This window comes from Haemaphysalis longicornis, unplaced genomic scaffold (genome assembly GCF_048455015.1).
Source record: "Haemaphysalis longicornis isolate Haplotype H1 unplaced genomic scaffold, Haemaphysalis longicornis Haplotype H1 scaffold_2, whole genome shotgun sequence".
Taxonomy (NCBI): Eukaryota; Metazoa; Arthropoda; class Arachnida; order Ixodida; family Ixodidae; genus Haemaphysalis; species Haemaphysalis longicornis.
Window position 1 is genome coordinate 82,522,315 of NW_027526295.1, and position 72,089 is coordinate 82,594,403.

The window sequence follows — 72,089 nt, forward strand, 5'->3', positions numbered from 1 at the left end:
TGCAGACGCGAATCCAACTCCCCAACGAAAGCGTCGTAGTGTTCGTTGAAGAGCTGAAAATCCTCTTCCGACGAGCTGACCCCGCAACGGCAGAGGAGAAGGAGGTGCGGTTTCTGACGCGTGGAGTTAAACTCACTTGTAACCCCCCATTAACCGCCACTTAATTCTTGACTGAGGTTTTGTTGATGGAGATAACCCTGGACATGCCTTCGAGGCAGTACGATCGACCACTCAACGCGTTTTCGGCGAACCCCGTCAACGGCCCTGAATTTGTGTCCGAAGACCCACGGGAAACAATCCACGCCATCGTTCGAGAAGAACTCAGGAAATTTTTTCCAACCCCGCCGCAACCCTAAGTCGCCTCCCTCACCGACGTAATCCGAGAAGAAGTCCGAAACGCACTGGGAACTTCTACGCCGTCGGAGTACCCCGCGAACCACAAGCCATCACCTGCTCCGCGGCTGGTCGTCGACACCGCCCAATTCCAACCAGTCGACAACAAGCCCCGCCGTACCGCCGTCCACTGTCGCCCGCCCGACCCCCTGCCGCCCAAAACCAGACGCCGAGGAAGGCGAATGTATTGCGAACTTATGATAATCGTCCGTTCTGCTATCACTGCGGAGAGACCGACCACATCTACCATCGCGGCCCCTAAAAGAGGCTCGGTTTTCGAGGGTTCTCCGTCGACGCACCTCGCCCCCGACCCGGGCAGTGCCCATCGGAGATCGAAGAATACCTGTCCAATACCAGCCTTGGACCAGCCCGTTTCAACCGATCGCCGTCGCCATACCCATACCAGTCGCCAAACCGGCATAGCAATGCTGAGTTCGCACGTGGAAGGTCCCCCACCCAAGGCGGGGGAAACTAAAAGCAGCAACTTCTGGAGGTGAAGTGCACAACGGCAGGAAAACGAAAACCCTCCAACGACGCAAGGACGCAACGAACACCGTGACACACGACTTGCCATCAGCCCGACGACCCGATTGGACCCTGACAACACTCCCGAATATGACGACAGCCTAATGGCGCGAGGCGTAACCGACATGACCAAGCCTGCCGTTGAGAATACAAGGATAACTACGACGCATAGTGCTCAACCGCCAAGACGCACAAGCCGAGATACGACACCCCAACCCACTCGGAACTCGAGGAAGGCGGCGTCCGACGTCCAGTTTTCATCAATGGCTTTGATGTAGTCGCCCTCATAGACACAGCAGTGGACGACTCGGTGATGAGCGGATCATTCGCGTCTAAGCTGAAGAAAGTTACGACCCGATGCAACTGGCCGCACATACGCAGAGCAGGAGGCCATCTCGTAACACCAACTGGAACGTACTCATCACGCGTCAACATAGACGGCACGGCGTACCCTGCTGCGTTCGTTATTTTGCCTAACTGCTCCCGTGACTTAATTCTTGGAACGGATTTTTTGACGGACAACGGTGCAACAATCGATCTGCACACCAAGACGATACGCTTTCCTCCCGATGACGCCAGAACCGAACCCCGAACACGCGCTGCCGTTAGGATTGCTGATGATCATGTCACCCTGCCACCCCGCGCAAGCTTGATGATGACGGTCTACTGTGAAGATGCTTCTCCTGACGTCGACGCTATCGTACAGCATGACCAAAGGTTGCTTCTCGACCGTGGTGTCTCCGTCGTAAGAGATATTGCGCGCTTTTAGCAACGCCAATCCTTAGTTTTCTTCACTATTTTCGCCGTGGAGTATCAGCATTTAAACAAGGGAGCTGCAATTGCATTCCTCGAAGACACGCAAGAAGCAGGTGACGTTGTCGCGGTCGCCGACTTTCAGCGCGCATCTGAAGATACCTTCAAGCTTTCGCATCCCTTCGACGTGAACCCGGCGCTACCGTAAGAAAAACGGAACAAATTATTAACTTATTGCTGCGTCGCTACAGCGATTGTTTTTCGTCGAACTCAAAATTGCGTCAGACACCGCTAGCGAAGCATCGAATAATAACCGAAGATGGAGCCCTACCTACCCGCCAGGCACCGTACCGCGTGTCTTCGCACGAGCGGGAAGCCACCAGGACACGAGGGGAAGACATGCTCAGCGACGACATTATACAGCCATCGAAAAGCCCCTGGGTGGCGTCGATCGTACTGTTGAAGAAAAAACACGACACATTAGGGTTTTGCGTTGACTACGGGTGACTGAACAAAATCACCAAAAAGTACGTGTACCCCCTGCCCCGAATCGACGACGCCTTCAACCACCTCTGCTACACGAAGTACTTCTCATCGATGGATCTAAACACAGGCTACTGGCAAATAGAAGTGGACGAGAGAGACAGAGAAATGACTGCAGTCATAACCCGGGACGGCATTTACGAGTTCAAGGTGATGCCGTTCGGGCTGTGCATGGCACCAGCAACTTTTCTAAGAGTCATGGACACCGTGCTAGCTGGCCTGAAGTGGCACACCTGTCTCGTATACCTCAACGACGTTGTTGTATTCGCCCGAAATTTCGACGAACACCTTGCAAGATTGGAGTCTGTACTCGAGGCTATTCGCACGTCGGGGTTAATGCTAAAGCCGGAAAAGTGCCGCTTTGCGTACGAGGAACTCAATTTTTGGGCCACGTCATCAACGCCGCGGGAGTTCTGCCTCACCCAGCGAAGACTTCAGCTATAACCAACTGTCCAAGAACGACAGACTAGAAGGGCGTGCGAAGATTTCTCGAACTGTGCGCATGCTACCGGCGCTTCGTCGCAAATTTCGCACACATTGCACAGCCAGTAACACGTTTGACAAAAGATACCACCCCTTTCAGCTGGGAAAACGCCGAAGAAAAAGCACTGCACTAGCTACAACAACGACTGCAAAACCCGCCCGTGCTCGCTAATTTAGACGCAAACGCCGAAACGGAGAAGCACACGGATGCCAGTGATGTAGGGTTGGGTGCCGTCCACGTCCAAAAGGAAAGTGGTTGCAAAAACGTAATCGCCTTTGCCAACCGTGGCCTGTCGAAGGAGGAGAAAAACTACTCAGCCTCCGAGGAAAAAGTGCCTCATAATTATAATGGCCATTTCACTATTTCGCCCGTCAGTGTATGGTGGACCGTTCAAGTTTGTGACCGACCACCATGCGCCGTGTTGGCTCGCCAATTTGAAGGACCCCTCTGGCTGTCTTGGGGGGTGGAGCTTGCACCTGCAAGAGTTTGTCGTTAGAATTGTCTATAAATCCGGCAGGAAACATTCCGACGCCGATTGCCTGTCCCGCGCCCCCGTCAACCCCCACCACAAGACTCCGATGAAGACAGCGCGTTCTTAGGAGTCATGACGGAGAGCAACCTTGTTGCCCAGCAGCGCGGCGACCCCGACTTACGCGTCATATTTGACTACCTCGAAGGACGCAAAGTCGCTGTGCCTAAAGCGTTCAAGCGCAACTTACCAGCATTCAGCCTGAAAAACTCCGTCCCCGTGAAGAATAATTTCAGCCCCGGAACGAGAACGAATTACCTTCTTGTCATCCCCGCGGACCTTCGTGAAGAACTTTTGGTAGCATACCACGACGTCCCGTCTTCAGGAAATCTCGGCACAGCTCGCACCATTGAAAAAGTAAGGCGAGCTGATACTGGCCCCACCTTACCTCTGACGTCACCCACTACGCCCGGAGCTTCCGTGTCTGCCAGCGTCGAAAAACGCCTCCGACGATACCCGCCGGACTTCTGCTGCCAATCGCCGTCCAATGGAGGCCCTTCCAACAGATTGAAATAGACGTTCTGGGCCCGTTTCCTACGTCACGCTTCAAGAACAAGTGGATTGTAGCAGCGACAGACTGCATGACGGGCTACGCAGAGACGGCCGTTCTTCCGAGGGGGCTGCACAATAAGTCGCCAAGTTCTTCATTAACCAAGTTGTGTTGCGACATGGAGCCCCTGAAGTCCTAATCACGGACCGCGGAACGGCCTTCACTGCAGAGCCTATGCAAGGAATCTTACGCTACGGCAACACAGATCACCGAAGAATGACCGCGTTCCACCCCCAAACGAACGGACATACGGAACGTCTGAACACGATGATCGCGGATATGCTCTCTATGTACGTCGACGTTGAACGCAAGACTTGGGACGAAGTCCTCCCGTATGTCACGTGTGCGTACAACAAAGCGACCCAGAAAACTACGCCGATCACACTGTTCGAGCTTGTCTACGGAAGACGGCCGACTACGATGATCGACGCCATGCTTCTGCACGTAGAAGACGACGACCTCAACACCGACGTCGAAGGATACCTTCAACATGCGAAGGAATCCCGCAAGCTCGCTCGAGTTCGTATAACGGACCAGCAGCTGGTTGATGCCGGACGCTACAATATAAGACGCGGAGATGCCGAGTACCACCCTGGGGATCGTGTGGGGGTTTTGACTCCCATCCGACGACGCTGACTCAGTGAGAAGCTCCCGCGACGGTATTTCGGATCCTACCTGTATTCTACGAAGTGTTGGCCAAAGTACCTACGAGATGGTCGCCGATGGTGATCCCGGCACATCACGACGACGCACGCGGCCCGAAGTCGTCCACGTGGTTCGCCTCAAACCACTGCGCAAGATGATGGACTTTTTTGTGGTTGTTGTTTGTTAGGACTGTCATTTTATTTTAGCATCGGTTCGATACACTCGTAGAGGGGGGTGGGGGGTAATGCCGCGAACCGTCCATTGGGTTTTTTTATTTATGGTTTGTGTTTACTGCCCGGCGGCGCCCGTCTGTGTTATCTGTGTCCCAAGCGAAGCGCAGGTTCCATTCTTTAATTTTATGCCGCATGGGCTATTTGATTCGGATAAGGAGAGCGTTTCGCCCAATCGTCACTGGCCTGGAATATTCTTCTTTGATCCACAATGTTCTGGATGCAAATCGACGGTTCGAGAAAAACTTGCGGAAAGATAGAAGCCTGCAGAGCAGACGCCGCGGTATTCGATTTGCCGACACTCGCCCACGCACGTCACTTTGTTGACTACTGCTTTGCCGCCTGTGTATTTTTTTGAGTTGCTAGGGGAGCACAAATTCGCTCTAATAAACTTGTTTTCATTGAAGACAATTGTGCTGTCTTTGGGTACGTTACAGTATTTTAAGCGTTCTTTAGGACGGTTTCTTGGTGTTTGAGGGTGCTGTATAACATACATTTTTTTTTGTCAATGCAATTTTGCAAAAATTTATTTTTTTCGCATTCCTGTGTTGCTTTTTCAAAATTATGTTCTACCAATCATCTCCATTTAGGTTTTTATAGCGATTAAAGGTGGTACTTCCGCCAAGTCTGAGATTCAGGGGAAGTGCTGGGCGTTACACAGATCGGTCATTTTCGCTATTTTCATTCATATTTGAGACGTTCTTTGCGTACTTTGTTCGTTTATTCTTCGGTGTTTGGGTGGTATGTATAAGGTGCACATTCTTGATTTTGTCGGTTTTTTTAGTGTAAATTTGAGATTTTTGTTTTGTCTCACTTTAAAATGCGGAGCATTTCTTAGGCTCGCCTGGTCCTCCGTCGTTGATGGCGGCGCCGTCCACACGCTCACTGCGCATGCGCAACTCTCCTCCTTACACCCACAGCTCCGCGATACTACACTATAAAAAAAAAGAAATAGTTAGCGACGCCCGGTTTCGATCCCACGACTCTCTGGCCGCAACGGGAGGTACGCGGTGCTCTTCCCACTGCGCTACAAATCCGGGACAGGAACAAGTGCTACGAACGCGCCCTATGTCCTTGACTCATTCAAACTACGCCAAGAAGCTACAGATACAACGAAGGCACGCGAAGCTGAACGTCAACGGAAGCGACGAACTGAAAACTTTACAGGGGGATGCTGAATTTCCCATTGGAAAGCTGTGGCGGGAAGCGCCACGCGCCTTGAAGCTCAACCAGCCCCGTCCGCAGCGCCTCTGATGCTGATTGTAGCAGGATGCCCCTAGGGATTGCCCAACCAAAGAATCCATCACGAGATAGGTTCGCGTTCAACCACCGTCGTCATCTTCCCGTAGGGGAACCGCCGAAAAAGAAGAAGAACGAGAAGACAAAGCTGTGAAGAGGACGGCGTGTACATTGCTCTCAGCCGGTGCACCAATGTCAACAACCTTTACCTCACCAAAGCTGACGGAGACTACCGATTCTACCACAGAGACAACATCGACAAGAACATGATGGACGAGTTTCGGCGCCTCGAGAACCACCACCTACTCACTGTAACACAACACCCCTTGCGTGCCTTTGCCACCGGTGTGGACCCGGACGCGGAATCCCCTCTGGCGCTAGTAAAAACCAGATCACTCAACATAACGACAACACAATGGAACCACACGGAACCGCCACGATGCTTCGCATCCTCATCAGGGTTCCTCACGGGAAGATGGTGTAATTTTTTGTTACTTTTTGAAAATTCGCTATGACCAATTATTTCCCTTGAAGCTGTTATAACTATAAAGGCATTACTTCTGCCACATCTCAATGTTTTTGAAAATGCAGCGCGTTATACGGCTCAATAATTTTCGCAGTTTTATTCATGTTATGAACGTTTCTTGCATAAGTTTTACGTTTAGTTTTTGGTTTTCGTGGGATATGTATAGGACGCAAAGATTTCATTTGGTCAAATCATCTGTGTCAAAGTTTATATTTTTATTATTTTTGTTTTTTTTTGTGTCTAACATTTTTATTAGACCTGTGAGCTCCATTTAACCTAATATAAAGAATTAAGGGGTTGCTTTCAACAAATGTGCAATTTCGTGCAAACTCAGAGCATAACATGGTTTGCTCAGTTTCGCTATTTTGTATTCATTTTTCTAACCTTCTTTTGCTCACTTTTTCGTTTATTTTTCGGTTTCGGGGGGAATCGTATAAGGTGCATATTTTAGATATTGTGACATTAGTTTTGGAACCATTTTCTTTGGTTTTTCGAAATTCTGTTCGACCAATTAACACCATCTATGCTGTTGTAATAATTTTCGTCCGTATTTATTTTGCAGCAGTGTTTCGTCCACTAAATCAGCATTTTTGTGGAAATGCAGGGCGGTACACGGTCCTGGGTGCTTGGGTACTGGGCAAAAATGCCATGCTATAAAGTGCGCAACCTTCCATCGACCAATACAACGCGCTTCCATTTAGCTGAGCTTTAACCGACCGCAGATGTGTGCCATGCGTTATTGGCGATGTTCTTCTACATTACCGAGACGTTTTTGTTCTTCAATAGCGGCGCGCTCTTCCGCGAAGCGAACCACACGTGGCCTACCTATCCCACATTAGAAGATGAACTGCCCGGCGAGAGCGAGCGAGCGTACTTGCGACGTGGCAGGATGCGAGGGAAGGCGCTGATTGGCTCTCGTGCCATGACATAGCGCGACACTTGTGCGCGATCGCTGGCGCCAGCTGCAAGCACTCAGAGTGGGCTGGGCCCGAAGAGCTCGTGACAAATATTGGCACGGCCGACATGCTATACCTGGTCAATCCCCCAAGTGGCTACTGGCCAAACTCTAATGAGCGTCACAATCCTTATCGCCATCAAAATACATGGATAAGTTGGCTTTGCCGCAAAACTTTTCCGTATGTTCTACCACCCACAGCACAATCAACCAGTACAAGCTTCGGTTAAAAATGTGTCCTTTTTATAGAGAGTATGTGTTTTGGTTTGCATAATTTGATTGCTCCGGACGCGTTTTAAACAAAACAATAATTATCTCATCTGTAGTAGCTCCCTGGTGAAACACGCAGAAGATAGTTGGTATTTATTCTTTATGACGGAGGAGATTACCAGAAAAATCCACATGACAATGAACATTTAATGAATATCCGCACTTCACAAGCGGAGTACAATCGTGGGACAGAAAATTGTTATGTTCAAAACTAAAGTAATGCATAATAACTCAGGAGAGCACACCGGTTTGAAATAGGCGGCGAGGCCGTGGAAGTGGTAAGTGAATATATCTACTTAGGCGCAGTTGTGACCCCGTATTCCCACCATGAGGCAGTGGTAATTAGAAGAATAGAAGGATTTTAAGGACCCGGAATCCACAAAGAATAAATATGGGGCAGAGTGGATTTAGCAGGCATTCTCAGATAATGAACGGCAGCCTATAACTGTACTTTAAGAAGAAAGTGTATGACAGCTGCATCTTACCGGTGCTCACCTACGGGGCACAAACTTGGCGGTTCACTAACAGGGTTCAACTTAAATTGAGGACGACTCAGCGAACAATGGAACGGAAGATGATTGGTGTAACATTAAGGCAATAAAAAAGAGCGGATTGGGTCAGAGAAGAAACGCGTGTTAAGGACATATTGGTAGAAATTAGGAAAGAGAAGTGGGTGTGGGCAGGGCATGTAATGTGAAGGCAACATAACCATACGTCATCAAGGGTAACAGAATGGATCCCTAGAGAAGGCAAGCGTGGCAGGGGGCGGCAGAAAGTCAGGTGGACAGATGAGATCAAGAAGTTTGCGGGGATAAATTGGTCGCAGTTAGCACAGGACCGGGATAAATGGAGATCCATGGGAGAGGCCTTTGCCCTGCAGTGGGTGTAGAGAGGTGGAGCAGGATGATAATTCAATGTTTAGAGTTAGGCAAATAAAAAATTTTCGACACATTCAACCTAAATTTATTTCCATGACAGAACATTTCTTAATGAACGCAATTTTGAGAATAGAGGAATAAATACTGCTTTCTGAGCCAGATTTTTTATCTCAGGAAAATTGAAAACTTTGACGCTAACGTGTCGTCCTCCACTCAAGAGAAAACGGATGACAGAATTAGTTTCTTGTCGTGGCCTACTGTTCAACCCCCCCGTAAGTACGCACTTGATTATTTTGTTACATTGAATGGCATATCTTTAGAAGTTTTTGCCGCGTATTTACTATAGGATAAACTTTCACGATCACTAGCGCCAGGACTGTGTTTTAAAAGCGGAGCTCCTTAGATGACCTTTGCCCGTCTCGCACTAAAAAACCTTAAATCATCAAGAACACAATGGAGTTAGGAAGGTCCCGCGAATCTAACCACGATCCTTTACGCCAGGAAACTGGCAACCGAACCGTTGGGCCACCCCAAATGCCGCATGGGTAAGGAGTTAGCAGCTGCCGGGAACGACATGTGCAGCCAAATTCAAATCAAAGAAAAGAACGCTTCACGTGGTTGTAAGCTAACCTGAGCCCCTCGCTTAATGAAACGGGCATCAAACCGATTTACCTATCATCACATTTTGCGCGCACAGCATTTCTTCTGGGTTCGCGGCGCGGGCGTTGGCTGTTGACTTGACCGCGGGTTCTAGCGCGTCGCGTTTTACTTTACAAAAGATGAGAAAGCTTGCGGGAGAAAAGATGCGAGCCTGCCAGTCATGGGAAATATTCAGCGGCAAGTTTTGAAATGAACGTGAGGTGCAAAAGCCGGGTCTCCGACGAAGGGACAGTAGCCGCCAGCTCTGCTCTCTCTCCAGCTGTGTACCACTAGTGCAATTGGCCGCAATTGTTTCTATAATTTTTGATATTCCGAGAAAAAAGTATCTCGTCACCCACAAAAGTTTCTACGACAGGCTTAGCGGCTGATCGCTTAAAATGAAGCGACCACAACCGCTTTTAATGGGCAAACAGTTTTATCCATCGCCAGACTCTCAATACCGTGTTGAACCACCGCAGTGACGATGGTGTCACGGGGGGGTTAGAGTAGGAGAGTTTTGAGGAGACCGTTACTGCAGTATTTGCAGAGTATTCACGATAAAGTTGGCTTTTCTGCAGGGCGTTTTTATTCCCTACACACACTTATCCCCAGTATAGCAATCTACCCTATCTCTCCTCGAAATCCATTCAGGAAATATAGCAGGTGAAAAGCAGGCAACTTCGTCGTTCAGTTCACTCCAGTAAAACTTAAATATTTAGGTTGGGGTGGGCACTGAAGGAACACACGTGGATTAAGTCCTCTTTTCAGTGCCCCAGATGCTTGCGCTTCGGCCTAGACCCTGTCGATCAGTTGGTGCTGGTCCTCCGAGGCCTGGCTGGGCAGGGTCGCTTCCCGTGTTTCTTGTCAATAAGGTGTGGTATTATTTTCGGTTTGTCATGTAACTGCGCACTTCCATACGGTGTTGAAAAGGGTGGCATTTTGGCTACATTTACAACAGTCCTACCTATATCTGTCTGGAAACATTTGCGTGGAATGTGTTCGTTTCTATCCTACTCTGTGTTTTTGCATCTAGGGCGTTTATTTCCCTGTGAGGGTTGGGTAGTGTTCTCCCTTCAAGTTTTTTGCTTTTGAAACGTTCTTCGTAAATTTCGTATGAAGGAAGGGGGTAGAATTGGTTTTTTCATTGCGGTCGGTAAGACTTCTCGCAGGTGAGTCAGTGCTCTGGTTTCCTTCCTGGCCTTCATGCGCAGATCACCATGTAATGTGTTGTACACGGTTCAACATTGTTGGTATGATAGAGCTGGAGCGAATCCGCAGTATTTCCTCAGTGACATTTGTGATGGCTTTTGCCTGGCCTGTGATAATATTTGAGCTTGTGTTGTTTTCTCAGCTACATCTGACAGCCACCAGAATAGCAGTGGTTGGCGCTTTATCAGTGTCCTGTCTTCTACGCTTGGGTAGTCTATGTGGGATCCTTTGAAGTCGACAACTGCTGCAAGTGAAGAGTCGTGCGGCCCCTTACTTGCGCCAGTGTATACAGTGTTTACAAGAGTTATGAACTTTCTTGGAAAATTTGATCTTGCATTCTCCTTACCTTGTTGAGGGTTTTTGTACATGTGTTTGAGTGTTCGTAGTGCGTTTATTCCCTTCCTTCTGTTGGGGGTCTGTTCTGTTCGTATGGTGATGACTTCGTTTATTTCCAGGGAGCTTATGTTGGATAGTTTTGAGTAGTTATTTGTTATTTCTGAACCCCCTGAATAATATCGACGCGGCAATAGAAACAGCCTGTAAATCAGCTTCATGATGGCTAACAGCGCAAAAACTGGATGAAAACAGCATAAGAGGGAGACACAAACAAGCTCTTTATCCCCCCTTTGTGTCTCTCTCTTTCGTGTTTCTGTCCAATTTTGCACTGTTAGCCACCATGGAACAGCACCAACTAGCGCAGCTTACCACCCTCCTATAAAGCAGTGCTCAGACTCCTAACTTACACAGCTAATAAAAACCTCTATGATCTCGGAGTGTGTAACTTCCGTAAAATTGTAATTTGTGACAAAGGTTTTCCAGAAGGGCTCAGAATATAACGGATATTCGCATGTACCCGGTGCACATGCGCACGAGACCCCTAGCCCTCACCCTTTTCGAGCATCTTTTGAGGAGATACAATTGTTAAAATTCCTCAAAAAAATAGCTGCCAATGCATTGCAATTCTGTGATCTGGGCTTTTGTGTTTCACGATGGCGATCTTAATAAGCACTTTCGTGCATTTAGGGCACAGTTTCCAACCACAGTATGCAGAGTGTATAATCACGCTAGCAGGTTCGAATCCGTTGTAGGAAATTTGTTTGCATTACATGGGTTATAAACGTACCTTCGGCGACGAGGCTTTCCCAGCTGTGGCGACGTTCCTCAGAGCCCATCCAGGCAATGCCAAGCTGTTTCTTTCACCATGTTCTTCAATAAAATTACCACGCGGCTTCACCGATGTCTTTCATAGATCAAGGTTTTGCGTTATCTGTGATAAAACGGCTGATCTCCTCATAGGATGAAATGATTTGCTTGTATTGCCAGGATTGGAAGAATTGCTGTTGCTCCCTTAGTGCTGGGTCATCCAATGACTAGGCTTTCGGATGTGAAGCTGGCCAACAGAGAATAAATATAGTGAAGAGCGACAGATTTAAAAATCACGAATGGAAATTGGTGCAGGCGGCTACTTCTGTGTGCAACAAAGTTACAACCAGAATCAAACCACGGCCGCTGGATGAGAGCGCACGCAAGGTGCGGCCTGCCGCGTCGCCCGGATTTCAACGGGCGAGGGCGTGAGTGGCGGTGGTTACGTTTGCCGCCGCTTGACTCCCTCGCGGCGCTAGCGTTCGGGGACTGGTTTCGGGACGGAGCGGGGCGGTCCCCGTAGGCGAGCGCTTGCACCGACTGAGAGAGACAGCCAGCGCACGGGTTTTAAAGATGTGGCTGTCCTTCCTGGGCTACTCAACCGCGAAAACTGTCTGTCCGTATGTATGTAAGTGTGCCAGTCTGTCGCTCGATCCAGCCGCCCGGCCGTGACTGAAGCAGCCAGAAGCTAAAATAATTCTTGATTGAGATATAGGCAATACATTTTAAATCTAACAAATCTATAAAGATGCTCCATATTCGACAACATTGTTAAAAAAAGATAATATTCAACAAAAAGATAATAACCACCGGTTAGCTTTGTACAAAGCGTCTCACACACACCACGCAAACCGCGTTGCACAGTTTAAAGCCGCAAGTTCATTAGTTACAGTTCAAGCGGCAGGTATTTGGTGGGACTTTATTCGTCCGAAATTTCAAAAATGTCACCTTTTCTCGGGAAACGCGGTGTCGACACACGGGAGAGCGATGAATATTTGCCGGCTACGGATTAAAGCTTGCCTAAAGACACTTCTTTGCAAAAACATGTTGGCCGGGCGGAATGCGCACCTCATAAAACGAGGACAGGCGATAGGATGGTCGAAAAAGGATTTGAAAAGACTAGACATTTTGCTATGCGTGTCTTTTTTTTTTGATACTCTTATACTGGCCCGATCATGTCTTGCCGCGCATAGAGATTTGGGTTGTTTTATTTTCGCAGGCTAGACAATGACTTTAAAGGCGCTATGAAAACTTGATTACAGCTCGAGGTTGTATAGAAAGAAAAATAAATGCACCGTGCTGTGTTCAAGAAACAGTGCGTACGCGGTCCACGTTGCTAAGCATTTCTCAAACTTTGCGATGAGAACAAGCGCTATATCCTCCGTTATTTCACAGCCGATTTAAACCCATACGCATTTATCCCTGAAGCTAACGGCCGGGCTCCTGGAGCAGCACCAGTATGCGCTCAAATTAGCGCGCTCTAAAGACGTTGCGCTAGTTTTGATCTGTGAACATACTGCGCTTCAATTCGAATTAATTTTCGTAGCGTAAGAAAATTTTCACATACGTTATTATTACGTCAGCTTTCTTTTTTGAGTACCCTAGCATAATCTCTATGTAATGCAACAAGTGCAATGCCTTGTATCTGCACAAATAATGTGTAATTCACGCAGTTAGAACAATTAATAATTATGATATTCAAGATGTACAATTGTTGGTTTAAAATAGCAAAGAAAACAAGAAAACGTGAAGTGGAAAAGCGGTGTTCGAATGCTTACGCATTATTAGGCAATTTTTCGAATTTCTGTACAATTTCGCTTTTTTCTTTCGTGTCCGGGCAAAAATTTAGCTTGCCAAGCTCGCCAAATATTTTTTTAAAGTTTTTTGTCGACCCGGAAATCCCATCTGCTCTCCTTTATTTTTTTAGAGGCTACAGGGAAGAAGTAAAAATATCAGGTAGAAACTGGAATCGCTTTTCATTCAACTGTATATATATATCAAGTATTACTTCATATCTAAATAACGTGTAATCAAGTCATATGTGCCGTGAGATTAATACGAATTGGGGTGTTTTATTTAGTGCACGAGGAAAAACCTACATAAAAGTTGGTTACGTCTTAAACATTGAGAAGTGTGGGCACTCATAAATAACAAGCGCCGCCACAAAAACATTGTTTCTGCTTGTCGGAATTTTAATATATTCTCTGCAGTCGCAGCTTGCAGACAAAACGTAAATCTCTGCCGTGCGTGAGGTCACAAAGAGCATGCCGGGCGACGTGAGACACAACGACACAGCAATGCAAGACAGAAGGCACACTATCAACGCGTAATGCTGCTGCTGTGAATGGAATTTAACTTCCACCTTGACCAAATTATGCTCGGCCGCCGCTAATCGTCTTTGTCTTTTAACAGGCGTAACATTAGTGCTGGTAAATGCCTTATGCGGAGCGTGGAACGCCGATGATAAGCCCACACTTCGAAATAAGCGGCCCAAAAGCCGGCGCCCCGCGGGCTGCGCTCACCGCAACCAGTCCCGGAACGGTGGCGCCGCCGCGGCAGCGATGGGTACTAGGCACCCTCACGCCGGTTTGGGAGCACGCGGCAGGCCGCACGTCAGTGCGCCTCTCATCCAGCGGCCGTGATCAAACCTATATGTGGGCAATGACGCTCAGGTGAGTGCCGAGGCACAGAAGCGGAGGTGTTTTGCATTTATTACAGTGAAGACCCCGACCTTCCTTCGTTATGCCTCAGACCCCCTATGGGTAAAAAGAAGCTTGCTGCGCAATGGTTACAGGTGAGAATTACAAAAAACAACATGTGGCTGCGATATAAAATGCAGCACAGCACCTCCGACTATCTCCGCTAATTTACGTCGGTACGTTGTAAAGGAAGTCATTCAACGGATTTGGTCTCATGTAAGCACCAAGGACATCAAATAAATCCTGTCTGTCGTTTTAAAATCACGAGAATTTCCAAAGAATGTTTATTATTGTCGAAACGTTTGCAGATAATGCATAAGACGTGATTAGGAGAAGAATGAGAAATCTTTTTTAAGCAAGGACAAGGTTTGTTCGGGGCATACGTTTTCTAAAGTGGGCTTGCGGCGTACAAGAGCATCAAGACATGGGTGTGTAATTACCAAGGGAGGCCAAAAAGTCCTTTCGGTGCTGTTAGATGGCGAGCCCATGTTTTTCTAAATAATTTTCAAAGTGTGAAGACATCCAACTGGCTTGAGAACCGGTTTTACGTTATGCACCTGCCACCAAATCGCACCCATCGTTTCTCACAATTCCAACATCGCAAGGCATCCACAAAATTCTGACATGAACGTTGTGTTTTTAATGAATCTCTGGAGGTTTCGGATCTTGGAGTAGTCTGCTTCACTAGACTCGACGAAGACATTCCTGAAAAAGTGAAGGATTGATAATTTCAAGTCCTGCCGGTTTAATGGTGGTGCCCGGTGGCAATGAGCGGGTATTACTCGCTATAGGTTACCGCATGTGCCACGCCACAATTGTGCGTTACTGTTTTGATGCGTCGGTGTAGGTGCTGAGTGTATTGAAGATTCAAGAGCACTTCAGATATTTTGTTCCAGATTTCCGCGTGTTTCGCAGTTGAGGACCTTGTTTTAGGAGAGTTATAGAAAGGGTAGTCCAGGGTACCTACGTGTAAGGTATCTATTTATTTACTTATTTATTTATTTATTTAATTAAATACGTTTCATGCCCGAAGGCTTTACCGAAACGAGTAGCGGTTATACTACAAAAAAGTAAGCAACATGTTTCAATTGTTGCAAAAAGGAGAGTTTGAACTTTGCACGGTCGGTGAGGGATGTGATGGCAGCGGAAAGGCAGTTCCAGTCTTTGCTTGTGCTATGAATGAAGGAATCACTGTAGTGGATTGTTCGGCGAAATGGCGCACCTAATTCAAAACGATGATGGAAACGAGGTGAAATGTAGGTGGGGGAACAGACAAGCTGCTCTTTGAAAGATGGATTATAATGGTAAATTTTATAAAAAACAGAAACGCCGGAAATATTTTGACGAAACGATGTCAGTAAGGTTCACAGTTTTGTTCATGGCTGTTGCGCTGTCATGACGCGAATAAGTACGCAAAATGAAACAGGCTGCGTGATTTTGAACGGCTTCGTGAGTAAGTGAACGGGTTGCTTGATCGGGGTCCCACATGGCGCATGCGTATTCCAGTTTAGGGAGTACTAACGTCTTCTAAAGGTTTAGTTTCACTGGCATGGGTGCAGAAGAAAAGTTTAGTCGCAAATATCCGAACACGCGGTTAACTATAATAAAAACGCATTCGAAGTGTTTCTACCAGGAAAGGTAGTTATTCAAGCCCGAAAACTTATACGAGTGTATTGAAGATAATGGGGTATCATTACGAAGATACATGCAAATGTTAGAAGATGATGGATATCTAGATACGCGCAGGCTTTTACTTTCTGTAGAGATAAGTTTCATTCACCAGTCATGAAAATAGACACATTATCTAGGTCATTATGAAATCTGATATAATAAGTCGAGTTTGTGATTTTAAAATGCAGCACACAATTATCAGCAAATAACAAATGGTTCGCAAATTAACACAGTTAGGAAGGTCATTTATATAAATAAAAAATAACCAAGGACATAACCAAGAGCCCTGCGGCACACCTGATGTTACGTCAGATGTATCGAAAGAACTGTTTTTAGCAGTGACATATTAGGACCTGTTAGAAAGAAATGATATAATCCAACCAAGCAAATTAACATCAATGTAAAATTTATTTAGTTTACAGAGAAGTTCGTGAGACTCGGTATCGAACGCCTTATTACAATCAAGAAAAATGCAATCAGTGTGTAACCTTCGTCAGAATTGGGCAACAGATCGTTAGTCAGAGATACTAGTTGGGTTTCGCATGAAAATTGTCTCCCGAAGCCATGTTGAGAAAGATAAAAAATGAATTGTTTCAAGAAAGTGTACCAGGTGAGAGAAAGGTTTGTGTTCGAGTAGCTCACAGGAAATGCATGGGAGGGATTTGGGTCTATTATTTTCTTGAAGATGCGGTTAACTGGACTTATAGCCGGGAACCACCTTTCTGGAATTCCAATAACGAGTAGCGCTGACCACTGTAATGACCGACGAATATTTTAGCGAAGACTATGGATGAATATACGTCTGTAAATATCGACATCTTAGTGCAAAATCTATCAGGGCCTGCACAAGAGGAAATTTGTAAACTCTGAATTAGCTTGGTTAAGCCCACCCAGTCAAGAAAAATTAGTTTCATGGGAGAAAACCTGCATTGGCTACATGGGGATAAAATAAAGGGGTGTTTGTATGAAATACAGAAGAAAAAACATTATTTACAACCGCGCAGCGTTATTCAGGTGGTACAAGCAGCTCAGAACTACCTAATGCAATAATCAATATAGATGCGCCTTTTATTATGCTCCAAAGCTTGCGGGGATTCGTTTGAAGAAAATCAGGCATCATGGAATTAAAAATGTATTCTTTTCTTGCAGACAGCGTCGTTATAGTCCTTGTTTACACTCTAGTACTCAGACGATTGGCTGGGGAGGTTAGAATGTTTAGCGGTCCGGAACAGACGCTTCTTTTTGTTGCGGTGTCGCCGTAAAGTTCAACTAAACAAGGTAGAGCGAGGGTGGGTGAGAATTTTTCTAGTGGGTACAAGTTCGTTGATCAAAGATAATAATTGTTTTATGTAAAGAAACCAGTTTTACTGATCGTTCTTTATTGTTAGTTATGAATTCCTCTGTAAAAAGTTTTATTTCAGCTGTAATTAGTGCCGTGTTGGCACGCGAATAATCAAGAGTAATTTTAAAAACCTTACATCTCGAGGGGGCGGAGGGCGAGCTTCCTCAGTGAAATGTTGCAAAATGTGATCATTTATTCAATCGAGATTTGGGATCGAAAAAACGAGGTCAGGTGATTGTAAGTACGAGATCTAGAGTGTTAGATCGGGCTGAACTTGACAATAAGTGAAAATTTTATATTTTCTAGTGCGTTTTGTTTTATGCGAACAGAGTCTACATACCAAACAATACCTGGATAATTGAAATCACCCATAAACATCAAGCGGCGATTGGGATAGCGTACAATCAGCAGATTACGAGCATCATGAAGCTCAGAAAAAAAGGAGGGGTGAGAATTTGGGGATCGATGACGTGCACACAAAATATATTCACGAGATGTGAAAATTATTCACACAAACAATTTCCAGGGATGATCTAATTTTCACGGCAGAGTAACTAAAGGCTTAATTGACAGCAACGAGCATGCCGCCGCCGTTATGGACGTTATGGTCATAACGACATGTTGTGTACACCTTATCACCGTCAAATATTTCACTACTTTTTATTTTTGCCGAAAGACATGTTTCTCTTAAAGGATGATATCGACCGAGCATGAATTGAAGGCTTAAGAAAGGGTGGCGCGCTTATTCATGACGTTTCGAATGCTGCTAAAAAGAAACGATACATGGCTTAGGTGCGATTTGGAAAGAGAGTGCTCAGATGATTCCGAGGAGGGACTGCTCGTGAAAGCGCGGTCACTATCCGGAGCCTGTACACGACGAGAAACCCGTGTCTGACGCGAATTATCAAGTTCGTGAACACTGCTGGTTTTTGCGCAGTATTCATAGCGGTTGCTATTAATCACAAGTTCGTGGTAGCGCACTGCAAAAGATTGCCCACTGGCTTTTCCGAATTCAATTAGCTTTTTCTAAAATGAGAGAGATGGGCAGAAGTCCTCCCTTAAATAAATATCTGCATCTTTGAACTGGCTTTTTAGTGAAATAACGTACTCCTTCGTTTTAAAAGGCAAGAATATTGGGCTGTGTGCCTTTGGGAGTATGTAATAAGCACTTGCTGACTGTCACGCCCGTCATTTCGTTTGCCCCCTCTTGGCAGATCTCACTGGCAGTCTTTGTCAGTAAATAGGCTGGCTAATTGAACACTGCGTCGCCTGAAGTTGTACTTTTGGCTTTCCATCGAAGGGCCAAATTTTCCCCCTTACCCCGCCATTTGAAAACTACATGTAAAATAGGCAGCACCAACGTCCAGCTGCTGAGCTGGCATAGCATCGCAAACCGAATTACTAGCAACTTCTTCACCTAGGCAGGCGTAAACATAACCAACAGCAGAGCCAGATAAACAGAATAAAAAGCGAGAAAAGTCAAGCTGCAGAGCGCTTTCGAGCCTCCTTGCACCAAATTGAGCTCGCTTCTGCAAACATCTGCAAAGCTAAAACAGACGTCAGAATCTTCCTTAAAGGAAAACACAATACTGATTTTAATGTTGCTACTTGTTTGATAAAAAAAGAGTAATCTTTTTGAGTTGGTCGACATTTACAATTACCAAGATACTTCTAGTATTATTTTCGCACCTGAGCAGCCTATACCATGGAAATACCTCTATAATATTTTCTGACAGGTAAGCTTCAACAGTAAAAATTGTTCAGGCACAGTTTTTGCAATTCAATACATTTAACACAACCTCGTTTTGCGCGAAAGAATATTGGAAGCTAAATCTGTTGGCAGATATTTTTTTCCGCTTTGCCATTATTCTTAGACGACGCACGCCCTCGTTGTCCTTGTCCCCGGCTGTAACAGGGCCCATAAAATTGGCGCGTGATTTTTTGGATACATTATTTAGTTCCCTTGTCCTAATCCTTTGCTCGCTAAAGCATATTTATGTTTGGTTATTTTGCAAAAGGTGCCTTTCTAGTTCTAATGTTGTGCAAACGATGCGCGCTGCCAGTTCATTGCAGGAAGCGAGGTATTCCACGGATGAGGAAGGCATCATTAGAAAAGTGTAGCATGCACGATATTAGTTTTTTTATTGTGAGCAATTACATAAAAATCGATTTTTAAATGGATAGATCGGTAGTTTGACGGTTGAGAAGCACAGCTTCGCTTTGTGGAAAAAAAATAGCGACCATAGAATAAACGCGGTAGAACTATTTAGAGCCCTATATTAAGTGAACACGGACACAGCAATATAGCTTGGCGCAAAAACCAGTGGTCCGTGTATCATTGCACGCGAGATGCAAAGACCAAACACTTTGAAACGCAGGAAGAATGCTCGTAGCATATTTATCCCTTACTTGGACTTTGTGCCATGAGTACTCCCAGAAAAATTTGTAGACACTCCGCGTTGGCTTTATTTCGGTTTCATCACCCGAATCCGTTGAGGAAACGAGCAAGATTTTAGGACGAGACTGGGCGAGCCGGTTAAAAAATACTGCCATTTGAATCACCTCGACTGTGAAGCTGAACTTTGGTGTCGCCTGTGAATGAACACAGACCTAATAGAGTTCCGTTGGGCCTTCTGGTATTCGATGACTGGGCCTATAACTCCAGCAGTCCGGCTGTCTAAATGGCCATAACCTTCCTACGTCGACGTGTTGTCCCGGCCTGACAACTGGCGTCTGACAACTGGCTTTGTTTGACGATGTCCTACAACTCCACGTAGGATGTGGTATCCTTTCGATGCATTGTGAAAAAAATTAAAATGAAGGGCAAAAAGCAATCACATAACCAACAAACTTTGCGTAGCCTGCTGTCGGTGTACGGTGCTTTTACAAATGAGGTACTGTAAGAATGCATTCACACAAAGTACATTGTACTTTTTTACAATACGGCTTCACACCATCATTTAACTTAACATCGTTACTTGGTCGAACCGAAAACGTTCTTTCAAAAACATGCTACTCCGATCATTTTGTTTGAAAAATGCTACCATAATTTAACGGGGTCGTTCCTTTATGCAAGCTTTGAGCGTTGGTAAGCACTGAAACTACTAACCCTAAGAAGCAGAAAGGGGCTTTATTTTTTCTATATGATGTCTATCATGTGTGAAATTTTGTTTATTTCCTTTTAGAACCCCAACCCTCTACTGTGCAGTGGGTTTGCCATCCTCAAGACAAAATCCTGTCATCGCCTTTGCCTTCCCCGCTGAGCACTGTGCGGTTACTTCAGTGATACTCTATAGATGCATTAGATGCATAGGAACTCAAGTTTTACCCGATATCATAGGCAGAATTTATGCAAACGACAAAAAATATATTGCAAAGATCTGCACAATTTGCTTTTCATATAATGCACACTGCTTTTCATGGCGGAGAATGTGTTTGGGTGTTGACAGCAGACTGCCCAGCTAGCGTCCCTATGCAAAGTTAGATGATGTACAAGAATACCGAACCAAGCGCCTGTGTACTCAGAAAGAATATTTACATAAGCAGCGACAGGATAATTCGAAGCAAACTGTGTGAGTGACGACAAAACGAAAAGCTAAATATTTAGCAGAGAACGACCACACACAAAAGCTGGCATGAATGGGTTCATAAAATACATACGTGCTACTAAATACCCTCCGTAAAAAATTGCGGACAATTTATATTAGGGCCTGAATCGTTACAAGACATTCTTACATTCTTAACGTTACATTCCCAATTTGTCTTCCAGTTATTACATCTGTCCCGTGGAAACCTGTTTTTGTATAATGAAAAGACACATGTTGAAAAAAGAGGTAATGGTTTTTACTCTTTTACTGTTTTCTTTTATACCTAGGTTCTGGCGTCTATGACCTTCTATATACAGACTATGAGAACTGTACTGTTCTAGCAATGCCGTTGACTTCCGAGGAAGGTGAGCCGATATATCTTTCCGGATAAACGTGCATACGCATGCATAAAATTAATAAATAAGATAAAAATGTAGAAGGACGACTTTGTAGAGAACGTACCAAAGCCACAGAAGAACGCCGTTTACTAGGAAATTTTCGCCTAGCAGACTATACTGCAAAAATAGTTGTGCAAACAAGAGACGGATACAGGACGAAAGACTTCGGGGTGCTTTTCCTCCTGCGCAATTACCGTGTTTTTTGCTCGGGTATATTTTAAACATAGCTCACTGCCATTCGTTTGTACGGGCCTGTTTGCTGTGCACAAACACAAGGCAGAAAAGCCCAGAAGTAATAGAAAGCTGCGAAAACGGTCAAAGGTAAAACATTCCTGATCTTGCCATTTGGACATACAATGCGACAAATATTGCTTTACAAAGGTCTGTGAAATGGTTCCAGCATGCCGTGCGACCACATTGCCTAGCTTCCGGGAATCCAGATTTCGTTACCTCGTTACAACAAGCCTGCCCCTTCCTATGCCCACCCAGTACCACCTAATGCTTCACTGGAAGCATTATTATAGCTTTGAGCAACTCCTAGGAGCGCAATTCTAGCTGGCCGGTATTTCCTCTCACGAAATTATATTTATTTACGTCATCGGAGCCCTCCCACCGGCAATCGCAAAGAGTGTTGCTGACATTTTCGCAGCGGTAACGTTCATCGGTAAACACTTAGCAAAATTTAAAGATTGGTGTTTCTGCGGCCTCGAACGGCGCGATGTACGTTTTTTGAAATAATACCGAATGGGTTTATCATGACTTCGGCCAAGGGTGTTCCAGAACTTCTTTGGATTTTTTTGCGTAGCCAGTATGTTCGAGTGGACAAGGAGGATGCCCGCTTAGGGTCCGAGATGGACTCGTAAGTTTATGTAGTGTCTCGATATTATTCCATCGCGTACTTTGAGTTTGACATTTTTACTGACCGGAATTATCTTTGTTTTATTCCTAAGCTATGTTAAAAAATTAGTGTACCATGGCAAAGTGCGCCTTCTGTAATCGTAATTTTGCGGACGTATTTGTTTATTAAATAAATACATTTTTAAAGAGCCCCCAATTTCCGTCAACAGAAAGCTTACGAAAATTTTGCAGAAAGAAGTCGGAAAAAGAAGGTAGTTCATAATTTATGCCTTGATAATATGCTTCGTTCGATAGGGTGGCCGTTTCTTTATGTCAAGTTGGACGAGTTGCATTGATAAGTGGCGTGAATAAGAACTGATCACTAAGGCTGCATTGGCTAGAGATGAACAAATTGTTATCTTGTTAGGACGTCAGAAATAAATCTAGTAGGTTTGGTTATTCATGAGTTGTTTCTGTGGATAAGCTAATCATTTGAAATACCTTGAAATTAGGACAAGCGTTCAAACAGTATTTTTCAACGTTCTGTATCGACATGGTTAAATCTAGGTCTGACCTGATATTCGCGGGAAAATTGAAGTGACCGAGAAGGAGAGTGGTGTTATTCGAGGCTCAACGTAACAGCTGTAGAGAATCATGAAACTCTTCAAAGAAAAAGGGATCCCAACCATTGCAACGGTAGCAGGCGCTAATGGGGCAACGTCAGCCTATGAGTGCATGAAGATTAGTTCTGGACTTCAAGGAATGTCAACAGCGCAGTATTGTGAAGTGTGGTTATTATCGGGACGTACGTCACCGTCTTTCCGCAGCCAGACGCACGTAGTCGTCGTCTGACTATGATTTCCTACTTCCTATGTGCGTTCTCTTCTGATGTGGCTGCGGCTTCGGCTGCTGTTGAGGCTATTTTGCTTGCGACCACCCTTGCTGCGAGACAGTTTGCCTCTGCTATTTAACATGCAATCTTCTCTTGTAGCTTTTAAATATGTTATAAAAATTTCGAGATAAGTTGCGTTCATTACAGCCTCATTTGCTTTCTCTTTCACTTCACACTTGGGGCTATCAACTGGGTTGCCTTTGCTGCAACACGAACACTCCACCCTGCACTCATTCTCTTGACCAGGAACATTTATTTCGGCTCCACTACCGCTTATGTCAGAACATTCCTGCCATCGAGCAGACAACTGCCCTGGGTTCACAACGGAGCATGTGCTCCAGAACATCACCTTAGGTCTTTGCGGGATTCAAATGTATTCAATTTGATAATACATGACTGTTCATGCTGCATGGTATTTCTGAAAACAGATTAGATTTTGTTCCGTCTGACCTACCTTATTTTATTGATTTTCGTGGCTCCTCTTATGCAAAGGTTTGCCTCGAGCTTTTCTAATGGAGTTACGGCACAAATTTGCTTATTCTTTACATTCAGGAGTACGCCAGAGGCAAGGTATCCGCAATACGCATGCGTTCATTTTCCTCAAGAGTCCACAATTGGCTTTTCTAATTTGACAGCAGCATTTTCCTTAAGAGATTTAATAAAGCCTGGGTTTCTTTTCTCCTGGATGCCAAGCTGTGTTGCATCATTTTTAGCCTGCGTAAACTGTACGCACACCAAAAGTAGCTATGAGATCGGCTGGCTGTAATTTCTTTAGAATGATGCCCTCTTGTGGCCAGTGGAAACAAGGTGGAGTTGGTTGTGGGAGATTGCGCCTATGCACAACGTCAGCGGACCCATCATCGTTGACTCTGTGCTTAAATGCTTATTCCCCATCACCTTACGTCTAGGACTCGGATGTTCCACCATCATCATCAGCAGCAGCCCACTAGATCCACGGCAGGTGGAAGGCCTTTCCCATTGACCTCCAACCGCTCCTGTCCCGCGCCGCTGGAGTCCATTTCTTGTTTCCAAATTTCCCTATTTTTTCCTCCAATCGAGTATTTAGGCTGAATCTTTTTGTACAACCATCTCTCGATATCCACTCTGTAACACTGGTAGTCTACATATTGTCATTTTGCCTAATTTATGGAGCCAGCCAAGTCCATTTCTTTTTCATAAGTTGAAATATGATACCTTCTACTCTAGAATGTTGTACGAGAGCTGAAGTGAGGGCGGCTTTGCTTAAGATCCGCCGGAACACGTCCCCTGGCATGGACCGCGTGTCGAACAAGGCCCCAACAAATCTGCATGACGGCTCCGTGGAGGCTTTGACTACCTACATGAACGAGTTTTGGGAGAAGGGGGTGGTGCCACCGGCCTGGAAAGAAGCAGAGATTCGTCTCCTTCCAAAACCAGGCAAAACACCTTGCACGGATAATCTTCGCCCCATCTCCCTCACTTCGTGCATCGGAAAGCTTATGAAACACATCGTTCTTAACCGTGTACAAAGGTTTCTTCGATGTTCAGGTTCCGCCCGCACCTCTCAGCTCAGGACGTACTACTGCAACTGAAGAAGGACATATTTGATTCAGCCAGGCGCACTACACCCAAAGCGATCCTGGATTTAGACTTGAAGGGTGCATTCGACAGCGTAACGCACGAAGCAATTCTCACAAATCTTGGCAACCTGGGTTGCGGGGAAAAGACGTACTCCTTCATCAAGAATTTTCTGTCTGATAAGACTGCGATCACTAGGATTGGCGACATCCAGTCGTCCCCCATAAAGTGTGGCAGTCGTGGTGCACCACAAGGGGCAGTGCTATCGCCTCTACTTTTCAACATACCCATGATAGGCCTTCCCCGACAATTGGAGAAAATCCCCAACATTAAGCATGCCCTGTATGCGGACGATATAACGATCTGGATTGCCAAAGGCTCTCCCGGCGTTATGCAAGACAGCCTACAAACGGCAGCGGACGCCGTCCGCACTTACGCCTGCCGATGTGGTTCAACTTGTGCCCCGCAGAAGTCGGAACTTATAATAGTACAAAAATGCCGCCGGGACATTTCCGACATCAAAATTTGTCTCAATGCCATACTCATCAAACCAAAACCCTCAATCAAGATATTAGGGATGACGTACCAGGAAAACTGCAAAAACACCCTGCTTCTCAACAGGCTTCCAGAAACCACGGCTCAAATTGTTCGGATGCTGCGTAGGGTAGCGAACAGCAGCCATGGACTAAAAGAAAACGACATGGTCTGTCTTGTGTAGGTCTTCGTCGTCTCCAGAATCGTTTACGTGGCTCCTTATGCGGTTTTAGGGACATCGGAGTGCAAAAAGCTAGACGTCCCTCTTAAAAAGGCTTATAAACAAGCCCTGGCACTTCCTCCAAGCACCTCTACGGTACAACGCACGGCTTTGGGGCTGCACAACACCATGGAAGAATTCATAGAGGCCCACCTAACGGCGCAGAAAGTGAGACTCGGAGCAAGCCCAACGGGTAGGGAAACGCTAGCTACGTTTGGTTACACAGAGCCGCACATCACGGAAAACGCAGTGGACATCCCGCCTGAACTAAGGACCATAATTCTTGTCCGTCCAACACCCCGGAACATGTCCCCTCAACATCATGAGGGAAGACGCCTAGCAAGAGCAACTGCGCTAGAAAAACAGTACGGAGCACAAAACCACGTCGTATGTACAGACGCGGCGGAATACGCGAGGTACGAGCTAAGATCGGCGGCTGTTACCTCCACAACCCACCTCCTTTCCAGTCTGACGCTTCGGTCGTCGAACACGCAGGGTGGTTCCCGTTTTTATTTAGGTTGCTTTTATTTTTGTAGGTAACATTATTTTTTCCATTTTTTTACCCAGCAGGCTGAAGAGACGGCTATCGCCCTTGCCGTCTCCCAGACAAAGGCCAAAGTAAAAATGACGCCCACCTCCCCTCGCGGGAACCCTGGTGTGATGCAACGCATCTCATCGGGGGTTCCAATGGCGTTTTCCATCGTATAGATAACGCTTATTGTAGGGATTCTCATGCGAAGGGGAGGTGGGCGTAATTTTCTATTTTCACCATGCAATGCACATGCAGTACACGTATGCTCAGGCACGGTCTTTATTGCAGACGAGAATGAGTGCCTTGTGGTCCGTAAAGTGCACAGTTAGGGGCTCGACGATTGCATCAAGCAATCGTCGAGTTCTGCGAGAGAGTGCAAGCGTAACGCGGACGACCGTCGACTGACACCGTCGGACCGTGGCATGCCGCTTTATATTCACAGCGCCCGAAGTAGAGGAGAGCGCGGAGAGAGAGAGTACTGCACATGCGCAGCGGCGCCCACCGGCGCCTAGCAACGGAGTGAGAGCGCGCTGCGCCAACCCGCAGCTGTTTGGGAGAGAGTGTTCGCTATCGGAGAGAGGAGAGGAGGAGAGGCGCAGCTGTGCGGACAACGCCGGACAGACACAGGAAGGACAGAGGGGCGACCATGAGATGCGTTGCATCTAATATTAGGGACAACCAAGCCGCCTGCCGAGCATACCAAGCAGGTAGAGTTTCAAGACAAGCGTTTCGGCTTCTCCTTCAACGGCCACCGCAGAAGCCGGTCACAATCATTTGCACCCCGGCCCACTCTGCTCTTCGCGGCAACCAGACGACACACGTCCTGGCCCGAGGACTCGCCCACCGGGCACCGCAAGAAGAGTCGGAGCGAAACTGGCAACCACTCCTCACATACGCCGACATCACCCAACATTATCGACTAGCGAGACAACTTTATCCCCCAGTCACCGATCAGGCCACGAAAGAACAGGACGTCATCCTGAGACAACTACAGACTAATACCTACCCCCACCCTACACGACTACACGCCATCCACCCTACTCTTTACGATCCCCTATGTACTCACTGCCAAGCACCAGACACGCTGTACCATATTGTCTGGGAATGTCAACTGAACCCAGATCTTCCCCCATCCCCAACCCCTCACGCGAGCAGTGGGAGAGTACGCTGGCCAGCTCTTCTCCTGAAACGCAGCTTTTTCTAGCGGAAAGGGCGAGGACAGCCGGCCGTACCAACGGAGTCTTGGGCGGATGACGCCGACCACACATATCCTCACTTCAACTGTGATTAAAGTTTCCCCCTCTCTCTCTCTCTCCTTCGTTTTCTGTCTTTAAGTGTTACTGGGATCATTATTCCTTCAATTGCCCGCTGAGGTGATGAAGTGCGCTTGAAGTGGTTTCCACTTCATGTGTCCTACTCCCGTTTATTCCTGAACTTGCCGCTGATAGTTCTCCGTGGCTGTCAGGGCCGGATCGTTTCCTCCGCAGGCTTTAACGTTTCTTAAAGAAGATCGCGGAAGCACACGCTAGGTCCCGTGGCCAAGTCCAAAATTAACGTCCGCGCTAATAACCCAAAGGAAATTCGACGCGCAGGAATGCGATCATTTGTGAATGGAAAAGACACCCTGTTTAAAACGCGAGGGATGGACGTTCCGTTCTGACCACGGGAAGCATTTTTTTCGATTTGGCTGAACATGTTATTGTTCCCCACGGCTCCAAACCCCATACCGCTCGGGCTATTGGGGGAGCCCAGTGTGTCGGTTGCCGGTTTAAGGCTAAAGATTCTGATTTCGATTTCCGGGACCTCCATAAACAGAGTTTGTTCTTGAGGCTCCATGGTTTTTGGCTACGGTGTTCGTATTATCGTCGGCGTAAACAGCACTGGTGGTAAAAATTACGCTCATTCACTGCAGGTGTAGGGGCGAAAGTTTTCGTTGTCAAATACCTCCGGCGTAATACCTTGCAGGGAAGGTCAGCAATATAGGAACGCACAGAAGTATATTGGACCGCTACCTTGCAAACACACGTGTAGCAAAGAACATAAAAAACAGTTGGAAGACTTTGACATCATAAAAAGTGCACTAGACGGGGACCGATGAAGAGACGGTGACATGGAACGAGCGCTAGACATCAACTAAGGCTTTACTGACAGGAAATACAACATAAACATAAATCCGCAGAAACGCTAAAAAGATACGGGAGAATGTGATTGAAGCTGTAGATAGGATTTGTCGTTTGCGTGCAAAGCGAGAGACGGTGTGCTCACGCATTCGTCATTTTCCTTGATAATGCAGAAGGCCTAGGAGATCTTTGGAGCTGTGCTCTAAAGCTGCGCAGGATGGGTGTGCCTTGAAATAATTCAGGCGCACAAGAGCACCGGCGGCAGATATCTTCCAAATGTCCTCCCCCCGTCGATGAATTTAGGGCTGCGCGATGCTCTCTCAATCTTTCATTATAGCAGCGTCACAATGCAATAATGCAAACTGCATTCCGAGCAAGGTTGTGACAGAGCACATCGTGACACACCTTCGGCTGCCTCTGCTTAGCCTTGATGTCTACGAGGACTTGAAAAGGGAGTCTTTGTTCACCTTGGTTGGACTACCGCTCTTCTTTCTCAACAAACGTCTTCACCAACCGCCACAAGCAATGCATATCTCCACCACTTCAGTTCAGTCTTTCGAACATGACCCTGCGGAACTCAAACGTAAGCTGTGCCATCAGCTGCGACAGTGGAGACGGCAGGCTTGCTTCCGTCTTCAGTATCACAAGCACTTTGTGCGGCCTCACGTGTCGCCGATGCGCACGTAACCGCCCTCCAAAACACATGGCAGCGTCGATATTCGCAGGCAGCTCAGCCGGTTTATTCTAGGCATGACGTTTTCGGTTGCAATCCCTACGCTGAACAGCAGTCATTTTACGCCAAAGGTGTTTAGGTGCGCCTGGAACAGGCGGATGTGTTTTTTTAATCAGACTTCTTATTATTACAGAACGAAGTTCAAACTGGCAATTTGACGCCCTCCAATTGACCGCTTCCCCATCTTTCGCGACAAACTATCAGACGCTCATTTGGCCCAGTACTCCCCGCTGATGAAACCGATCGTCTCGCCCTCCAGCATTGTGCAGTATAACTCAGCACCTGATACAGCAACCTTGTCATCGCCCAGCACCCCAGCAGACTTACTACTCACAAAGGCGTCTCTACATCATCGCATACCCCCTCATGTCTCCACCCAACAATCGTATTTATTCAGAAGCGCATTTCCCAATCTGTTCCTACCGTATTCATGACTACACCCGCGAGGGAGTTTTGTTTTTCTGAAGTCCCTCTGAACATGAATTCAACGCAGTTATTTTACATGGGGACCGAGCCACTGGAGCCTCGCACCTTGCTAAGAGCGTCTCTCACTCACGATGACACGCATTCCCCGACATTGGAGACTTCACTAGCTTCGTGTCCTGTCTCTATGTCTCTTTTCATCCCAATGCCGCCATTTGAGACAAATGCCAGTGGAGATGACCGCTGTATCCTCTCTGATACGCACGGGCGTGCCACGATCTCCAACAAAGATAGCATTGACGGTAGCAGCCATTACCACCTGACCGATCACAGTACCACTTGACCGACCACATGTAGCAGCTGTCGCAAATCTTCTGAGCGGGGCAATGCCGGCGCACACAAATAACACGTCACCATCTCAAGGATCGAGCACTTCTTTGTGCGCACAGCAAGAGCGCAAACAAAAAATATGCCTGTGTAAAGTACACGTGGCCTCGGTTGACCAGATGTGACATCCTCCATTTATTGATCCAGCACTTGGGATGGCGAACACAAGCTGCAACCCAAGCACCCAGTCACGTTCCATCGGTCGCGCAGCCAAATACACGCGGCATTAGACCCACCGCTGACAATTGTAATGTGATTGTGTGGATGATGATGATAGTTGCGCCAAAGGCGGGTAATGCTGACGCCACTAAAGGCCTCAGCAATTTACAAGCACTTTAAAAAGATGAAGGACGAGATATGCGTCAAGGCTGCTAAATATTAGAAGCGTACCACAATGGAAATAATGGCGGTGGACGAGCACGGCCATCTGATAGCTTCAGGCTCACTTAACGCAAGAAGACCTTAGACTGGAAAAGAAGGTGTCATTGCCGTGGTTTTAGCATGACCCAATTAACATATGTAATACGCGACTCCGACACGCAGTCAGAAGCTTCGCGAGTACTAGTGTCAGCTGAAGAGCTGAAAACTATAAATGAATACAGCAGAGCAAGGCTAAGAAGTGTACAAGTATATGGCCACCAGGTCACACAGCCCTACCTGGCAGCCAGAACCTTCGCAACGTAGCTCGAGTACTAACCGACCGAGCTAGCATAACAAGCACCACCGATCAGCCGCTGACAAGCATCAGCAAGCATTTTCTCGGCAGGCATCAGCATGTGGTCACTTGCACAGAGATCACAGATCATTATTGATTGCGCAGGGTAAAATAGTCAGAGGCACACAATACAATGCAAAAATAATTAGTTCCATGTACAGACAGTGGTGTACCATGAACAAGCACTCTAATATAATTATTATCGAGGACTACAAAGGGACAGATGAAAAAAAAATCCCGCCATCTCGACGAAGTGAATGATGGTGACACGGGCGAAGCTAAAATGCTTATCGGTAAAACCGTGAAACATTCGCCCACACATCATATAAAGACTCGACACGTCAAGCTTTCCAACGCTCTGTTGACAACCCCGTCGCCGACGTCGATGTTTGTGGTGATTATGTCGGGCTTGTGTCGGCTTGATTATTATGTCGGGCTCTCCATGGGGAAGTTGGCGAATTCCGTGTGTGACATTTTAGCCACCTTGGCCGTCGCCTTGTGCAAAGAATCTCGTGTCGCGTACCCCCGGTACGTGTATTTAGATCGCAGGCGACGAACGACAACCTCTTCTTCTTCCTCTCTTCCTTGTTGGCTAGCAACGAACGCGTTGAACGTTTTGACCCCTTCGGCCAATCTTTGGTTGGCCAATCCCTAGGGGGATCCTGCCACAATTATCACCATTCCGCCGTGTATGGCAGCAACGAGGGACGGGACAGGGCCCGAGCACGAGTCTTGAGCTCGCAGGCGACGAACGACAACCTCTTCGTCTTCCTCTCCACCTTGTTGGGTAGCAACGAACGAGTTGAACGTTTTGACCTCTTCAGGCAATCTTTGGTTGGTCAATCCCTAGGGGGATCCTGCCACAATCATCATCAATGTGCCGTGTACGGCCGGGACAGGGCCCGAGCAAGAGGAGCGTCGCCCCTAAAATGGACTGGAAGGACTGACCGGAAACACTTTCTTGGCCTGCCGTGCTAACATAACCATTGATAAAGCGAGAACGGTGATAAGAGCGGATAAGTGGGACACGGTACTGGGCAGCTCGGCCAACTAGTCTCAGTCTTCGGCAGTACAGATAGGCGAGGCCCCCGCCAAGGAGCTTGGGCCCCTGACCGATTACTGATGACGGGGAAATGGACTTTAACCTGACCCGTACTGGTAAAGGCAATAAGACTTTTGCCTCTCTCTCTCCAAGCTGTCATTCTACCTACGGTTGATTTCAAGCCTTCCCACTGAATATTGTAGCACTACGAACAATGGCCAGGACTCCGCACGTGCAGTCCATCTGTAGCCACAGTAAACGACCATCGGCAAAAGGCTACAGTCTTCAATGTGAAAGAATACGCCGGACCAAGTGGCACCACGCAAGACAACGGGGCCGCACGAAGCTCTAGCGCTCGAACGTCCTGAAACCCAAGTTCATGTGAACGTGTGCCGATGTTCCCGCGGCAGTTTTCAAATACAAGAGACTAATAGTATTGGGGCAGCAAACATTGACCACCTGAAAAGCCACGTTTTATTTTTATAGAACCCTTCGTTATTCGGTGCGACACCCCGCCCAAACAGAAGCCCCTGCTTTTTCGCCTTCTTCGACTTCTTCGGCGTCCTCTGACTCACCCGTGGCTTAGCCCCCGGGGACTACCATCCAGAAGAGTGGCTAACCACTGGGCACTTTAAACGACCTGATGAGGTGTGGTCGCATCTTGTAAATACTGCACATCGTGTCGTTCCTGTTGCTCCGGGAATGTGACGGGAACAAACTTGTATATAGTGCAGAAAGCACATAGGACATTTCTTGTTGTTCATGTCTCATTCTCTTGCACCTGAAAACCCGATCCCACTGGGGGAGAGTAGACGTAGCATATCAACCACAGCTGCCGAAGGAGCTCTCACCGCCTATGCAGCGCACCGTGTGGCTGTAAATCCTGTCACCAGATCCGAGCCACAAGCCAGCAGTAGCGTGAACAAGAGTTAAATGCATGCTGCCAAGCTTCGGCACCAGGCTCGCGCTCTGCCACGCGGAAGCCACCACCGCTGCTGTGGATTGCCCATATCCGCCGCACTTTACCTACTGCACACTCCTGTTTTCTCCACAGTAAACGAAGGCGGGACGACTTCTCATGACCGTTTCAGCTGAAAAATAGTTACGGCAATCTAGGTGGAGCTTGCAACAAGTTGTCTGCCCCGAGATTGCGTAACAATTGCAAGTCTACGTGCTACCTTTTGTGAAGGCCAAACGAACAAAACCTGAGTTGGGATTGTTGACCGCTGTCAACGATAGTGACTCATCAGACGATATCACAAGTAAAGCGCAGGTCCTCTAGGAGGACGTAGCGGCTCCATGAGAATTAGGATTGGATGCAAGAAGCAGAGAGGTGAAACTAAAAGTTTGTTGTGAAAAAAGTCATAAAACCTCCACGTATAGCTTCACACAATGTTCTCCGGTAATTAGAAGGTCGCCGTGGAGACAAACTAGATCGTTTTGGCTTGTAGTAAGGCTCACATTTTGGGGATGCCGCACTGGTGACCTCCCCGAATCCGGCAGTTGCAGTCATAATTTACTGAATTGTTTCATACCTGTCACAAGCACTTTTGGTAATTTTGTGAAGAGAGCCATTTGGTATGATGTTTAGCAATTAAAAATTATAGGCAAAAAAAATTTCACTGATCAGGTGTCTTAGTGAAGCAAGCTGTACTTAGGTTGCCAGTTTAACCAAATAAATTTTGGTGCGGCTTCTGTGAAGACCTGCCAGTAGCACGCAATTGCAGCAATAAATTACTGAATTATTTCCTAGCTGTCACGGCCTGTTTTAATAATTTTATAAAGCAGACTACTTCCAGTGATATCAAACCAATTACAAATTTAAACTAAAAAAATTGAAGATGATCAGATTTTTCATTAAGGCAAGTGATGGTTAGGTTGTCTTATGTTAGTATTTAGTTGTTTCATTTTGCGTGCGTTTAAAGGTCACTATTTTGGTGTGATGTTCGGAAAATTACAGGACGCCCGGACTCCCGCGCATTGGAAAAATCGGAAAAGCGAGGTAAGAATACGACCACACTCTACACATTATCTTACAAGCATACTCACAAATATATTGGGTCACTTTTAGTTGTCGTTTCCAACTTCTCAGAACTGCTCCAAAGTTACTCTGTATTTTATTTCAAAATACATTTTCTAAGGCAAAAGTCGGTTTGGATGGTCGAAGAACTACTCAAAAGTGATTTGAGCAGCAAATAAGAGTGACCAACTGTGAGAGGTGGGCATTGACGAACCTCAGTGGTATTAGAGGTGGGGTGCATCGAAGAATATTGGTGTTTGCTGGCCGATATACTCAAGGAAACGGAAAGGCAACAAATAAAATCTGTGAACGCGTCATACTTTGCACGGCCATGTAGTTGGCCATTTGAAAATGGAAGGAATCAAAGTAGCCCTTGTGAATAAACGTGACGGACTTATGAGAATACGGTATTGTCATAAGAAGCGGCAATTATACCAACAAATAAGAACGCATTTTAATCACTACAGCAATTTGTACTTCTACATTCCATGAGAATAGCTAAACCAGTCTAAAAAACTCTGTGCGAGCGCCGCAACCAAAAATTTGAAATCTCTGCTCTACAAAACAGTAGAATGTTTCGCAAATCTTTCGCCATACTCTCCTCTCCGTTTTTTGTCAGCCTTCGCTGCTTGGAGCGTGCACTCGGTTATGCGGACGGCGATGTATGCCGCCTTCACCACCGCGAAACCCAGGTCACCAGCGTCCAAGGCGCCGCCCTAAAAAAGTCTTACGTTTTCCGAGACGCCCAAAATAGTATTGTGCACTTACATAATATGGACATATGTATACGTGCAAACGTTTGTAGTTAATCTACAAATCGCCGTAAACACATACATCCTATATGGCATCAACACATACTTATCTTGTGCATAAATGTGCGCCTGCGGGTGATTCATCGCGTTAAATAGATAAGTTTTGAAAAAAGAAGAGAAGCCTGCAACACATTTTAGGAAATAAAAAATATAACGGGAAGAAATGAACATTCCCACAACGCTGTGAAGAACGCGCGAAAATGCGTACGCGAACACATATACTAGAACACAAAGGCAGAAACTACACCTTTGGTAAACTAAAAAGCGTTAACCAGTGAGCTAAGCCGAATACAGAGTTACAGATTCCAAGTTTTACTCTTTTGGAGCACTGCTTAAAAACAAAGCGTAAAAATACAAATAACTCTATGTATATTCAAGGCACTAATCTCCTGAAATAATAAACAACCCGACAATAAACAATAAACAACTCTCCATCTAAACATCCAGAATAATAAACAACCATTCGCTGCGCATAGCGGTGGCGGGGAACGAGGAGTCGCCTTTTAAGGACTGCTTTCCTGACAACGTTTTTTTTTCGACGTCTAAATCGACGATTCGGACCCTAGCACAACATTTAGGAGTCCTATCTGACGCCGGGCATCACGAAGTAAAAAAAAACATCATGGTATCATGATGTTCAAGCAGACAACTCTGTGTCGGATGGACGCAGGGAGGTGTATACAGGGGAGGTAGAAAGTCTCCGGGCCTCTGTAGACGGAATCTTTACTGGAAAAAATGCCCCCACCTCCCCGAAGGGAATCGTGAGGAAGTGCGAATGCATTTCTTGCGCCGAGAGTACACGGCGCAGTAATTCTGCCATCGCCTTGAGAGGCGCAGTACCGGCGAGGGGGAGCTGTCAGGCGAGGGGAGAGGCGCGCGCCGAGGGTGAGTGCAAACCTAACGGGGGGAGAGGCCCGCCAGCTGCAGAGCATGTGACGTCACGGCGCAAGGAGAGGGGGAGCAGACGCAAAGGCGCCAGCGCGCGGTCACGTGGGAGTGGGACGTCACGGCGCGAGGAGCGGTGCGGGAGCCGGCGCGGGCGCGCGCAGCCACGGCGCGGGAGGCGGAGCGCGCGCGGGTCACTTGGGGTGTGACGTCGCTGCGCCGTTGCTACAGACGCTCCTCTCCGCTCCTCGCGCCGTTGCTAGGGGAGAGGAGGAGGAGCAATGCGGACGGCGGATTCAGGGTCGCTTATAAAGTGCATCGCACTTAAAAGTAGCCGCTCGACGCCTTGAATGAAGACGAATTATTAGAGTCGAAGCATCTCATGCTCGGGGCTGTGTCCCTCCCTGACTCCTTGTCTGTGTCGTTGTCCACCATCCGCACTCTACTGCGCATGCGCGTCTCTTCAGCCCCGTCAGCGCTTGGGCTTGCGTCAGCGCAGTCCACTATAAAAAGAAATAGTTAAGCGGCGCCCGGTTTCGATCCCACGACTCTCCGGTGACAACGGGAGGTACGTAGCGCTCTTCCCACTGCGCTACAAACCATGACGGGAGCATGCGCTTCGAACGCGCCTTACGTCCATCACTCATCCAAACTACATCAAGAAGGTACTGATACAACGAAGGCACGCGAAGCTGAACGTCAACTGAAACGACGAACTGAAAACTAATGGGAACTTCGGTCGACCCCATGGCTGCTTCGCATACTACTCAGGGTTGCCCTACGGGAAGATGGTGTAATTTTTTTTATTTGCTTTGTCACGCGCTTCGCCGTAAGACGCACAGCCAGGTGAAAATTTAAGCGCATAAATGGCTTTTCTTTTATTGTCACGCGGGCCATCGAATTTATCCCGCTGTTGAGTGAGCGCCGACGCGGAAAAATCGAGAGGGCTCTGCGCCCGAGTTAAGACAACATGCATTAAAAATCGACCTATCTTCCACGCCCGTTTGACACGGTTCTTTCGCAATAAAGCTTGGGGTTTCCCTTTCTGGGAAGCGTGCCTTTCAGCAGCAGCCTCTGCCCATCTCACCGCTCCACTTTATACCTGCAGTTTTAGTTGAACTTTGTTTATTGGCCACTCACTCTAATAAGTCCCGGAGGTTAGCTGTCGCTCCTATGTTCTACAATGACGAATAACGGTGATCACATTGCGGGCCAGGAGCGACTTCACAAAGACATGTCCCCAGAGGGGCTTAAACTGAGATGTTTTGCAGTCGCTATGTCTATCAATAGTGAAGTAATACGCCGGGCCTACACCCCATCGCCGATAATCAATCATTGCTTATTCACAAGCGCAGCTATGATTTCCTCCAACAGGTGTTTCTTAGAGCGTTGCTGGTTCTTTCTGTCCGTACTTCCTGCTACGTAATTCGCAATACGACTACAGCAAGTGACAATACAATATTGTTTTCATTCACAGAAATACATCTTGTAGATCAAAAATAAACACTTGGTTGTGAAATCAATGCGCAGCCGTTAGGAATTCTCAGATGTTCACCAGTACGTTCCGCTGGCGTTTGAAATAACAGGTTATATTGTTAAAACCGATTTCTGCCTTCGAAATAAATCACCCTCAAACTCAAACAAACTCAAACCTCTGAGCAGTTCTCAACAGTAGAAGCGGGAATTACTGCTACACACAGGTTTGAAATGCATTTTCAACTGCAATAGATTGTGAAAAAATGAAAGCCTCTTTGTAAGTATTTTGCTGTGATATTAGTAGTTATGCGTTGGTTGCGTTCTACTGCTTTCCGGTACCCATTTCGCTTTTCAGACTTATAGTTCCGCATTAAAATAAATTAGGTTGTTCCTGTGTTTAGTGCCTACATTTTTTAAAAACCATGCACAATTGTTCCGTTAAACAGAGCTCTTATAAATAGCGATCTCAATTATAGTATTCCGAGCCAAAATCATAACAAGGGCAAGTAGGTTTGGTTACAGGCTTTATTTACCAACACGAAAGGGTAAATACTCAAGCATAAAATATGTGTACATGCCTTTCTTTTCAAAACTTGTATGTAAACAGCTTTTTGCTAATAGAAACTCACTTGTTCTGTTGCAGAATGCTTTCAATGGATCAGAATTGTACGTTCAGAAGAACGTCCGTCCAACAATTGTCAGCAAACATTTAAACAGACATGTGGCGGTGGCACACCAAAATTCTACGAGTTCAAGCAATGTAAAAACTGAAAATAAATTATTTGAGACCACGCATTGTACACAAAGAAGCAGTGAAACCATCCATCACTTGAACATTTAGCGCTAGGAATCTCTAAAAAGAATAAATAATACTTGCACGAACGCTAATCACTAATGACGGCTAATGGCGACTAATGGCGACTAATTTCGAAAAAGAACAACCAAGTAGAAGCAACATACTCTCCGCTTAGTGACTCACACGAGGTACTGGACCGCGTTTTCTGCAACATTTTGACGTATTTTTTTATCACCGCTAGGAGCCAACCTTATGGGGCTACCTAAGGTAAAAGGAAATACTCTGCTACATCTGAATTCAGGTTTAGAAGCAAACTAGGGCTGTCTACATACTGTATGAACGAGTAAAGGCTATCAATGACTCAATGCTGCATTTTTTTGAAAACGGCAATCATTTAAGGGTTCTAAAATCACGCACCCTCAAGCAAAACGGTCAGAAATAACTAGCACCGTCATAGTAACGTAGCTGCCAAAAAAGCCGACAGTCAAGTTCCTGAAGCACTGAACCCGAGCGCTACTCGTTTAGAAAAGATAGGCCAAGAGAAATGGCCCAATTTAGCTAGGCGCTAACGCACTGATGTTATAGCAATAAAACTGCGAATATAGAAATGGGAAATACAAGACACTATACATGGGAAGAGGATATTTTAACCGGGCCTACAGCAACCCAATAATTGGAAAGGGCGTAGAAGCAGATGGTCTACAGCTCATTCGTCGCATCTGTCGAAAGACTACAGCATTTCGCCTAGGCTGACATGAACCGTAAAAATGTGTGTCAGGTGTGGTGCGGAAGGCACCCAGTATTTATAGCAGTCTTTCTACCCAACCAAGATAACGAAAGAGTATGTTCATAATACCTTTACATATCTTACCAAGCAAAATAACTAAGGCCATACTACTGTGTGCCGGTATCAACAACCTCAAACACAACGGGTTTGTTTTGAGGGAGACTAAAATTCGGGGTTTTCTGAACGTTTACGTCATAGACAACACGCACACTACAAAATCACTAAGAATTGATAAATCATTCCCTTACGTCTTTTTAAACATGCTCTTCGTAAATGTGTTCTATTCAGGGTGTGGTTATCACCTTTTTATAGTACAGAATAACCTTCGCTACCACGAGGATAGAAGAGGCTGTCTCAAGGGATACATCACGACCTCGTAAGGATCACAGGATGGAAACAGGATGGCAGAACACACAGGCTACTGTAGGCAGCGGGCAGGGTGTTCTTACTGAAGCGGAGTACCACTCGAAACGAATGCCTGAAACATTAGGAGACTACATGAGGAGTAGATGTTCTATTTAACAATAACATATATTACCGCAACACTGTTACATGGACTAAGGCGCCCAACTGCCGATTGTCATGCACAGCTAGCTTGGAGGGCGACCGGCTTGCAGCGGAGATGCCTCAATGCCGACGACGAAGAGGCACCTTCGATGCTAGAACAGCGATGATAGAGGAAGCATCACACTGGCGTGCTTACAAAATGTATACTTTAATGAACAGAGAAAAATTCTCAGCATGGCCCCAATACTCACGGCCCTGTCATCGGAAGGAATACAACTGTGTTTTTAGTGCAATGGTCAGTTTACTGGGGATAGGCACCAAAAGTACAATCACAAAAAGCCTTGACATGTCCCGTGACAAATCTGCACGCGGAGTCGGAGTGAGTGAGATTAAGGGGAGACCAGTGTGCATCCGCCGGTTGTAGAAGGGTAGTTTTAACGCGCAGCGCTGCTGCCCCTAACTCAACCGCCCGAGGGGCACGCAGGAGCCCTTATCTTGGAAGGAGAAACTTGTTTGATATCTAGCTTTACCGCCAAAGATGGACCTTCCCCGCATTGCACAAACTTTAGCCGGCGTACCACGCGTGCACATAGCAAAAACAAAGGATTCCGCGTGGAATTGTAACAACAAGTACAATCTTAAATTTTTCAGTCTGTGTAGGAAGCCCGAAGCCACATCATAAGTTGATCACACATACAGAAGCGTAATAATAACTGCAAATGGGGAATCGCACAGCTGAACGAAGGAGCGACCCCGCATCCAAACCCTCTTGGATCAACCAGAAGAGCATGCAGTAACCTTGGGAGCATTTAGCGGCCTTCCAAAACGTGGTATCTAGAACTTTGATCAACGTGGCGCGAAATAAAGCGGCTAGCCAGCAGACCAATCACAAACTCGCACAAAATTCGAGTCATGCGCAAGGCCGCGTTTTATGGTGGCAATCCATCTATAATACTGTTACGTGGAAGGCACAACTAATAATAGTGGATTGACAGGTATTTATAGTAGCCGCAGTCCAAGTAGGAGGGATACAAAATCAGGCGAGGCAGCCGGGGAAAGAGGGAGACCGATTCCTCATCTTCCTCGTCGTTTCGCGTACGGTCTGCGGGCGCATATCCGGAGTGGCCCAGGCACACCGCCCCATCGTGTAGCTGTGCTTTAGAAACTACTGAACAGAGGAAGATATATCGTGGAGACTACGCATGCGTCGCACGTATCAGCTTGCAATGACTGAATCAGTTAAGAGTACGGCAACACGTGCCTGCTAATTTCGACGACTATATCTACTCTGTGTGTTCCTTGAACAAATGTCCTCTTTGTTCCTGGCTTCTGTCCAAACGATACACACGGGACTGTCGTAGTGCATGCCTGGGCTTCGGTGAAATCGGACCTGTAGAGACGGGCTCAGATCTCACTAAAGGTGTGGGTTTCTGGGGACACGGTGTCTGTTTTAGGAGCCGCGGCCGGGTGCTACGACACCTGTAAGACCAATGTTACGCGGAAGGCGCAACAAAAAATGTTGTATTGACAGGTATTTACAGTAGGCGCAGTCCAAGTTGGAGGGATCCCAAGTGAGGCTAGGCTGCCGAGGAAAGAGCAGGACCGCTTCCTCGTGTTCCTCGTCGTTTCGCGTGGGCTGTCGTAGCATAGCCGGCATGGCCAGGCACACCACTTCATGGTCCTTTATGCGTGAAGCATGTAGCGGTACTGCATTTTCCTCCTCGCTTGTTCCCAAGCACCTTGGAAGAATATCAATTGTTACGACCGTGAATGGTTTATTTACAGAACAGCCTTGTTTCTTATGTAGAAGGGGAAGCGTGACCGCCAATTGGCACAACGTAGAGACGTTCCATCTTTTTGCTCTTATTTCTGGAATGGTTCTCCTCTTCAGCTTACTGAAGAAGGGCGGATTTATCAGGGTACTGGATGCGCATTTGGTTTTCGTGATACCTTCGCGGCGGCAGACGAAGCCCTCTTAGAGAGTCCCCGGGCGATCACATAGTTAAAGCGTTTCAGACACACCACCTGCCAAACTTGTGTTCTGTTGCATGGTATACCACATTCGTTTACACCTGGCTGTGCGTACCTGCACTCATGTGCTAAAAGGCAATAAACGTACTGATGTAATGAAGATTTTTGCACTTGCCATAGTTACGCTGTAGGATCCAGTCGCTTACTAAGCCACCAGGGACGTCAGAAAGATCACGGTGGGGGCCGTCATACCGCTGTTTGGGGCATTTTTCAAAAGCAAATGTGCGGAGGGGCCCAAGTCGACGAGTTTCTTCTGCAAGACAAAATGTCTAAACCACTCACGTCTCGCGGTGTCAAGCGAAAAAGGTCACAGTGTCGATGCAGCTGTGAGGTTGCCAGGAATAGAGAAGCAAGGAAGGGCAGGATCGGACGTTTTCGTGGGTCGCATTGTTGGGCAAATGATCGTCTCAATTTTTCTGTTCGGAAGAGACGTACACGGCGACAATATTGGTCAGTGCGTGGTTTGTTCAGTCGGTGAGAATGTTTGAGTATGATATCGGCTATAATGACAAAACTGCACTTCATAGCGATGAGATGCGCTCTTTGACGGCGCAACCGGTGAATTGATGCCCACGGTCATTTAGAATGGCATGAGTGAATCTATTGCAAAGTAGAATACACTGTAGAAGAAATCGAAGATTTCTACTGCAGTCGTGGATTGTAGGGTGGTGGTCTCCTACTAACGCGATTTATAGTCGCCACACAAAGGATAATCAAGTGATTACCTTAAACCAAATTCTGGAAATGGTCCTAGAAAATCAATGCCGAGCCTTCTGAACCGTGTAGTTGGAGGATAAAGGGGCTGAAGGGTCTTCCTCCCGAAGTGGTTGCGAGAAGCTCTGGCCGCTAATAATTGTGTGCAACTTGCGACAGATTGTTGGGTTGCTCTACACATGCTTGGCCAATAAAAACGTTGCTTGGTGTGGCGCAGTGTGCGCACCAATCCGATTTGGCCACATTTAGGGTCGTCGTGTGTAAAATCAAAAACACTGCATTCAAGGCTTTGCGGCAGTACGAGCGGAATACTGCAACAAACACCAGAGTAATTCTTCTTGTACAGTAGGCCATCCCAACCAAAAATAAACGGCTCACACGCCTGTCATATTGGCCGCATTGCAATGCGGCGTCTATAATCTTGTGGCAAAGATTTCCCATTTTGAAGATTGCGAGGTGAGAGAATGGTGGTGACATCGAAGTAAGATGTTCGTAAAAATGGCCACCCTCTCTAGGGCTGTTTTCCAGCGGCAGTTGAGGAAAGCTTGGAGCGCCAGCATGCTTACGGTAGCTCTTGTAAAACTCGGTGAAGCTACATTCTACCAGACACAGGGCTCAACGTGCAAGCTTCCTGCGAGGCTTGCGAAGGTCGACGACCCAGGATACCGAATGATGATGTCACGATGGTAATTGGGTGTCCAAAGAGATAGGATAGAAATCTTGACAGTTCGAGCAGGAAAGCTAGACACTCCTGTTTGGTGACAGTGTAATTCTCTTCTTCCTGTCGTAGTGCTCGACTGGCGCTGGCAGTAACGTGTTCGTTAGAACCATGACGATGAATTAGCGTGGCACCGTATTGTAATACCACTGCCTTTGATATGTACTTATGTAGGAGCCGGGGGCGCAAAGTGTTGAAGTATACTTTCGACGTCAACATGATCTTGAGCGGACAGACAACGGAGTCACATTCAGATTCTCACGTAAGAGGACATTTTTTGTAGTAAGAATATGAAGCACATATCCTTATCAGCGAATTTATTGTAGAAAACAGTGAATGTAAGTACTAAGGTCGAGAAAACTACGAAGCTCACTTGCAGAACGCGGTTACTTAAAATCGCTGACTGTTTGGCTTCCTCTCGGGTGGGTCTGACATCATCTTTTTCGGTTCGTCAAAAAAGTCCAAGCATGACCGATTGACGGTCTTCAAATCGGCACTTATAATTTACGACTACGCCAGCTTGGTCTGAGCAGTGCAAAAAACGGGATAAGCAACTGCTGTGCTACGTAAATAGTAGTTCAAAAGTAACGACATTGTCTAGTTGCACGTCAATACTTCTCACCTGAATGTCCGCATAGTCATGTCAGTACAGCATTTAAAGGTCGCCGGAGAATCACAGAGTCGAAACGGCATTGCATTATATTCAAAAAGTTTATAGGACGTTAACCAAGCCATTAGTTATCGTGAGGGTCGTAGCGAGTTTGGAAATAGCCTGATCTTAGGCGACCAAAGAAAAAGCAGCAAGCTGAGCGATGCACTGTATGGCGTCGCCGGTTCACCTTAGAGTGAAACACTTATCTTGATTAGCGCAGTGAGGCCTCGGTAATCAACAGAAAATCGCCATGACCCGCCTTTTTTACAAGAATGTCGGGCACTGCCCAGCTAATGCAAGAATCTTGAATATTTCCTTTTCGCAGCCTTTCCTGGAATTAGTGGTTGATTACTCAACGCTCTAACGGCGATAGGCGTAAGGTGTTTAGCAAATTAGACATGCTCATCCAGTATGTAATCATTGATGAATTCAATAAGCCGGAATGGCAGGGCCTTTATTTTGCTAATGCAATCGAAAACACTCTCGGGCTGGCAGAGAGCATTAGGTAGGACATGTCGCTAATCCGGTTGAAGTAGGAGACCACCAAATAGCCCTACCGTTTTGCAGGCGTGATTAACCGTCCGCCACTAAGCTTGGCCATGGACAGCGGAAAAGGCTGCACGGGGAAGTAAGGTGTTCTTTTTGCCACAATTCTCGAGTGTAGGCTCCACTACAGCACCGAACTGATGAAGTGGGGCTACCAGCCATGGAATAAATCGATGTCTACGGATGCATAGACTTTTTTTAAAGGGGGGTATAAGCATCAAAGATTTTCTGGACCTCTTACGCCTGCATTTCTACTCCCTGTAAAATCAATATGTGATGCCATAATTGTACAAAGACCTGCCATCAGGAGTACCTCCTTGGAGGATTGAACAGAGCTTAAACGGGAAAAGTACAGGGTACATTGGTTTGGAAGGGGGAGGGGGTTAGTGGCAATAAAGCCCTAAGAGCATTGATAATGTGTTGTGCTTCAGTTATGTAGACGGTTTACCGGGATGCGTCCCTTCCGGATGCGCTACTGAAGGTGTGGAAAAGTGTATTGAGAATACCTAAAGTGCATGAATGGTTTAATTTAACATATGACTTATCGACACATATCCGTCTTCAATACTGATGCATAAGGATTACTTTCGAACAAAGGTACACCTGCTGGTGTTACCATACAAGGGGAGAGAAACAGCTTTTGAGTTTTGATCCTGCAAACAAATTTGTAAAGCACCGCAAAGCCTGAGCATGTCTGACACGGGCGGGTAAATTGTGTTTTCTTGCCATCGCCAAAAGCATTATTACCTGAGCAGAAAATGTGGATATCATGCATTTTTAATCGGTTTTGTTGCACAAACCATCTTCACTGCTGCTTTAAACGGAAAACAGACTGTGTGTGAAAATCCACACTGACACGCGGTGGTAATTCCGTACCTGCATTGTCTGTCCCGTCGATTGAAATAAGCAGGGGCGATTCATGAGGTTTTGCAACAGTACCACCCATAGAAAAACCCGCACGCCCGTACCTGGTTTCACCAGTGGGTGCCTGGCGGTGGGATTCAAACCAGCCACCCTTCCCAAGCCGCGGCGGTTGCCTCAGACCACTTCGTCATGCCTACAGTGTTCCAAACTGTGCTCTGAAGGGCGAAGGGAGTTCTGCACAGCTTTTACAAAAGGTACATTTCTGAGACAGCCGGGCACCGCGCTGATGGACGCTAGTACACAGGTCGTTTGTTCCGTGCCGGACGAACTCATCAGCATAGAATCCCATGCATTCCTGTAGACAAACCATAAAAAGAAAGAAAAATACTGGCGCAGTGGTACAAGGCTTGAGAGACAGCGGATCTGGTCATGAAGCTATCTTTTTCCGGTTTCCTAAAGTTTTTGGGGTTTTGCTAGGCTTTAGCAAGTTTTATTTTGGTCGGATACAGCCGTCATACCGTATCTCACCTACGGGGCAGAAACTCTAAGCCTCACTAAGCCTCACTAATGAAACGGAGAAGCTAAGCGTAACATTAATGAACAAAAAGAGAGCGGAGTGGGTCAGGAAACAAACGCGTGTTAAAGACATATTAGTAGAAATTAAAAAGAAACGGGTGTGGCCAGGCGTGGTAATGCGAAGGCAAGGTAACCGTTGGTCATCAAGGATGACGAAGTGAATCCTTAGAGAAGGCAAGTGTGGCAGGAACGGCAGAAAGTTAGGTGGACAGATAAGATCAAGAAGTTTGCGGGGAGAAATGGGCCGCAGTTTGCACAGGACCGGAATAATTGGAGGTGTGTGGGTGAGGCTTTGGCCCTGCAGTGGCCGTTGACAGGCAGCTGATGATGGTGATGACTAAGGTTTGTTAGATTTCGCGATGCTTTTCCAAAGATAGCTTACGTTTGGAGGGGTGAGAGAAAGCTTAGCCGGATTTTACAATGCGCTTCGGGTCGGTCGGCCCCACAAAAAGAAGATCCCAGGTTGGAAGGAGCCAGTGTGTCCTACTCGCGCCGCTGTTTCTTCTGCCTTGCAACACAAGTGCAGGCCGCGCTAATTTGTTTTGTGTTTTAGTAGGCGAAAAAGACTATCATATTTAAGATGTTATAGTAACCGGAGCGCATAGCATTATGTGACTTGGGCTCACATTCTAGCAGGTGCTAAAACCAGCTTCACTGTTTTGATACTCTATCTGCGGTACTGTACCGTTTGGGGAAGTGTTTTTTTTTCTTGTAATTTTTTGCTAACTTCACAGCGCGAAGCTTACTCTTAAACAGCTCGACTGTTAGTAGGCCACTGGGTGTGATAATGGCCGCAGAGGAGTGCACACGTCAGGTTTGTGAAGCGCTCCGTTGGCACGGTGAACCAGGTCCCGCTTGCGTGCAATAAGGCGTACATAGGACAATCGCGGCGTTGTCTTAAGCACAACCCGCTTTATACATAGTGACATTCGCAAACATGCCGATTCCGTGTTCCGAATTCATTGCTTGTTTGTGTATTCCAGTTTTTCCCGACACCACTGCACCGCCTTGCACTCCTTTTAAACCTTACTTTGTCTGCACGGCGTACCGTCGTTATTTTCAGCGTCCATTGTGCATAGATTTTCTCATTGACTGGCGGGAAGTTCGCAAGTTTTGCTAGTATGACGGTGCGCTTTAATGAAAGTTTTGTGACTAGAAATTTTTAAGTGGCTACGCTTGCGAAAGCACGCACAAGCCTGGCCTCCGCCTCATGTACACCCACTCGGTCATGGTACGCAAAAAGAGAACACAACTGGCAATTCTTTGCGGGTAATTCCTAAGAAGTAAAGACGAAAAAACATTCTGTGAATTTATTTATTTTATTATTTATTTATTTAAGGGTACTGCAATCCCATGCTTGAATTTTTTCAGGTGGGTACAAGGACAAAAAAAACCGTATAACACCAGGGAAACAGGTGGAACAATCACTCATATATCACATAGCAGGTAGCCATTTCGCATAGTAGGCAGCCATAACACAAGGCAAAAACGAACGATCACCTGCATAGTACGAACGTAAGCAAACATAACAAAATCATAAAGACGAAACATCACTCGCATTTTGCGAAAAGAAAGCAAAGCTAACACGCAAGGGAAAATATTTTCTATTCTATGCCAGACCAGCGGCAAAGGATGGTAAAGATTGTTCCAATCCTACTCCATTCCTGCGTGGTTCTGAGGAAAAGAGAATAGTTGGAGGAATCGTTGCAGGTACGGAAAGGAGCCATTGCACGATCATGTCGCCGTATAGTAGCGTAACCTAAAGAAATTGAAATAATTTTTGAAATAAATGAATAATGACAATGTCTACCTTGTAATGCCGAATAAAAATTTGATGTAGATATTTTATTCCTGATATACGGTTGTGAGGAGGTGCGTTTAAGAGCCAGGAGCCGGAGTAAGAAGTGAAGACAACAAAGCGCTCGGGCTGGGGGCGGAAGGAAAAAAGAACACGCCGGGAAGAAGGAGGAGGAAAGAGAAGAGGAGGCGGACCGGAGGAGACAAGCTGAAGGCAGGAGGAACACGGCTCTTGGTGAGTTCTCTGCTGGACGCGAACACCCAGGAGTCCTCAAGGTCGAGCTACATTTCCCTCCTGGTCTCGTAGACTGGCAACGCTGTCTCTGCGCTGTTCTCACAGCAGCCTTCTTCCGGTAACTTCGAGCGCACGGGCAACAGCGCCGTTTCATCATTTGGAAGTTAAGAAAAAGAAAACGGGGTTGGCACGGAGAGCGGGAGGAACGCGGTTCGGGGAGCGACCTGCCGGACACAAACGTTCGGGGAACCTCCGCTTCGAGCCGCACCTTCCCCGTTGACGACGAGACGATTTTCAACCGAGACCAGCCATGGGGCACACGGGCCGAATCCGACGTGTCGTTCATCGGCCGCAGCACCGGCATTGACAAGGGCATCGAGCCCAGCGCAACGAGCCCAGCGCACCGAGCCACTCACCGAAAGAGACCCACACGTGAGAGCGAACTGTTTTGGGGGACGAATTTTGTTCTTAGAACATTTACTCTTTGGACTAGCTCGTTGTACTTGATTAGGTTAATTCTGATTTATCTAGTGTGTCAGTTAAATACACGTTGTCCCTGTCAGCAGCCAACGGCCTCGTCCTTCTCCACCAGGTCAGATCAACACCTCCCCGTTTGAAAAAACAACCTGCTTCCCAACGTTTTTTTTTTGTTAAAGTGAAGTCAGGTTATCTCTCTCCAACAGATGAGTTACCTAGGTTCGTCCATAACTGCTATATATGAAGCGAACTGCTATTTGTATTTTTTCTACTTCATGAATGTGACTTTGAGTAGAAAGTAGGGGTGTGCGAATATTCGAAACTTCAAATTGTAGTGCGAAAGACGAGCAAGTGGCGCGCAGCCACCATGCGAGCACTACCGAGCAACTGATAAGCTACGTGGCCACAATAACCGTCAGCAATGTCATTGTGATTGGCGTACGCCACTCAAGGAGATTGACCACTTGAATTGTGCAGCTGACGACGAGGCAGTACGGTGAGCCACCGCAGCGGCATCGCCATCGGCGTGAAGCTCGTGAAGTGCTCGAGATATACTGCCGGCTGGAACACTTATCCGCTTGCCACTTCTGAGTGCCCCTCCTACTCTCCGCTTTCAAGGCAATAAACCCGCATTACATTTTGGTGGAGTGTGCGGTGTCATCCCCATCCTGGCCTCCACATCGCATCGTCTCGGCCAGGGCGGAATCGTCGAGGAAACGTCGGCCGTGTCGGGCAGCCCCAGCCCACTGCGACGAGCATTCGACCACGTCCCCCGCCCCGTGTCCCCAGCCCGTGACCAGCCGATGAAGACGAGCCGCTACATGCCGAGACCAAAAGAACAGAAGCCGCGTCCCCAGCCACCTCGTCCGACGTGGTTCGAGTTCCTCCGACGGTCCGCTTCTGTCTTCAAGACATCGCTTTTGCGGGGCCAGGCATCATCACGTGCATCATCGTCATCGGTGGCGGCAGGCACATCTTCACTGTACCTTGTCATCGCATCGCTTATCCTCATCGCAATCCTCGCGTTGCCTCGGCCACGACCGGGTCGGTCGTCCTCGAACCGGGGGGTGATGTTACGGGACTAAGGTGGACAATGCCTGACAGCTCCTTAAACCAACGACGATGGCGGCGACGACGACGAAGTGCCTGGCGCGAACCTTCCGCGAGCTCTGTCATGGCCGCACTGTACATAATGTGAATAGATCGCTTCACCCCATCGCATCGTTCGTCTCATCTGTGTCCTGCCGCCACGTAACAAAATATTCGATTCGAATTTTTCGGTATTTTATTCGATTCGAACGACACTTTTATGGTTCGAAATATTCGAATCACGCAAAACATAAAAAATTCAGAGCGTGTCTCAGCAGCAAAGTCGCGAAGCATATACACGGCGAACGGCACGTGCTTTCGTAGACTGTATCGGTGTTGTTGTTTTCTGCTCGCGAAAACGCTCTGCGCACGCCCAACGCGCGCTGACACCGCCGGGAAACCACCCCCGCGCTGTGCGCGGCGTGGCCGGCGGCGTCAACATGGCGTCGGCTCCAGCCGCGAAGTGGCGCGGGCGCTCGAGCGACCGTTTCTAACCGCTCTTTAAAATGCGGCTCAAGGGAGACACAAAGTTGCTTGTGCTTTATGGTAAAGGAGCTGATATTGCATGCGAAAACGGTACTATAAAACATCATCCGCGCCGCTAGGAAGCACCCGTAAAATATTTGCCTGGGTGCTAAGCCTAACCATCTCCGGCGGCGCCAAGCCGGCTGTCTCGATCTCATCGCAAGTAGTCAGGCTCCTCCATTCTGCCGCGCCCGTCGTGCGTCATTTTCTGACCATGGTAGGCGCTACCGCGGGCGCGAAATCGTCGATGCGGGCGTGAAAATACAGTGCTCGCAGAGCCGAGGCGAGTGAATCGCGTGCAGCCACTAGTGTCTCAAGTGAGCGGCTGCTTTCGGTATCTGGTGGAGTCGGGATGAGCAGGAGGTTGTCACTGCTCCCCGAACATGTCGAGCAGTTAACCTTTCTCCATGTTAACATTTAAGTGAGTGCTAACGTGTTGAGTGCAATGGTATTGTGTAATTTCTAATTTTACTTTGTATGATTTGTTGCGTAATAAAGTTGCAGTTTTTTTTCTCTCTAGATGGTGAAAACTTTAATTTTACAAAAAAAAGTAAGTATTCGTATTCGAAAAATATTCGAGAAATATTCGATTCGATTCGAACTTTGTTTTTATTATTCAAATTCGCTTCGAAATTAAAAAATTGATATTCTCACACCCCTAGTGAAAAGGATATCAGATCACATCGGCATAATCAAGTATTGGCAGCAGTATTAATTGGTATGCAAGTATACGGACCGTTGGAGCTGAAAGTCTCAAACTCCTTCGTAAAAACAGTAGCTTCTGGTTTACCTTGAAGGTTACTACGTCAATGTGTTTTGTCCGGTTAAGATCGTTTGTTACCTACAACCTAAGATATTCGTAGGATCCAACCTAGAAAAGAATAAAATTGTTTGTAGAGTATTGACAATTTATTTGTTTTTTTAGAAGTGGACATGTGCACCGTTTTTTGTGTTTTTAAAAGTTATTGACATTTGCCAAGCCTCGCACCAAGAAACAACATTGTTTAACGAATCATTTAACGAAACTTGGTCCTTCGGGTATTGGATTTACAGTAAATAACGCGATAGTCCGCATAGAGCGGATATTTGCAGGGATATCATTTACTGTGTTGTTAATAAACAAAATAAATAGAACGGGACCCAGAACCGACCCTTGGGAGACGCCAGAGTCAACGGCAACCCTCTGAGAGGAATAATGTTTGAAAACTACAGACTTTCCTGTTTTTAAAATAGGCTCATATCCATTTGGTAAATTCATCATCCCCGGAAATTTCTTTAATATGTATACTAATTGCTTATGCGAAATTTGTGCACTATTTTATTGCAATTATGATAAAAAGTGAACACGAACAAGCCCTTGGCAGCCACTGTTTCATGTGGGGACGAGCAAATATAAGCAACAAGTATTCAGCACTTAAGAAGTACTCACTGGATTATCACGCGCTTTCTAGCACTACTATGATAAAGCGCGCGCACAATTACATACCGATTAGTGCGCATCCATCAGAAATTTCGCATCTAGTGTTGACTGGCTTTTAGTTTCTATAGAGGTGTTGTCGGAGCAGCAAGGTGACTGTTTCTTGAAAATGTGGTGGCAGTGAGCCTGATATCTAGGTTGTAGGCTACAGTACTGGGTGAACATGTGAACATGTCCTGGGTAACATGTCCATCTTTTTTGTTTCTTACATTATTTGAACAAATCGCAGATGATGACATATTGTTGATTCTAGCGGACCAAGACCGCCAGGCACAAAATAAAGGCCTCTACTTGCACCAGTTTCCATTTCTTCGCAACCTGATCAGTGGCTCAAAGGATAAACCAAAGATAACTGCGGTTATCACCACAGGCAATGATCGGGGACGCCAGTCATATCCACCTTTGCCCTTTTTGGTCGTGCAAGCCACACCGAGGCAGCTCTTTCAAGAGTGGCTACAGTTGTGATAAAAAAACCGCAGCCATTGAAGAATCTGCCATCTATTAGGCTCCCTTTGCTGAAAAAAAACATGCTTCCGCGCACACAAAGGGCCTGTTCGATACGCTTTTTCAGATCTCAGGCATTCCTGGTAACGTTTAAACGGGCCTGCACACTCGCCATGAAAACAGAAATCTTGCGCAAGTAAACAGAAATGTAAAAAATATCTCAGTATTCCAATGAACAAAAACAGTGAACAAAAATATTGGAACAAAAAAGTGTTCTAATGAACAGAGAACGCTAGTCATGCAGACAGATATTCTCACGTAGCAAAAGACGGCGCAGCTGTCTTGAAAACAACGCAAGTTTTTTAGAGAGAACTTATGCTCCCCTAACATCTCAACAACTCAAAGAATACAGAGGCGGCGAACAGGCAATCAACAAAGTGACGTGCGCGGGGTGTGTCGGTATTCGAATGGCCCGGCGTCTGCTCGGCGAGCCTTTTTCCTTTGGCGTGATGGTTTCTCGGTCTGTCGAATTACATCGAGAACACATGATATCGCACACATAACACAGCCTCGCACGGCCGGGCTGTAAAACCACAAGACATACATAAACAAATTAATGCAATTGTTGGGGCAATATGGCCGAAGTGTGGTTTACTTGTGTACATTAAATCTGCACAGCCAAGAATCCGATATATCATAAACAGTAAACTAGCAGTGCTGGCAAGGGTTATAGGCACTGATCGTTACCTTCGGCAATGATTGCTACGTCTCAGATATTTTATGTAAGGAGCCGCAAGTCCCACGGCGAGTTAACAAGCTTGAGAAACAAATTTAGTACCACCTTCCACAGCGCGACATCCCTACACAGCAATTTGTCGGCCCGCTGGCTCTAATTACCGCTTGATGTTGTAAAAAACTCCCTATCGATAAAGCCGGTCGTCGTCCTAATGAGCAGCTCAAAGAGCGCCCTGCGCTGCGTCAACAGACGCGTTTATCGCGCAAATTCGCCCTGTATTGGGTCAGGCGAAATTCACTAGAGCTTTTCATCAGACGGAAGTGGTGTGTATTCCTATATTTGAAAAAAAAAACGTTCTTAATAGGACGTTTTCGCAGAGTAAACTATCGTTCTTTGTAGCATTGAAGCGGTAGGACTAATACGCCATTACATGGCCCCATGTCTGTTTTATGGGACTGCAGACGTGTTTTTTCTGGCTATTAAATAGTTCATCAGTATTTAAGCTCGAACAAACGGCGGGCTGTTATATTTCGTATTTTTTTGTAGGCGTCCTCGTCCCCTCACACGGTGTCAGAACAGCTCGAGATAGCCTACTCAGCTATCACGAAATAGTGACCCACTTCCGCCTGGCCCACCTTGTATAACCCCCTGCTCACGCCAGTCTCGAAAACGTGCAAGAAAGCACCAGGTACCTTCTGCAGACAGGAATCCTCCCCTGACGCGCGCTGCTCCATCGAATTCAGCCGTCTTTATTTCCCTCCCCGAACTGCCCATCATGCAGCATTCCCGCCACCTTATCCCACACCATGTGGACTTGTCCCGAGGAGTACTGGAAAAGGGCGATGGGCAGAAAATGAACTGACTCGACTAGCTTAGAAAAGACGTTACAGTAGTGAACAAGAACAGGTTGACAATTATTTTGGGGGGTGGGGGGGTGGACGTGATGATCATGATGATGTTGACGGGGATTTATTTATGTGTGCACCTGGTTAGTACAACTAACCATGAAGGATTTAGTAATTCTTTGGGTATTATAAAAAAATGGACCTAAATTGCCACATAACTTTACAAAGATGGCCCAAGTGCACCGTATATTCCAATAAAGTATCACAAGTAACAGAAAACGTGAAAACGTAGCGCTACACAGCGTCAGTCACCAATATGTAATAGATAACTTCCGTTTTATAGAACCTATCATATAGCACAATCACTATTTCGGAAACATGTATATTATAGGTTTCTATTGCAATTTTCACACATTGTCCCTTATACCGCAGGAGGTTAGACGGAAAAAACGGCTCGTGTATCGGTAGTCTCCTTACTTTCCTCTGGGGGAGCAGAATTATTGGTGAATGTTTGTCATGAAATGGACATTTGTTTCGGACATGACAAATTTATAAAGTGCCAACACTACATTATTCTTCAGTGATCATTTCCCTATCAGTGAAGCATTACCGGTTGGGCACTACAGCTTTCCAGCGGTATGCTCAGCTCTAAAGCTGTGAGCTTTTCCTTTGTAATATTCCGGCGAACCTTGGGGCAAATGTGGACATTGAAAGTTTCCCACAATTCTCACACAAGAACATGCTTACGTGCACGCGTGCAGCCACCGTTCCAGGTTATTACGCTGCGGGTAATTGCGAATATGAGGCCTGTGCAATCTTAGAAAGCGCGCTGAGTGATAGTATCGCCGAAAAGGGAGCGTCTGGAGATAAAAACAGTGCCAGAAATTTCACTCCCTTTCATAGCGTCACCTTCAAGTGGTAGGAAGGAAGCGGTGGCGTTATTTCTGCAGCTCGGTATCACCAATGACCCCCTGTCACAAAATGTGGTCAGCCATAAGGTCCTTTTGCGGTTCAGTAGCACAAAGCTGCCCTTTCAGATGTCTTGCTGTTGCCCTTGCGGAGCCAGGAAGAACTGTTGCGGACGACCTTTAAAGATGGTAGTTCAACCAAGTGCTGAGACTAATTTCGTTGAATATACAGGGTCATCCCAGTTGGCAAACGACAAAGTACAGAAAAGCTTCTGCTCCAGCATCCGCAACTTGCCTGCACGTTCCCTATCAATGAATTCCAATGTACACTCACTACCTATCGTAACAAAACGGCTCCCGGGCCTGATTGCACCATGTATGCCTTGCTGAGGAATCTTGGTTCAACGGGTACTTCCATCCTTCTAGCTTTAATGAACACTTTCTGGATTGAGGAGGCTATTTACGTTTCTTGGAAGGCAGCGCGGCTCACTGGAATTCATAAGCCCCGCAAGACACGACTGTCGCTTGAGTCTTTTCATCGAGAAATGAACAAGCTGCTTGTGCAAGCTTATGGAGAAAATGATGGCGGCAAGGCTTCGATGGAGACGTGACGTGACCCAAGAGTTCGCTGAATGCACGTCGGAATTTTGAATGAAGTGTTCTGCAATGGATGCCGTACTTGATATTGCGACATTAGCAGAGAATGGGCGCAGTTGTGGCAACATCAGAATTTCGGTCCTCTTGGAAATAAAACCCGCGTAGGCACTGCCAGCCCATTTAAGTCCTGCATAGTATGATGGAAGTAGGCATACACGGACGAGTATTGCGCTGGATACTAGAATACCTTAGCAACCGAACACTTCTTATGGGGACTTTTGATAGCCGTAGTGCGAGCACATTCCTTCACAGGGCGTCACACAGTGCAGTGTCGTCAGTCGTTTTCTGTTTAATTGTGTCATGGGAAACTTACCACTCCGGTTTCCACCAGGCTTGCTGCGTTCCATTTACCGCCATGATGTCTGCATATAGACGTCGGGTCCAGATATCGTCCTTCAATCCATCTTTCAGGAACCTTTAACTACCGTGCAAAACTTCCTAAAAGAGTGCTAGAACCTAATTATACGCCAAAACAGGTGTGTTGCCTTTCATGGAAAGCACCTGGTCAACCAAATAAAACTGTAAAAGAGCATCGCTTCCTATACGTTACAGTATATTGGCAACTTTCGTAAGCCTCACACATCAAGGTGCTTGAAGGAATGGTCAATAGAGTTAATTTTCCTCGTAGGCTTACAGGGACATGGCGGGGTGGACGTACATCATCCCTACTAAACGTTCACTCTGCACTAATTAGGCGAAGAACTGCGTATTGAGCGCCAATTCTTCAAGGGCTCTCAAACACCGCGGGAAAATACTTTAAAGACTGTTGGCAAGGAATCGGCGTGTCTGCGTAGGCGTTCCTCGACCATCGTCAAGTTCTATTGTAATTGTTGAAGCTTGCTAACCTCCCTGCCAAGGTGTGCGAAGTATAGAAACGTGCCAGCCTTTTTTCGATTAGCAACCCAGCGTGATCGTCATCACCATAATCCAGGTCTTCTCGAAAGAAAACGTTGTAGGATGCAGAGAACGCTTGAGAGCAATAAAACCATTTTACCTATTTATGAGGTGTCGCCAGTAACTCTACGTATAATCCTTGGCTACTTTCAACTCATATTATTGGGTTGTCCGCCCAGTGTCTTTTCCGAAAAGGGGCTATACCTACCTTCGCAGCGCAGGAACTGCCTCTTTGTTAAATATATATGCAACTCTAGCGACGCCAGCAATATTTTCTTCATCAGCGCCATCATCATCATCACTGGGGCCACGACGGAATCGGACGGAAGCGGCCATGCAGATTGAACGTGACTGCGCACCTAGGCGGTCACTCGTCTTCGCTGCTTCTTCCAGTTCTGGTCGGACCCGCTCTTCAATAAAATGTAGGAAGCCTCATCCGCTCTTACCGAGTCTGCTTCTTAGACACTACTCCGGCATCACTCACCTACTCAGATTGGTCTTGCCTAGTAAACTCATCCACGGCTGCGTTTGTTATACCAACATTGCATTACGTACACAAAACTAGGCTGTTCCCTTTTACTTCGTCAACTCTGCCGGACGTTTACGCTGTTCTGTTGGCACTGATGTTCTTCTGCAGTGTTGGAGTACCTCCAAACTGGTTGGTTCTCTCCAACTACCAAGCAGCGCTAGTATCTATTAAACACACTTGCCAAGCCTTCAATGATTCTTTAGTATGTAAAACTATAAAAGCATTCACTACACACTCTGGGGTGCGCCAGTTATGTTTTTCAATCTATATTTGTTTTTCAACTGTCATATTCTTGCCAACGCTGCTTCAGATGCAGCAGCAAGTGAAGCACATCAGTTTTCAACCACAGAAAACCTGTCCCTGTACATTCCAGATTTCAGACCTAATTAAGCGGGACCTTGTGATAGCCTTTGTGGCACTACTTATTTTCTCGGACAGTCACAAAGTAGCCTCCTCTTTGAGGTTGATACTTTTTGTAAATCCAAATTCCAGTACCCACATTCAGAGGAATAGAGATGCTTATACACCGCCTAGACATCGGCACTGCTTACGCAAAACAACTTCTTCACACAAATGGCAAAAAACAAAGCGCATGCTGTTTATGTGGTCATCCTGATTAAATTTTGTTCATGTCGTTTTAGAACGTTCTCGTCATGACTCCTCGAGGCGGCGTTTCAAAACTGTGCTAATATCTTGAAACAATAGGGTGTTTAACCTAGCCAAAGTCCTCAGACCATGGTGAACACCAAGTACGCAACGGCGTTCGTTTCTTGCCCGTAATCTGTTCTTAGAGCATAGCCTCATTATAGGATCTTATTTGTTTAGAAATGAAACTCTATCTTGTGCCTAACAATCTTCTTAGAGCCTACCAACAGTACTAGTTACCAATACATTTTTTTTGTTTTTAATTGTGCAGTCTCGTTCCCTCCTCAATCTGTATGGTGTATCGTATCTTATCTAGTATGTACGTTGTACTTTAAATTTATTTGTGACCTGTTTTGATTATACAAACTTATGCTGACAACGTTTGTTCCTCTTACGATTTAAACTTCTGTCCAAGCACTTGCTTCTAGGCCGAAAATGTGTATTCAATGTCTTGTGTGCACTTGGCTGTAGCTTGTTCTAAGACTATTCACCACTAAATGAACATTGCAACGACTTCATAGGAATTGTTCACGTTTACAGAACCGTGCAATAATATTGGCCTGGTTGCAATGTATTAAGAATATTTACCTTACGTGAGAAGGAGTAGCCGGAACTCATATATGGGGCCAACCTCTCCTTTTTTTCTTGTAGTGAAGAAGAATCTTATAGCTTCTGGGCACAGAATACACATTCCTGGTAACTCTAACAAAACTCGGGTTGAGATCTTGTCTAATTAGTTTACTTAAGCAAGGCCTAATTATTCAAGAAGTAGTTAGCTTAATTCAGAGTAATTATTTAATGTATAGAAGACATTCTGAATTCGATTTTAGTTTTGTGGTTAGGATGGTTAGTTACATAAATACAATAACTTTGGTTACATTTGTTCAGCAAATAAAAAATTCATATTACTTACGAAGTCCTCTATTATCTGCTTATATAATGCTGCAGGAGCGACAAACTACGTGAGAAGACAGAGGCGATGTCGCTCCGTACTCGCTGTTTCCTTTTATACCACGCGCGTGCACTAACATCTTGGCCGTCGCTTCACCAGAGTGATACACGGCATGATGTATTGTCATTCTTAACTTCTACCCGAGTATAGAGCCTTTTTAAATCAGTATTCCCGGTTCTCAAGCATTCCTGTCTTATGCCTGTTTCACTATATGCGGCGCTCGAGCAAGAAACAGAGCATCATAAGGGGGATAATCCGCCCTAAGACGATGGCACACAAGCAAGATAAGACAGGACAAGTGCTGTTATCTTTTCTTTCTTGTGGGCCGTCGTGTTAGTGCGGTGTTAACCCCTTCATCATGCCCTACCATACAGCCCACCAAGCCATCCTCAAGAAACAGGGGCCATTGGACATGAATTTGGGCACTGCGTTTGTTGAATTAAATCGCCATTAGTTTTAAAGGTTTTACGGGACAATTGTACGGCTATGTTCAAATGTGAACGCATTTACGCCCTCATAAACAATCAAAATTTGTGTTTTCCATTCGTAGATATAGGTCGCACACGCTTTTGTTTGAAAGTATTTGCATGTATATCAAAAATTAGGGTGCCGATATTTTCGTCGTCAGATACCTAAAATGTTGTCTTGGCCACCTATTTTCGGCGCCTAAAACGGTCTTTTTAAATGCTTACCATTATGGCCTCTAAATATCATACGCATTCCACGTCGATCACAGGTTATGGTATACGTCGCAGGAACAACTCAAAAGGTGAGTGAGACCTCAAAAATTACCGCGAATACACTGATCGCCCATTATTTCCGCTCTAACACCACCTTTTGGCTAGCGACATTTAAACCAACAAACAACGCCGGAGTTTCCTTATAAAGCTACAACAGTAAGGCTGCCCGAGCTAACAAGTTTCGGCAAAGCGGGCTGAGGTGGGATTCACTATGTTTGTATAGCAGAGTGTGTGGTAAGAAAATTCTATCGGTAGCTAAACCGAACGTGAGAACAGAAAGCATCACCTGTGCCGATCATGCCTTTGAAAGGGTGGCCATTTGATGCGCAGTTATTGCAGGCGCAAGCAGGGACAATAAGGACGAGGCGAAGTCAAATACAAAGGCAGACTGAGGTGTTAACGAAATGCACAATGCGTGCACAAAAAACAGAACAGCAGCAAATTAAAGATCAAGAGAAAGCAAACACGAGCAGTTGAACATGAAAAGTGTTAAAAACTAGTAAACCTAAAATCACAATAACACATTTTTTTTCTGGGAGGAAAAATGGACCACCGAGAGAAAGCTACTCATTCAGGAAGTTCACGACGTTTGAGGCCTTACACACAAGGTGGTAGCACCAAAACAGCTGCAGATAATGCATAGTGAAGTGCATGAGAAAGACAGAGAGAAGGTGAAGTAAAATTTCTTTTAAAAAGCTGGGATCAAACAGAAAGAAGAATGCATAGACGATTGCTCTACTCCTTATAAGGAAATTGATGCGCAGCGCTGACGGCAGTCTTCTCGGTCTAGGCGCATATCTGCTACAACTTGTGAACTGATCGCGTGACCAGCGAACGCATGTCGGCGCTCGCTATTCTGATGCTGTCTCTCAGCGCCTTGCCACGCGATGCGAGCATGTCGTTGCAAATCGTGTTTGAACCTGCCTCGCAAATGTCACCTGGTTCGGTGCGCAGCAAACGTACCAGCGCCGCTCTTTCCAGCGCTTTCACACATGGAAGCGCGAAAGCAAGGAGGGCGCTCCTAGTGGCGACGAATGCGAAAATGTGAGGGGCGGGCAGTGAGAGAGATGATATAGCCGCGTGTGCCGCCCTTCCCCTGACCCTTTTGCCAGACTCTCCACTCAATTTTCTTTCTGCCTTTGCTGCTTCGAACGATCACTCGGTTATGCAGACGGCGATGGACACCGACTTCGCCACCGCGAAATCCCGGTCCCTGGCTCCACAGGCTGCGCCCTAGAAGAGGTTCGCGTTTTCAGAGACGTACAGAAAAATCTTGTACATTTACATTCTGTCAACATATCTACACGCACAAATGTTTGTAGAACAAATTAATAATCAATAAACCGGCGTAAGCACATACATCTTATATGGCGTGTACACAAACTACTCTAGTGCATCTATGTGCGCATGAAGGGTGTTTGATCACGTTAAAATCTTAAGTCTCGATAAAAAAAAGACTGCTATACATTTAACGAAATAACAAAAATAGAGCGGGAAGAAATGAACATCCACACAACGCTGGGAACACAGCGGGAAAATGCATATGCAAACACATGTACTAGAACACAAAGGCAGCAACTACATATTTTTTCAAACTAAACAACGTAAAACAGTCAGCTAAGCCGAAAACAAAGTTTTACTGTTTTGGAGTACAGCGTAAAAACAAAGCTTAACAATGCAAATATTTGCATGGCTATTCGACACACTAAACTCCTAAAATAATAAACCAGTCCGGATATGCACAGCTGATACGGGGAACGAGTAGTCACCTTTCAAGGAATGCTTTCCTGGCAACGTTGCCTTTGGACGTCGAAAATGACAACTCTGGCCATAGCAGCACAAGCTCGGGCCATAGGAGTCCTACCTAACGCTGCCATTAGGACAACGCACGATCACGAAATACAAAAACCATCATGGCATCATTATGTCCAACAAGCAGCTCTGCATCGCCGGACGCACTCTTTCATACCCTCCTTTATGAAATGGACAAAAACAACGAAACACCGTCTGCCCCAGCAGGACTCTGCACCTGCTCCCTCTCCATTATGTACAAATTTCTGCGACCATTAACACCGGAGAAGCCACGTGGTACACACGCAAACACGATGTTATTTATTGGTTCACAAAAATGTGGAAGGCAAGGGTACTACTGCTCCCAGTCACGGGGTACACTTGAAAATAACGGGGTGTAACGGAGAGTAAAATTGGGGGGAGAGCAGAGGATACAAGATAGAGGTGTACACAGATGGGGGTAGAAAGTGGCCATGCCGCTCTAGAGGGAACCGTTACTGGAAAAAGTGGTCTCCCGACGTCTTGGACGACGATGAATGATTTCATTTCATGTGCCAGCGTTGCGCCGTAAGACGCACTGCAAGCTGCAAATTCATGAGCATAAAAGACTTCTCTTTTCTTGCCCGCGGGCCGTCGAAATTGTCCGGCTGTGAGTCAGCGCCGACGCGGAATAATCTAGAGGGGTGTGCGCGCGAGCAAAGACAACATGCATTCGAAAATCGAGGTATCTTCCACGCTCCTTCGACATGGTGCTTTCGCAATAAAGCTTGGGGTTTTTCTTCCTGGAAAGCAGGCCTCTCAGGAGCAGTCTCTGCTCATATTACCGCTCCTCTTTACAGCTGCAGTTTTACTCGCATTTTTCACTGGCCTTTGAATTTAATTAGTCGTAAAGGTTAGCTTCGCTAACGTGCTCTAAATTGACGAATAATCGTGATCACATTGCGGGCCAGCAACTGCTTCACTAAGAAATACCTCCAGAGAGACTTTAACTAGGATGTTTTGCACTTCTTATGTCTATCAAGAGTAAAATAAGATTTTACTATTGCTGATTTAACTACTCTTCACTATTTACTACCCCATCACTGATATCCAAGATGGGTAATCATAAGCACTATTCTAGTTTCCTCCAACAGCTGTTTCTGGAAGCGTTCCACGTGTTTTCTGTCTATACTCCCTGCTATACTATTAGCAATAACAGTATGGCAAGCGAAAATAAAATATTGTTTCGCATCGCGGAAAAACACCCTGTTGAATAAAAATAAACACTTGGCGATGAATTAGGAGCACAACAGTTTGGAATGGTCGCATGTTGACCAGTACGTTCCGCTGGCGTTGAAAATCACAGTATTATTGTTAAAACCGTTTTCTGTCTTTGAACGTCTGAACACTTTTTCTGCTACTCCCAGGTTTCAAGTGCATTTTTGCTCCAATTAATTGTGAGAAAATCAAAGCGTGTTTTGGTATATTTTGTGGTGTTGGCAGCATTTATTAGTTGGATGCTCTCCCCTGCTTTCCTGTACCCATTTCAGACTTCAAACTAATACTTTTGCATTAAAATGAATTTATGTGTTTGTGTGTTTTCATGCATACCGTCCTTAAAAACAATGTACAATTGTTCGGTTCAAAAAGCGGGTATAACTAGCCTTTTTATATGGAGTATTCTGATTCGCATTCACAACAAAGCAAGTATTTATGGTTACAGGGTTTTTTAAACAACCCCAAGGTGTAAAACCTCAAGTATAAAACATGTGTGCACGTCTTTCTTTTCAAAACGTGTAAGTAAACAGCTTTTTTTGCCCACAGAAACACATTTGTTCTGTTGCAGAATGCTTGTTTTCAACTAGAATTGTAAAATCAGAAGGACGTTCAAAAACAAATTGTCAGCAAACATTTAAAATGAAATGTGGCGGTGTTGAAGCAAAATTTTACGACTTCAACAAGTGTCATAGAAACTGAAAATAAATGTTTTTTGTTCTGAGAGCGGATCTTTTACACAAAGATGCAGCGAAACCATCCATCACTCAAACATATAGCACAAGGTATCTCTAAAACGAATGAGTAAAACTTGCGCGTTTCGCTGTGGGTGAGTCGGATTGCTACAGTAATGTCGAAAACGAAGAACAGCCAAGCAGAAGCGACATACTCTGTGTTTTGTGGCTAACATGTCGTATTAGAGCCCGTCACCTGTGCAATTTTGACGTAAAGTTTTAGCACCGCTAGAAACCTAGCGCATGTGCCTATCTCAGATAAACAGAAAGAAACATCGTCAACTGAATGGGGGTTTCGACGCGAATCAGGACTGGGTACGCACTGTACCAGCAAATAGATGCTTACCATTGAGGCAACGCTTCCAAAAACCCCGAGTGCAACACACCACACCAGCATACGTGCCGCGGCGTTTCTTTGACAATAGTAATCTTTTTTGAGTTCCACACACATACAGCCACACGCGAAAAACCTACAAGAAAATCGGTCATAAATAACTAGCAGCGTTATAGTAAAGTAGCTGCCAAAAAAGGCGTCAGTGAAGTTCTTCATGCATTGAACCCCGGAGCAACACTTTCAGAAAAGAGGGGCCAAGACAAGTAGCCAAATTTAGCGAGACGATAACACACTGATAATATAGCAATAAAACTGCGAGTGTACAAATTCGGAATACGAGGCAATATACATGGGAACAGGACAATTTACTCGACACTACAGCAATCCAAGAATTTGGAAGGGCGTAGAAGCAGATGGTGCAGTCACATTCATCGCATCTGCCAAAAGACCACAGCCTTTCGCCTAGGCTGACATGAACCATCAAGCAGCGTGTCTGGTGTGGTAAGGAAAGCAGGCCAGTATTTATAGCAGTCTTGCCACCCAAGCAAGCAAAGGAATTATAATGTTCCTAATAAATTTACATATGTGACCAAGCAGCACAACGAAGTTCTTACTACTGTGGGCCGATATCAACAGAAACTGCAAAGCATAATGGCTAGGTTATGAGGGAGGCTATATTACGGGGTATTCTGGACCCGTACGTCATGGACGACACGAACACACAGAAATCACTAAAAATTGATACATCATTCACTTACACCTTTTTTCAAATATACTCTTCATCAATGTGGCCTATTCAGGGTGGGGTTCCAAATTTTGTTTCGTAGCACGCCCTGCACTATCAGCGGGCAATGGAGACGCTGTTTCAAGAGACACATATCCCGAACTCGTGACGATCAAAGGATTGAAACAGGATGGCAGAACACACAAGATACTCTAGGCAGCGGGAAGGGTGTTCTCAGTGAAGCGGAGTACAACTGTACGCAAATGCCTAAAACATTTCATTTCAAGACTGCAGGGCGAGTAGATGTTCACTTTAAAAATAACAGATTACCGCAAAACTCTTACATCGCCTAAGAGGTCACATTGCCGTCCCGTCATACGGAGCTAGCGTGGAGTGCGACCAGCTTGCAGCAGAGATGCCTTCGTGCCGACAACCAACAGGAACCTTCGATGCTAGAACAGCGATGATAGAGGATGCAGCACACTGGCGTGCTTACAAAATGAATACTTTACCGCAAAACTCTTACATCGCCTAAGAGGTCACATTGCCGTCCCGTCATACGGAGCTAGCGTGGAGTGCGACCAGCTTCCAGCAGAGATGCCTTCGTGCCGACAACCAACAGGAACCTTCGATGCTAGAACAGCGATGATAGAGGATGCAGCACACTGGCGTGCTTACAAAATGAATACTTTACCGAACAGAGAAATATTCTCAGCATGGCCCGAATACTCCCTGCCCCAGCATCGGAAGGAAGGCCTTTTTATATTTTTATTGCAATGGTCAAAATGCCTTCTTTGTGCTGGTGCCAGGCAACAAAAGTACAACCACAAAAACACCCTTGACATGTCCCGTGACAAAGCCAGTGCACGCTGTGTCGAAAAGAGTGAAGGAAAGGGGAGACCAGTGTGCGTCCGCCGGTTGTAGAGGGATTGTTCTAGAAGCCTCGTGCTAAGTTGATCAAGCCAACAGAAGAGTAATAATATCCTCTAATTAGGAATGGCGCGGCTGAACGAAGAAGGGAACTCGCATGCACACTCCTGCCCCAACCAGCACATTATGCAGGTAGCTAGAGAGCACTATGCGGGTCTCCAAAACGTGTTCTTTCACTTTGATTAACCTGACACGAAATAAAGCGGCTAGCCGCCAGACCATCCAGAACTTTGCACAAAATGAAATGCACTATTTTGACTATCTGGGCGTGTTGTTTTAACATGATTAGGAGAAGACAGCGCGGTTTACACACGGACAGCACTCGTGTGGGTGGAGTATTCTTTTTCTGTGTCCGTGTGTAAACCGCGCTGTCTTCTCCTAATCGCACAGAACTTGAGTTTTACACTAGGCCACGTTTTTGTGGAGAAATCCATTTATAATAATATTACGCGGAAGGCTCAAGTAAGAATAGTGCATTGACAGGTTTTATTTGCAACAGGCGCAGTCCAAGTAGCAATGATCCCAAGTCAAGCAAGGCGGCCGCGGAAAGAGCGTGACCGACTGTTTATCTTCCTCGTCGTTTCGCGTAAGCTCCAGGCGCATATCCGGCATGGCCCAGGCACATACCCGCATGGTCTTTAGTGCGTGAAGCATGTTGTTGTGCTGTATCTTCCTCCTAGCTTGTCTCCAACTGCCTGGGAACATAACCTCCTTGTGGAAAAGAACCACTCCAGCGCTAGGAAGCAGGGAGAGGAGTGGGTAAATGGTACAGCTTCCGTCGTCCAAGATGAACTATATATGTTTACTGGCAACTGAAGTGATGAACCAGTTGGCAATACTAAGGAGATCTCGAATGTCACATCTGCAACTTGGCGCGAAATACGGTGCCGACCGCTGTAACACTAAAAAAGTTTTTGAGACAGTCCCGGTCGAGGATTGGGAGACCATAACAGAAACAGTGTTCCAGGGGAATGGCTAAAGCTCCTGTGGCAGCGATCGTAACGGATCTTTAGCGACGTTTGGGGCGCTCAAAGTTTTGCCCGAACGACTTGCCGTGTGACGTGGGCCTTTGTGATTGCTTCGTTAGCATATTAGGAAGCAGAGTGTCCATCATTAATGTCTCCTCTCATCCGTAAAGCAGACAAAAGGTGGAGAATCCGGTCGTGTCATGGTGGCAAGATTTGGAGGCAAAGGTTATGTAAGGGATTGCATTGTCCAAATCTCGGTGTTAAAGCAGACACGTACATCGAGAGCATGTCCGTGAGTGTTCAGTTAAGGCGTTCATGAGACCATTTGTTTGAGGATGGCAGGCAGTCACAATCTCGTGGGTGGTAGAGCAGGAACGAAGAATGTCGGTGACAGCACTGGACAGAAAGCATAATCCTCAGTCGGAAATAAGTTTTCGAGGGGCTCCATGGCGGAGAATGACACCACGGAAGAGATAACCTGTAGCGCCAGTCGTCCAGCTTGTCGGAAGGGCACGAGTAATGGCGAAACTCATGGTATCATCATCATCACCAGCTTATCTACGCCCACTGCAGGGCAAAGGCCTCTCCTGTTATTCTCCAATTACCCCGGTCCTGTGCTAACTGCGACCAATTTATCCCCGCAAACTTCTTGATCTCATCTGCCCATATAACTTTCTGCCACCCCCTGCAACGCTGGCGTAGAGTTAGAGCATCCGTGGTTCGAATCCCGGTGCCAGACAATTCCCACCGGGTTAAAAAAACTCCACGTATTGATGGAACTGCAGAAGGGGGCGTGGGGTGCCGCCTGATGCCGGCCACCATTGCCTGTAACGCACTCCCTCACCAGAGCAGGATTGGCCACCCTGGTGTAATAACGGCCACAACCTCCAATGAATACGCCAATAAACGCATGGTATAATCCGTAGCAACCGACACTAATTTCTTCGCTTAGGTAGGTTCAGGAAATGAGCCGACTCCGTAAGTCGACTCACTAAGTCGACGCCATGATTCACTAAGTCAATGATTGATTAAGTCGACGCCCACCTGATGTAACGGTTACGTTCGGACGTTTATCGGTTGAACTCGCCCGGCTGTCAGCGCAGGTGGGGTCTTGCGCTGTTGGCAACAGTAACATTTGTTGGCGTAGCGCCTCGTCACTGACTTGTACCGACCAGGCCAGTAGAAGCGTCCGCATGTGCGTTCATAGGTGCAAGCTAAACAGAGGTGACCAGCTGTGAGAACGTCAGGAAGCTTTCATAGAACTGAACACCGCATGTTCTCTTGATCAACAAGTAGAAAGGCTGGACCATCAGAGCGAAAGGTGCGGATGCGGAGCGCACCATGCTAGAGTAAGAAAGCGTGAAGCGAGGGGTCGTCAGATGCTGATCTGATCTCTTGAACTACCGGTTGAAACGAGGGGTTGCGGCGTTGTTCCTCCACTATGTGCAGGAAATGGGACCCTGCCAGGATGTAGGGGTCGGAATCAAAGAAAGACGTATCAGGTAGGTCGATGGGTTTGCGAGAGAAGCAGTTGGCATCTTGACGGTGACGGCCGGACTTGTACGTAACTGAGATATGTATCCTTTAGGGCTTAAATCCCAGCAGCCAAGTCGTCCTATCGGAGCCTTCAGCGCAAAAAGCCAGCATTGTGCATAGTGGTCTGTTACAACAGAGAAACGCCACCCGTAGAAGTAGACGCAGATTTTGGAAACTGACCAAACCAAGGCGAGACACTAACGCTCTGTGGTTGAGTAAGTTTTCTCTGGTGTGGACAGGTGACTACTCCCACAAGCAGTAGCCTCCTCGCGACCACGTTGCTGTGCCAAAACAGCACCGACACCGTAGCCACGGTTGGGGCCGATCAGTCGAAACGCCAAAACATGGGCGATGCCGTGAACCGAGAAACCAAAGGTGAGAATGATCCTACTTGGTTGGGGCCTGAAGAAAAATTCGCGTTGTTGCGAAGAAGCTCGGTGCAAGGACGCGCGATAGCCGCAAATTCCTGTATGAACCGGTGAAAGTATGCGTACAGGCCGACGTTACGAACAAACCTGAATTACGACCAAGCTAGGGCTTGCAGTCCGTTTTGTTTCAACACGCCGATATAATAAACAAAGTTGGAGACCAGATTTCTTTGAAATACACCAGTAGCAAATTTAAACCAAAGGTGAAAGAATACATGTTAAGCGGGAATTTCTGCTTCATTGGCTAGAACTGTGGAAGTTGTTTAGAGCAGTCGTTTAGTGCTCCGGTTTTGTAGGTGTGCCAATGTTCTAAACATAATCGTAGTTGTATGTTGATTGTCCTACTATACTTTTTAGCTTTACTCTGATGTACTAAATGACACTTTTTTGGGCATTACTCTTAAGGTTCTTTAATTTCTGCGGCTATACATGTACCTCATATTTTATGACTCAAACATTACTTTTCCCAGCTTCTCAATTTTGCTCATTCATGGTACTGTACTAAACGGGGCTTGGGCCGCTGTCAGGATTTTGTTACCTTAAGTCCCGAACTGCCTCCTCATACCTCATAGAAAATAAAATCTTTGAAAGGATACATTGGAAAAGAAAATTTTGAAAGGGCTGATGATGTCAAATGATAGTCATTTGAGCTTGGAGAATATATCAGGGTCATTTTAGGTACACCACCGCAAATGTTGATTTTCCATTTTTTTGAATAAACGCAAAAGATCACCAGCCGTTACTCTGCTGGAAAATAGGAACACTATAAAACACCAGGGAACTCCGTATGATTTAGTGATTGTGAATTCAAAAGGGTCCCATCGTCCTCCCATTCTAATGGTCATCGCTTACCCCTGGCGTTTTCTTCTTGTTTTTTTAGTATGGCGAACCATATACCCGCGCTTTATCGCCAAACAGAGAGGACATAGGACATATAACAGTGATGTAATCGGCCATTGCTATATTTGCATCAGCAGCAGCAGCAGCCTATTGTGGTCGACTGCAGGGCAAGACCTCTTTCACTGACATCCAACGGCTCCTGTCCTACCACTGTTAACAGTTTACCCTAAATTATTTTTATTTCATCCCTACCATGACTAACTGCGCATGCTGGTAGTAAGAATGCCTAATAAAGAATACACAGCTTGCTCCTTACGTTCTGACGAGTATTCTAAACAATGAAGTATTCTTAAAGCTAATTACGTGGGTTAGAGACGTTTATTGAGGCTGGCATTTCTTAACGTATGCCTCTAGCCCGTGGTGTTTGGTTTAGGTGCCTTCCACACCTAAATTTCGCAACTTTGTTTGAAACATCCTTATTTGTTCTTAATATTTGTACCGTCGGCCATCTCGTGCACGAACTTTCCAGCAGATATGTGCCGGGGATTGGACCTGCTGCATTAGCTAATGCTTCCGCTTTAGAACTTGTGGTTTACAAGCGATTTTATCTTATACTAGTGTAGATTACAAAAAAAGTTGATGGTTCTTTTTAGGCATTTTCCGACCTGAATATTGCCCAAACTATACTTTTAACATCATAAAGGTGTGGGGGCTCAGGGGATTACCGCCAACAATTAGTGCTGTTCAAGATGAGATAGGCTATCTTGGAATCACGGGCAAAGTCCTTAAGAAACAGAAACTGATAGGAAGAGCATAAAATCTCGCCATACCCGAAAGTATACTGCTTTAAAGAAGTGGCATGTTATCTATTGAACTCTCTTCAGTACCCTTGTACACCCCCCGCCGAGAGCACCTTGAGTAATCTTGGCAACGACGTTGGAGACACCGTGGACCACGAGTCCCAACAGTCACTCTGTAACAAACGAGAGAATGAGTTTTAGAGTGCGGGTAGAAACAACAATTGGTGTCCGTTCGCGCTCAGGTGAAGCTCCGGCGAATGGGCTCCCTTCCTGTTAACCGGGCAGGGAGCTCCGGGACTTCTCTCGGCACCAGGGTAGACCACGCGGTGACAGTAACCCCGCCCTCTGCTTTAATATACAGCATACGATTTCTTCAACTTCCCCTCCCCCGAACGTTATGGGTTCCTGTAAAGAGGCCGCAACTAACTTTCTTTTCCTTCATTGCCAACCCTAAGCTCTACTGTCATCATCATCATCATCATCACCCTATCTACTCCCACTGCCGGGCAAAGGCCTCTCCCATTATTTTCCAACTACATCGCTTTTGCGCCAACTGCAACCAACTTATCCTCGCAAACTGCTTGTCCATCTAACTTTCTGCCGCCCTCTGCCACGCTTGCCTTCTGTAGGGATCCACTCGGTTGCCCATACTGACCAACGGTTATCTTGCCTTCGCAATACATGTCCTGCCCACGTCTATTTCTTCTTTCTTATTTCTAGTCATACGTCTTTAACACGCGTTTGTTCGCTGACCCACTCTGCTCTCTTCTTGTCCCTTAATGTTACACCTATCATCTTCCATTCTATTGCCTGCTGAGTCGCCCTCAATTTAAGTTGAACCCTCTTGTGAGCCTCCAAGTTTCTGCCGCGTTGTGAGTACCGGTAAGATGCAGCAGTCATACGCTTTCATCTTTAGGGACAATGGTAGACTGGCATTCATTATCTGAGAATGCCCTCCGAATGCACTCCACCCCATTCTTATTCTTCGAATTATCTACGCCTCAAGATTAGGATCCGGGGTCACAACTTGGCCTAAATAGATATATTCGCTTACCACACTTCCACGGCCTCTCGACATATCTCAAACCACTGTGCTGTGCCGGGGTTATTGATCATTACTTTAGATTTGTGCATATTAGTTTTCAGGCCCATGGTTCTACTCTCTTGGCCCACTGCGGTAAGCACGCTTTGAAATTTGTCATCCAAGTTACTTTACTTAACAAGGCAACGGCAACAGCAAATCTGAGGTTACTGAGGTATTCTTCATTAACCGTTACTCCCACAAGTTCCCAATCCAATGTTCTGAATACTTCTTGTAAACATGCTCTGAATAACATCGGAGAGATTGTGTCTCCTTGTCTGACGCCCTTCCTTAAAGGTTTTTACTGCTCTCCTTATGAAAGATGATGGTACCTGTCGGCGCACTGTAAATATCCTGTAGTATTCTTACATAATTCTCGTTACATCCTGGTAACGTAATGCCTGATTGACTGCGGAGGTTTCGACCAAATACAAAGCTTTCGCATATTCTATGAAGGCTATGTATAGGAGTTGAGTACACTCCGTGTACTTCGCGATCTCCTGATTGATGGTGTGACTATGGTTCACTGTTGAATAGCCTTTATGAAACCTGCAACCTGCTTGTTCTTTAGGTTGACTAAAATCGAACGTGGCCGAAATTGTGTTAGCGATTACATTGGTAAGTACCTTCTAGGTGACTGACAATAAGCTTATCGGCCAGTAATTTTTCAAGTCCCTCATGTTGCCTTTCTTTTGTATTAGGCTGACGTTCGCGTTCTCAAACGATTCTGGTACACTCGCTGTCCTTAGTCATTGCGGGTACAGGTTTGCCAGTTTTACTAGTACAATGTGCCCGCCATCCTTCAAGAGGACTGCTGTTATCTGACCCTCGCCAGGTGCTTTGCTCCCTTTCATTTCTTTCAAAGCCTTTCTTACTTTTTCTGTTGTTACTGGTGGGCTGTCTATCTTCTCTGAACTACTTTCTCTTTCAGCATTATCTACACCAATGCTCGCCCCATTCCTGAACTTCGGGTGCCGTCTCTCGTGTGGCGCAATCCCTACTAGTCATGTTTTTAGTGTTTATGCAGAGTGCGACAAATAGTGCTTAGCGGACCGGACAATCTCTACTGACCTTCTATATACCTCTAAAATCTCATCAATGAATAACCATTTCTTTAAACCGGTTTCTCACGAAACATCTACAAACGAGCTCTTTTAAAACCACCCATTAATTTCTGTTGCCTTGTCGCAGAGAGTACAGGACGAAGTCACTATTCATGGGCCCTCCTTTTTGGACACATTCCAAATATCTCACACTAATCTTTTAGCAAAATGTTTCCTTCGCCCTGTATTATGTGAGTTGTCTTTCTGAGAATTCAACAAAAACAAGACCATAAAAACTATGACTCGGACACATTTTATGTATCTGCAGGGTAAATACAGGGCTTCAGAGTTTTGTAGCGATGCATGAAAAACTTTCACCGTGGTTTCTTGTGCTGCGCACGGACGCAAATTTCAAGCAGGTAGAACAATGAATGTGAAGATAGGTATTTTTATGGCAGAGGCACATGGTATTTGTGTTGTCGTGAGTCACATAGTTGAACATCATCTTAAACCATGACTTATATAGACTCCCTCAGGATCGTGCGTACATTGTCATCCAGGCAAATCAGTGTGTCTTGTTTCGTCATCATTACGTATTCATTATTCTGGTTTTTGTATAATTAAGCTAGCCTACTCTTCGACCTATGAGGTAGCAGTGTGGTTATTTGTGCTTTGTGCTTATTTTTCTAAATCCTTTCCGACCACTTACATACAATTACGTTTTTAAAATCAGTAGAGGTTAAACTCACGAAATCTGCATTATTGACGAAATGCCATTTATACGTTTTGCCATTTTCCCTATTTTTAAATATTTTTCTTATCAATATTTTTTCCATGTTGCTTTCGGCCAGTTATCTTCATTTACGTTATATTAACGAGTAGAGGTGAAACATTCGCACAATCTGCAATATTTTCAAATGCCATGCGTTATACCTTTTGCCATTTTCATTCGTTTTTAATATATTTTTTCTATTTTTTTCTTAATTCCTTTCGACCAGTTAACTCCATTTCCGCTATTAGAAAGATTACAGGTGGAACTTTCGCGAAATCTGCAATATTGTGGAAATGCAGAGCGTTACAGGTTTCGCTATTCTTAGTAATTTTTTATACATTCCTCACTTTTTAGTTTTTAAAATTTCGTGCGAGCAGTTATCTCCACCAACTCGCTATAGCGATTATAGGTGGAATTTTCACGATATCTGCTTTTTTGTGGAAATGCAGGGCGTTACACGTTCGTTGATCACAAGGACAAGGTTTACCCGCAAAAGACGGGCGTTTTCATCGGCTCTTCTGTGGCACCAGTCGTCAGCGAGCTGCTCTTGTCCGCGTTGTTGGGTTCATTGGTTTCTGAGCAGCTGAGTTCAAGCTCCTCTAGTAAATTGGCTGAGTATTGTGAGGGATAATATTTAACAAGGACGGGGGTGTTCCTTGCTAATTCGTGCACTCCAGTACCGAGAGTAAATGGTACTTGCTCTTGGGGTCTTCGTTTCTTTGTTCTCGCGTGTGCGCTGCTTCTAGGGAATGTCATCGCTTACAGAGTGCAGTTGCTGTTGTCGCTGGTGTCTTAGTAGCCCGGTCATGCACCTCCAGCTTACTAAAATGGCGGAGTATTGTCATGGATGATATTTAATCAGGCAGTGTGCATTCTTTGCTAATTCGCGCGCTCAGTACCCGTGCTTACAATCTGCATGCTTTTTGGTCCTTCTTTTTTCGCCTTTCCCGTTTGCCCTGCTTGTAGTGAATGCCTTTGCATCGAGAGGGAATTATGCCGTTCGCTGGATTCTCAGTACCTAAATTCAAGCACATTAAGTAAGGGAACGGACGACATACTTCGAAAGTGCTAGTGGGTATGCCTGTCCTCAAATTCGGCTTCAGAAGCATATCTAAGCTCATTCAGGGAAAGCGGCTATGGGACATTTTTGAAAAACCGTCTGGAATGTAAACGTTATTACAATTTGTGCGATTTTTGACCTAAACGCCGCCCATGCACAATAAGTAAAAATACCCACCTTCTGAATATCGTATAACAGCGCTACACGCCTGCCTGTTTTTTTGGGGGGGGAAGATCCCTGGCCGCTCTGTATTAGCTCCC